General features: G+C 35.1%; 2 protein-coding genes and 1 long non-coding RNA gene across 3 annotated transcripts; all 3 read left to right on the forward strand.

The window, feature by feature from the left end:
• Nucleotides 1-19,064: 19,064 nt before the first annotated feature.
• LOC131649839 (uncharacterized) lies at nt 19,065-20,610 on the forward strand. Its single transcript, XM_058919592.1, has 3 exons — nt 19,065-19,633; nt 19,685-19,723; nt 20,187-20,610. The coding sequence occupies exons 1-3, from the start codon at nt 19,065-19,067 to the stop codon at nt 20,608-20,610; spliced, it is 1,032 nt and encodes a 343-aa protein (XP_058775575.1).
• A 19,459-nt stretch (nt 20,611-40,069) lies between these two features.
• LOC131646651 (uncharacterized) lies at nt 40,070-41,999 on the forward strand. Its single transcript, XR_009297552.1, has 2 exons — nt 40,070-41,022; nt 41,675-41,999. It is a non-coding gene; the product is annotated as an uncharacterized LOC131646651 (long non-coding RNA).
• Nucleotides 42,000-53,209: 11,210 nt separating this feature from the next.
• LOC131651839 (uncharacterized) lies at nt 53,210-56,567 on the forward strand. The gene is made up of 3 exons (XM_058921547.1): nt 53,210-53,465; nt 54,325-54,786; nt 55,815-56,567. The coding sequence occupies exons 2-3, from the start codon at nt 54,440-54,442 to the stop codon at nt 56,302-56,304; spliced, it is 837 nt and encodes a 278-aa protein (XP_058777530.1). The 5' UTR covers nt 53,210-53,465; nt 54,325-54,439; the 3' UTR covers nt 56,305-56,567.
• The last annotated feature ends 15,522 nt before the right edge of the window (nt 56,568-72,089 follow it).

Below are 72,089 nucleotides of genomic sequence, written 5' to 3' on the forward strand. Positions count from 1 at the left end.
CTGCAGCCCAAAATTATTGTCTCCAGAAAGCTTCTCATTAAGCCATTTGGAATCTATGATGGTCATTTGTAAACAAAATCCATTTGCTCTATAGTGGAAACCACATGTTGTGAAATTGAAAGGTTTATTCATACCAAGAAATTTAATGTGCGGGGACAAAGAGCAATGACAACCAAAATAAATGGTTTTCAGCAAAAATAACTTTCTATGCAATAATACAATGACTTAACTTGGTAGAAGATGAAAGACAAGAAACACAATAACTTTTTTTTCCAATTTGATCAAACGATCTACTTTAAGGGATAAAGCAATTTTCCGTTTCATTATACTTTCAAGAGTTCTTACAAAAAATTACAAATGAGTTACAAGAAAATAGTCACCCAACTGTTTATATATAAATCACACAAGCCCAAAAGGTGTAAAGAAGTGTTTTCCAATCCCTATTAGATATCTCTAAGGATTTTCCAAATTCTAAGAGCACACTTTTAGAAATTTACCCTTGCCTCTTTCAGATTGCCACTAAGGTTTCCAAACCCATATCTTTGTCTTTAGTTCTAAAATTCTGAAGGTTGTAAAGACAATAATGATGGAGATACATATTTATAATTCCTGAAATCCAATAGATACTTAACACGCCCAAAACACAAATCCTTAATAAATTGAACCACAAATCAAAACAACCAAGCCCGATACACAAAAAACGTATGAACCAGATCTAATACTCAAAGGATCCAAATCACCCGTCGAAAATAACCTGACCACTATCGACCATTATCATCTGTCGATAATTGGCTTCGCTGCATCGACTCTGTCATGGTACCGGTCCTGACGTTGGCCTCTGCCAAGTTCTAGGTTGATTTCTGATATTTGCAATCTCGAAATATTCTTCATTTCTCTTAATCACTTAAGATTTTAAGACATACTTCAACAGTCTCATAAAATTGATTCTACTTGAAGATATAAGGCCGATTTGTTTTAACTTTTAAAAAAATATTTTTTTTTTGTATTTTCAATAATGATGTTTATAAAATGTTTTTTAAAATATTAAAAGTTTTTTAATTTTTTTTATAAATTCAAAGATAATTTTGACATCCTATAACATAAATATACATTATTTAAAATTAATATATAGTCAAAATCACAATTTTTCGAAAATATATATTTCAAAAAAAAATTATGAAAAACTATTTGAAATAAATTTAAATTTAAATCATTTTTTGAAATTTTAATATTCAAATAAAGTTATTAAAAAACTGAAATATTAAAATAACATTTTATAAAATTAATTAAATAAAATATTATTTTTTTTGTAGAAAAAAATATATGTAAAAGTTATAATTTTTTTTTACAAAAAACTGAACAATCAGACTAATAAATTATAACTTTTGTGTAAAGATATTACTTTTTTATTAAAATTTAGGCTAAATTACAGTTTTAGCCCCCCTATTTATCCCAACTCACGGAAATAGTCCCCCAATTTTTTTTAAATAGTTTTGGTCCCCTTTTCCCACTTTTGCTTCAAAAAATGCTGAGTTGTCATCTATTTTAATACGTGGCATTTTATTTGGTGATGTGGCATGAGATATATTTATTTTTTATTCATTAATAAAATTATGACTTTGTTATAGAATATTAAAGTAATATAATGAAATAACAGTAATCAGAAATCCCTAAAACAAATTGACGAACCCAAGAGATATCCCACCTTCAGAAGACGAGATTAACGAACCCAAAAACATGAAACCAACCGCAAATTCCTAAAACGAAGCCCTAATTTCAACATCAGTGGAAGTGAAGCTATTTTTTGCGGTCCAAATCTTTCATCCGTGGAAGCCCGATACGAATCCCTAATTTCTAGAGCAGTGAAATTTCGTTCTCTTGTCCACCCTCGTCTTGGACTAAGGAGGATCCAAAATTTTGTTCAAGGAATGTTGAATTTTCCCACTCATAACTATGATATTGTTTGATTTTGTCGAAATGAGTATTTTATGATGTTGAAGTAAGAAATTGTTCGAAGTTGAAGAATACTGAGTATTTTATGATTCTGACCTGAGTATGTATTTTCCTTTGGGTGTTGTGTAGGCCAGCTAAGACAAATTCTGTTAAAATTAGAATTAATCATGGAGGGAATTTGATTCACTATCCTTGCAAGCTATATGTAGATGGAAAGGTTGATGAAATTAATTGTAAATGGGATGTCAATTTTATGTAATATATGGAGATTCTCAAAGTTATCAAGTTGTTGGGTTAAGTAAGAATCAAATGTACGTGGTACCACAATCCAAAGTTTTCTCTTAAGTGTGGGCTTAGACCTTTTAACAATGATACATACATTTTGAAATTTGGGGAAGACGTTGTTAGAACAAGATTTGTTCTGATCAATATTCTTAGTTTTGATGATAAAAAGGATATGAATTTTGTGTGAGATAATGTGGTACTCTAATACATTGCAATTTCCATTTCAGGAAATATATAAAGAGTATGCACAAATTAGCACTCAGAAGCTTTGTCTCAGAAGGTTCAGCATGCAACATCAGAACATGGTCTGGCAAGACATCAGAAGATGGTCAAGGCAGAATCAGAACATGGGTCTATGGAAGCATCAGAAGAACTTGAGATCAGAAGAAGAAGCACTGAAGTTCTGATGGTATCACGCTCAGAAGCACTTCAAGGTCAGAAGAAAAGAAGATGCTATGCACCAAGCTGTTTGACTCTGATGATATTCAAATATTTTATTCACAAACATCAGATCAGAAGAAAGTACAAGTGGCAGGCTACGCTGACTGACAAAAGGAATGTTGGAAGCTATTAAAGGCAACGTCAGTAGACACAGCGTGAACAAGGCTCGAGGTAGTTGACAAAAGCGTGAAACATTAAATGCAATGCTGTACGGAATACGCAACGCATTAAATGCACCCAACGGTCATCTTCTCAGACGCCTATAAATATGAAGTTCTGATGAGAAGCAAGGTTACCAATTCTGAACGAAATTATTCTGAAAGACTTGCTGAAACGCTGTTCAAATTCAAAGCTCAGAAACTTCATCTTCATCAAAGCTCACTACATTGCTGCTGTAATATATTAGTGAGATTAAGCTTAAACTTTAAGAGAAATATCACTGTTGTGATTATAGCTTTTCAGAAGCATTTGTAATACTCTTATAATTGATTACATTAATTTGTAAGTAACTAGAGTGATCAAGTGTTGATCAGAATACTCTAAGAAAGTCTTAGCTTGTGTCTAAGCATTTGTTCCTGGAGTGATCAGGTTGTGATCAGGATACTCTAGAAGACTTAGTCGCGGACTAAGTGGAAAACCATTGTAATCTGTTGCGATTAGTGGATTAAATCCTCAGGTGAGGTAAATCACTCCGTGGGGGTGGACTGGAGTAGTTTAGTTAACAACGAACCAGGATAAAAATAACTGTGCATATTGTTTTTATCGTTCAAGTTTTTAGACTACACTTATTCAAACCCCCCCCCCCCCCCTTTCCAAGTGTTTTTCTATCCTTCAGACGTGACAGGTTATGAATGTGCTGATATTTATGTTAAGCATACGGTAGATGAACCCACTATTATAACTGAAGATGAAGTGGGGAAGTTTGTTGAAGTTCAACAAGAAACTATAAACATTGACTCAGATGATGAAGTACATGTGAGGATAAGGACGAAGACCTTGGTGGGGATACAGAAGATGTCCAAGTTGAGGATAGGGCAGAAGTTCAAGAAGAAGTCAGCGAGGAAGATGAAGACTTTGTGATGGATGATAATGATGATTTAGATGATAGTGAATTTGAAGGCTTGGACGAAGATGATTAGGATTGGACACACGAAGTACCTAGTCATACATTTATGCAAGAAACCAATGATGCATACAATGAGTCTTCAGGCGTAGAACCGACAACAATAGCTGATTTTGAGGAAGGCCATGATGTTGACTCGGAGGACCTTGATACTCCTCAAGGAAGTGAAGATGAATGTGATGAACATAGGTTTCCCAAATTTAAAATGCCTGATTGTGGTGATAACGTGAGATTTGAGATTCGAATGACATTCGCCACAAAACAGTTTGTTAGAGATGCTGTGAATACATTTGCAATGGAGAGAAAAAAACTTGCACTTCAAGAAAAATGATAGCAAAAGAATAGTTATCAGGTCTGACAAGGATTGTCCATTTCACATGAGATTTAGTAAAAGAGTTGGCAATCAATTCTGGCAGTTAGTAAGCCTGACTAATGATCACACGTGTCGTAGGACTACCAAGAATAGACAAGCTAAAACTGAGTGTCTAGCTAAGAAGTTTATACCAATCCTTAGACATACACCTGTTGAGTGCTAGAAATTCATTATTTTTACTATTGTTTTGTGGCACTTATCGATTCTTTTGTATTATATTCTCTGAACAATTCCCCGCTTTTTGTATAAATATGTATAAATAGGATTTAATTGAGTTTTTATTCATTTATATACCATTTGATAGTTTTCTATTCATTTTGTAGATATTGAGTCGCTTTTGGAGCACGAGCAATAAAGTGCCAAAGACACGGCTTCAAAACGCGCAATTTTGAGCGACGGAACCAACGAATCATCGAATAAATCTCAAAATCAAATAAAAATAAATCATTAATTTAGTTTATATTCATTCATTATTGAATAGAGCATGGAATAAGCTTTCCAACGCTTCGAACCGGGCAGAAATCGGAGTTACGGTTCTCGAGTTATGGCCGAAACAGTGCAGAATTTTTCTGCTACTGGTGTCACTCGCCGGGCGAAGAATTAGGCTCGCTGGGCGAGCCCGACTGGCCCAAAAATGTGATTTGCTACTGCCTGGAGTCGCCGGGCGAACCATTTTAGTCGCCGGGCGAATCAGTGTCGGCAGAAAACGCAATAAAGTTGTTAGAAATCATTTTTTCAAGGATGGTTGGATATTTTAGAGCTCCAATCCATCCAATAGCATTTTTTGAGTGGAATGATGCTAGAAAACACATTGGAGCTGTCAAATGGATGATCCGGGGTTGAATCCTTCATCAATCGGAGCCGACAAACCAGGAGATTTTTGGGTCTTTCTCCATTTCATCTCTTTGTAGTTTCTTTTGTGAGTTTTGTTATGTATATACTTTGATCTCATGTATATTTGTTGACTATTATGTTATATAAAGCTTGCTTTCATATTTTTATGGATTATTGTCTTAGATTGTTGCTTTATTGCTATGTGTTTGAGTTGCTATAGAGATGTGGGGCTCTAATGCTTATCTAGGATGATTTTCTATTAACTTAATTGCAGAGATGGATTAGGTTGATAATCACTTAGTGTCAGTGCTTAATGCGTCTGAGTGGTCGTGTTTGTCTGAGAGATCGACATTTACGGGAAGCTCGGATTTCTCATGTGTTGTTTAGGTGTCTGAGAGATCGTCACTTAGATAATGTTGTGGGTTGTGTTGTTGACATGTGGTAATATTGATAGGTTACAAGTTGAGTATATTCGGTCAATAAGTTTAAGTTTGTGAAGAGTAGATTATATGCAATACTTGATAGTTTCCTCTCTCTAAAGAATGAATTCTTTTTTTGTTAATATTTACTTTTCCATTTTTTATCTTTAACAAATTCAATCCAAACTCATAACTATGGAAACTGTTGAACGGTGTTAGAACAAGATTTGTTCTGATCAATTATCTTAGTTTTGATGATAACAATAATATGAATTTTGCTTAAGATAATATGGTACTCTAATCCAATGCAATTTCCTTTTCAGGAAATATATAAAGAGTACGCATAATTCAGCGCTCAGAAGCTTTGTCTCAAAGGGTTCAGCATGCAACATCAGAACATGGTCTGGCAAGACATCAGAAGATGGTCGAAGCAGAATCAGAACATGGGTCTATGGAAGCATCAGAAGAACAAGAGAACAGAAGCACTGAAGTTCTGATGGTATCACGCTCAGAAGCACTTCAAGGTCAGAAGATCAGAAGATGCTATGCACCAAGCTGTTTGACTCTGATGATATTCAAACGTTGTATTCACAAACATCAGATCAGAAGGAAGTACAAGTGGCAAGCTACGCTGACTGACAAAAGGAACGTTAAAAGCTATTCTAGGCTACGTCAGTAGACACAGCGTGAACAAGGCTCGAGGTAGTTGACAAAAGCGTATAACATTAAATGCGATGCTGTACGGAACACGCAAAGCATTAAATGCATTCAACGGTCATCTTCTCCAACGCCTATAAATATGAAGTTCTGATGAGAAGCAAGGTTAACGATTCCGCACCAAATACAATTCAAATTAACTTGCTCAAACGCTGTTCAAATCTAAACTCAGAATCTTCATCTTCATCAAAGCTCACTACATTGCTGTTGTAATATATTAGTGAGATTAAGCTTAAACGTTAAGAGAAATATCACAGTTGTGATTATCGCTTTTAAGAAGCATTTGTAAACTCTTAGAATTGATTACATTAAGTTGTAAGGAACTAGATAGATCGTGTGGATCAGAATACTCTAGGAAAGTCTTAGGAGTGAACTAAGCAGATTGTAACTAGAGTGATCGTGTGGATCAGTAGACTCTAGAAAAGTCTTAGAGGGTATCTAAGCAGTGTTCCTGGAGTGATCAGTGTGTGATCAGAAGACTCTGGAAGACTTAGTTGCTGACTAAGTGGAAAACCATTGTAATCCGTGCGATTAGTGGATTAAATCCTCAGTTGAGGTAAATCATCTCTGCGGGGGTGGACTGGAGTAGTTTAGTTAACAACGAACCAGGATAAAAATAACTGTGCAATTTATTTTTATCTGTCAAGTTTTTAAAGCTACACTTATTCAAACCCCCCCCCCCCTTTCTAAGTGTTTTTCTATCCTTCAATTGGCATCAGAGCGCCGGTTCTAAGGTGCAAGCACTTAACCGTGTTTAGAAAAGATTCAGGAAGAGAAAAATGCTTCAGTAAAAGATGGTTGATGAAAGTGAAAAGTCTACACCTACACCTGCATCTACATCTGGCTCTGCTGAGCAATATAACGGTAACAATGGTTATACTAGACCGCCGGTATTTGATGGTGAAAACTTTGAATACTGGAAAGATAAACTGGAAAGTTACTTTCTTGGTCTAGATGGTGATCTATGGGATCTTCTGATGGATGGTTACAAACATCCAGTAAATGCCAGTGGCGTAAAGCTGTCAAGGCAAGAAATGAATGATGATCAGAAGAAGCTTTTCAGGAATCATCATAAATGCAGAACTGTTTTGCTGAATGCTATCTCTCATGCTGAGTATGAGAAGATATCTAACAGGGAAACGGCCTATGACATATATGAGTCCTTGAAAATGACTCATGAAGGAAATGCTCAAGTCAAGGAGACTAAAGCTCTAGCTTTAATCCAGAAGTATGAAGCCTTCAAGATGGAGGATGATGAAGACATTGAAAAGATGTTTTCAAGATTTCAAACTCTTACTGCTGGATTGAGAGTTCTTGACAAGGGATACACCAAGGCTGATCACGTAAAGAAGATCATCAGAAGCTTACCCAGAAGATGGGGTCCTATGGTGACTGCATTCAAGATTGCAAAGAATCTGAATGAAGTTTCTCTGGAAGAGCTTATCAGTGCCTTGAGAAGTCATGAAATAGAGCTGGATGCAAATGAGCCTCAAAAGAAAGGTAAGTCTATTGCATTAAAATCAAATATCAAGAAATGCACTAACGCTTTTCAGGCTAGAGAAGAAGATCCTGAAGAATCAGAATCTGAAGAAGAAGATGAACTGTCTTTGATCTCCAGAAGGCTAAATCAACTCTGGAAGACCAAGCAAAGGAAGTTCAGAGGCTTCAGAAGTTCAAAGAAATTTGAACGTGGAGAATCTTCTGATGACAGAAGATTTGACAAGAAGAAAGTCATGTGCTATGAATGCAATGAGCCTGGACACTACAAGAATGAATGTCCAAATCTTCAGAAGGAAAATCCCAAGAAGAAGTTTCATAAGAAGAAAGGTCTTATGGCAACCTGGGATGAGTCAGAAGATGATTCAGAAGATGAGCAGGCCAACTGTGCGCTGATGGCGACAGAAGATGACGGATCAGAATCTACATCAGAATCAGATTCTGAAGAGGTATTTTCTGAACTTACTAGAGATGAGTTAGTTTCTGGTCTAACTGAACTTCTGGAACTCAAGTCTCAGATTAGTCTCAAATACAAAAAGCTGAAAAAGCTATTTGAATTTGAAACAAAGAAGCTTGAGTTGGAGAATTCTGAATTAAAAGAAAAACTTTTAAAACTATCCAATAATGTTGGATCTCCTTCTGATTCAGAAAAATCCACTCCTAGTCTAAACCATATTCTGAAAGAATATGATTTAAGTTTCAGGAAGTTCTTATCTAGAAGTATTGGCAGAAGTCAGCTAGCTTCTATGATATATGCTGTGTCTGGAAACAAAAGAGTTGGCATTGGTTTTGAGGGTGAAACCCCATACAAACTTGAACCTGTTGATGAAATGAAATTCACATACAAGCCATTGTATGATCAGTTCAAGTATGGCCACTCTCATGATATTAGGCACACTTCACATGCTCAAAGTTTTCACATAACACACACCAAAAAGCATGTGACACAACCTAGGAAATATCATGAAACTCATATTAAAAACTATCATGCTGTTACTCCTTCTGCTTACAATGTTAAACCTAAGTTCAATCAGAACTTAAGGAGAACTAACAAGAAAGGACCCAAGAAAATGTGGGTACCAAAGAAAAAGACTATTTCTTTTGCAGATTCTCTTGGTGACAAAGAAGATAAAAGTCAACATGACATGTCTCCTGGACTCAAGTTGATCTCAACACTTGAAGGGAAGAAAGACTGCCTTCCAAGTTCTGGTACTTAAATCTGTTGAAGAAACTTTGTCTGAAGGAGATCAGAAAAGATAGTTTATCAGTCTTGAAATCATTTGTCTTGTTTATTTCTCAAGCAATGGTGTTTCGTTATTGAGTATTCTAAATGCTCTAAATGCTACAGAATATACAAAATTGAAACATTGATTATGGACGAATCAATAAACATCTGGTTTGATGATAAACTTGTTTCTGATGAAACAAAGAGCTTAAGAATTTCTGCAGATACAGTTTTGTCTTATCAGAAGCTGCAGAACAAAGAAGTAAACCTCCAGAAGCTGTGTATATCAGAAGTAATGGATCAGAAGATCATTCAGATTTATATCAGCACACTTCAGAAGGAGTGTTTCCAGAAGAGAAAGTTGATCAGATCAGAAGCAGTGATCAGAATCTGAAGGCGTAAAGTCTATTCTGAAATTTATAGCTGTCATCTATTATATGATGGTGAACACGTGTCTGTACGGTTTGTACAAAGCGTGCAGTTGAAAAGACGCCGACCTAGGTAACTGTATTAAATCATTTCATTTACAGTGTTCTCTCTCTCCTAATGTCATTTCTCATTAAATGCATAATGATTTCTTTTTAAATCTTTTAAATAACCCGCTTCATCTTCATTTCCTCTTTTTATCTCGTTCTCTCTCTTTTGTGCATTCTCTTCGTTGCATTTCTCTTCAAACCCTAGTTTTCTGATTTGATCTCAAAGCATTATCATCATGAACTCTTCCTCCTGTTCATCTTCCTCAAAAGAAAGACTTACGTCTTCACAAATCCTTCTACGAAATTATGAATATGCTCCTTTGAAAACTTGCTTGATACCCACGAAGGACTTGGAGGTTTTATGTGAAACTGCTGTGGACTTCAACAATCTTAAAGCGAATGGCTTTAAGTGTGATGCAAGAATCCTTGAGCAAGGATGGTCCAAGTATCTCAATAGATTGGTTGGTCCAATTTATCCTGATCTTGTGAAGGATTTCTGGGTACATGCAACGGTTACCCCAACGGCCATCATTTCATTCGTGCTAGGGCATGAAGTGGTTATCTCTGAAAAACTGATCAGGAAGCTATACAATCTGAATGATGAAGAAGGGTGGTCTGGTTTTCGATATACATCTGTTGATTGGTCAATAGTTGAAAAACAAATCTCTAAGTCTTCTGGGATTGACTCTAATAACACAGGCACCTTGAAGCCATTTTATAGAGTATGGGCTGAGATTATTCTGGGTTCTCTTCACCACAGAAAAAGGATGCTCTCCTCCTCTTACATCAGTCCAGATCACAAGCACACTCTTTTCTGCATTGGCAAAAAGACTGAGATCAACATCTCTCACATTCTGTTTGAGAATCTGAAGACTTCAATCCTTGAGTCAAGAGAAGAGGAAAGGGCGAAGTACCCTCATCTTCCAAGAACGACTATTCCGTTTGGAAGAATGATTTCAGACATTCTTATTGAAAGCAAAGTGCTGGACTCCATCAGAAAACTCAATGCATCCCATTTGCTTGGAGTAGTTCAAGGTCCCATTTTTAATGGTGTGGATTTGTTCAGATTAGAACTCATCAAAAATGTACCTTCTGTGTGCCCAAGTTTTCCTGACATTCTCTCAAGAAGAGTCGTTGCTGAAGGTTTTGCCTCCCTGTTTCAAGAAGAACTGCATCAGGTTGTCAAGTCCTACCTGGAAGATTGTGTTAGGAAGCAATCAGATATTGATCCTGCTTGGATCCGTGGCAGATTACTTCCGTCCAAGGCTGATCTTCTGAAGAAGGATCAGAAGGAACTAAAGGCTAGGTTAAAAAGAAAAGCCCAAGAAGATGAGGCTGAGAAAGCCAAGAAGTTGAGGGTCACCTATGATCCTGACAAGGTGGACTCTGAAGAACGAAGAGATAAAAGGATCAGAGATTCCTTTCGCAGAACAAGATCTTCTTCTTCTGTACAAATCTCCAGAAAGGTTTTTACTCCACCTCCTTCTGTCCCTAAACCTTCTCCCAAATCACCTCCTTCTGAACCAAAAGTAAACTTCACCTTACCAAATCCTTCTCCATCATCCATCTCCTCTCCCATTCTAAACCCCACACCTTTAAGTATTCTTCCCCCAACTCCTTCTGATAAATCTTTCTCACCAATTCCCTTTACAAACACTCCATCCTCGTCTCAATCTATCATTTCTGATATTCCATCCTCATCAATCATTCTCTCAGATATCCTTTCTTCCTCATCCACCGTACCTCCACCTTCTATATCCCATCCCTTACCTACCAGAAAATCCAAACCTTACTGTCTTCTCTACCCTGACTACAAATTCACCTTCAATCCGCCTGAACCTGAACCCTATACCTACCTGGAACTTTTCAGACATGAGGTGATTAGCAGTCTAGACCTTCTGAAGGATGCATTCCTAAATGGTCTGGATGATGTTTCTACAAGAAATCTCTGGAGAAGATTTCGCAAGGATTTTCAAGTAGAAGCAATGGGAGTACAGAAAAGACTAGTGGCTGCTGCCCCTGGTTACCCTGGTTACCTTCTGGAGGAAGATAATGGTATATACTACCATCCTCTCAGAAATTGTGTTGCTGCTGAGGAGAAGCCCTTTGTGGATGAATTGGAAGTATTAAGACTGGCTGCTGTAATGGAAGCAAATCCATGCAGGGATATGGTTATCTTTATTCCTGATTATCCTGTTCTGCTAGGAGACTTCAAGACTCTCTTTGACTTTCTGAGGGAAAACCCTTCTAAGAAAGACCCAAGCCTGGTCATTCCAGAAGTTGTTGACCCACCAGAAGTTGAAGGTCCTTCTGCTCCCAGGAATCTAGCTGCCATTCTTCAGGCACTTGAGAATGGAGACTCGGAAATTCCTGCTGCAGAATATGGAGATGCTTCTATGCAAGAAGCAGATGCTGAAGATCATGTTGCTAAAACTGTTCCTGTTGAGGAAATCCCTGCAAATGATCTATCTATGGAAGCTGCAGATCAACATGCTATTCCTGTGGTTGAAAGCGGTGAAGCTTCTTCTGATGAATCTTCTCGTCTTGCAAGGACTCTAGAAGAAATTCAGAAGAGACAGGATGAGCAAAGTTCACTCAATGCTGAGTATAGCGCTTTCATGGTAAGGCAAGAAGGACACAACAATATGGTTCAAGAGATGCTGACCAAGATCTTGTCAAGACTAGGGCCATCTTAGATTGAGTCTGTGTTGTTTCTTTCTTTTCGTTGCATCTGTCTTTGTGCATCTGATCTTTCTTATCTTCATGTACTTCTGTACCTGCTGTTTGGACCTGAATGAAATCAACTTCTTCCTCCGTGTGATTCGTTTTGTTTTTTCTCTGAATCTTTTTTGCTTTTTGATGATATGACAAAAAGGGGGAGAAAGATAAATGATAAATGATTTGATTAATCTATCAGTTGCTGGGTAAAGCTCCCACACATTCACTAACAAGAACTGCAAGTTCTATATGGTTTAAGTGTTTTGCAGGTATAAAGAAGTGAAGAGAATCTTCAAAGCAAACACAAGAAGCAAAACCATGGAAACTGAAGCAAGCTGAGTGCTGTCAAGCTTCAGAAATCAGAAGCAAGAAAGAAGAATGAATCAGAAACACTGATAATAGAATTTGATCCATATTTGTCTATTTGATTTGACAAAATTCTATTTGCTCTGATATATTATTTGCTCTGATACATTATTTTAGCCTATATGGCTCTGATACATATAATGTGTTCAAATATACATTTTATGTTCTAACTCGTTTATGCTGACTTTTGTCGTTTAGTTTTTGTTCTGTAACATTTCAGGATGTAGAGATGCTCTGATGATGCTCTGGTACATTCAACAATGTTCTGATACAAATCTAGCATGAAGTGATGTTGATAGAAATTCAAAGCTCTGAAGCTATCCGAGGGAAGCAGAAATCAGTAGCTGTGAATGTTCTAAAGATCCAGAAAACTCAAGTTCTGAAGCTGTCCTAAATGGAAGCAGAAATCAGAAGCTGTGAATGTTCAGAAGATCAAAGAAATTCAAGTTCTGAAGCTGTCCTAGATGGAAGCAGAAGTCAGAAGCTGTGAATGTTCAGAAGATCAAAGAAATTCAAGTTCTGAAGCTGTCCTAAATGGAAGCAGGAATCAGAAGCTGTGAGTATTCTAGGGATCTAAGGAAATTCTAGTTCTGAAGTTGTCCAATGGAAGCAGAAGTCAGAAGCTATGAATTCTCTGAAGACAAGAAGCTTATATGATCGTCTCTACCGAAATAATCAGGGAATTCTTTTATTAAAGTTCTTCGAGTATTTATTTCAGGGGGAGATTATTTATCTCAGGGGGAGATTGTTAATCTCAGGGGGAGACATATTCATATGCTTATGCTATAGCTGTGTAATTTGTCTTTTGCCGTCTGTTCTTTCTGATCGCAAATTCATATCATTTATATATATGTTTTTGTCATCATCAAAAAGGGGGAGATTGTTAGAACAAGATTTGTTCTGATCAATTATCTTAGTTTTGATGATAACAATAATATGAATTTTGCTTAAGATAATATGGTACTCTAATCCAATGCAATTTCCTTTTCAGGAAATATATAAACAGTACGCATAATTCAGCGCTCAGAAGCTTTGTCTCAAAGGGTTCAGCATGCAACATCAGAACATGGTCTGGCAAGACATCAGAAGATGGTCGAAGCAGAATCAGAACACGGGTCTATGGAAGCATCAGAAGAACAAGAGAACAGAAGCACTGAAGTTCTGATGGTATCACGCTCAGAAGCACTTCAAGGTCAGAAGATCAGAAGATGCTATGCACCAAGCTGTTTGACTCTGATGATATTCAAACGTTGTATTCACAAACATCAGATCAGAAGGAAGTACAAGTGGCAAGCTACGCTGACTGACAAAAGGAACGTTAAAAGCTATTCTAGGCTACGTCAGTAGACACAGCGTGAACAAGGCTCGAGGTAGTTGACAAAAGCGTATAACATTAAATGCGATGCTGTACGGAACACGCAAAGCATTAAATGCATTCAACGGTCATCTTCTCCAACGCCTATAAATATGAAGTTCTGATGAGAAGCAAGGTTAACGATTCCGCACCAAATACAATTCAAATTAACTTGCTCAAACGCTGTTCAAATCTAAACTCAGAATCTTCATCTTCATCAAAGCTCACTACATTGCTGTTGTAATATATTAGTGAGATTAAGCTTAAACGTTAAGAGAAATATCACAGTTGTGATTATCGCTTTTAAGAAGCATTTGTAAACTCTTAGAATTGATTACATTAAGTTGTAAGGAACTAGAGTGATCGTGTGGATCAGAATACTCTAGGAAAGTCTTAGGAGTGAACTAAGCAGATTGTAACTAGAGTGATCGTGTGGATCAGTAGACTCTAGAAAAGTCTTAGAGGGTATCTAAGCAGTGTTCCTGGAGTGATCAGTGTGTGATCAGAAGACTCTGGAAGACTTAGTTGCTGACTAAGTGGAAAACCATTGTAATCCGTGCGATTAGTGGATTAAATCCTCAGTTGAGGTAAATCATCTCTGCGGGGGTGGACTGGAGTAGTTTAGTTAACAACGAACCAGGATAAAAATAACTGTGCAATTTATTTTTATCTGTCAAGTTTTTAAAGCTACACTTATTCAAACCCCCCCTTTCTAAGTGTTTTTCTATCCTTCAAACGGCAGTTCAATGCACTAGTCCCTGTGGAGACGATAATTTCCCGGATAAATACTTCCAAAACTTTTGTTGCTTGCCGCTTTACCGCTTCAACAAAATGGCGCCGTTGCCGGGGATTGGTGTTTGGTTGAACTTGCATCGCAATAGTTTCTTTGGTTTTGAGTTTTGTATATATTGAACATATTGTATATTCTTACTTGTCTATATTTGTGTATATGTTTACTATATTTTCACATGTTTTCTATACTTGTACATTTGTTATATTATTGTTTGTTTTCCTTTCACGTTTGCTTGTGTGTGGTTAGGAATAGCCGGATGGAAGTAACTTGAAGGGACGTTCTTAAATAACAGGCGTCGAGCTTATGACGTAAAACAAGCATGTTTGTTCTTTTTAGTTTTTGTTTAGTTTAGATAGTGCGATGCAATTGTCTAAACAAATTTAGATCGGACCAGTTCTTAAATTTCAAATCTTCACTTTTAAATTTGTTTAGACAATTTCATCTGGTTTTTTAGTTTGTGTATATTAATAGTTGTGTGTTTGTCTTTGAGCTTGTCTTGAGTAGCTTGAGAAATTTAAGGTGATTTCCTGATTTTGATTGTTTCGACTTGCGAGTGTATGGTAATGATTTTGTTAAAGTTTTGTACACATTCAAGGTATGTTTTTATCGCTTTTTAGACTTTAGCATATTCATGTTACTTAGGCTTTTTACAATTTCTATGTCATTCATTCTTTTGTATACTTGTTCATTTGTGAATCACTTTAGTTCCCACCTTTTTGTGAGGTAGCTTTCCATTATTTACATATGCTGGAGACCACATTCTTGTTCTAACTGGATTTTATTATGCTTAATCTTTTGTTTGTGTTGATTATATGAAAGCATGAAAAGGATCAAGGCATTTTTGTTTCATTTTGAGCACAACTACCTTGGCCAAATAGTCAATTCACCTTGTGAGTGTGTGATCATTAGTACCTCCTTCGAGCCTTTTTGTCAATGTCCATGTTGTTTTTGCTAAATACTTGTCTATGAGTGTTTGGTTCTCATTTTTGTATGGATGTTGATTCTTTGTTTTCTTGAACCCTTAACCATGATTTTTGGTTTGAATTTTTACCTTGCCTTAGAAAGTATGGAGTATTTACATTTTGATAATATGGTTGAATTCAAGTTGGGGAGAGAATGATTGTGTACTTATTGGTTGATTGCTATGAGGTTAAAAGAAAAGAAAAAAAAATATGTGAAAAAAAAGTGAAAAGAAAAAGAAAGAAAAAAGAGAAAAGTTTTGAAAAAGAAAAAAAAAAGAGTTTGAATAATTGTGCAAATAAGTATGGTGCTTTGGTGTGAAATGTGGATTGATGAGGAAGTTTGATTGGAATTTTGTGTTTGAACTTTTGTGAGTTGATCACTCCCTTAGGTTTGGGCAAATTTTTGTTTCGATTAGCCTTAGGAATTATCCCTTGTTTGTTAACCAAGCCACATTACAACCTTGAAAAGTCCTTGTGATTCTTGCATTTGTGTTTTCAACATAATTTTTGGATGACTGCATAATTTAGTCTTTTGTTTGCAAGATTGTGGATGAGTGAAATTACCTTATTTTATGTGTTTGTCATCTACCGATGATTTCATTTTTCTAGGTGTGATTCATTTTTGAACTAGTGTTGTTTTAGAATGTTTGGTATATTATTTGTACTTTGCGTTTGTTTCATGTTTATGTTATCGTCGTAGTTTAGTGGTAAGTGTTTACTTTGTGTGTACCATTTTTCATTTGAGCCATACATTTGTTTCCGTTTTTCAAAACTTGTCGATTCGTGATTCTTTGGTTGATCGCTTTCGTTTCTTTGAGTTGTTTGTTTCTTGTTTGAGGACAAACAAGTATAAAGTTGGGGAGTGTTGAGTGCCAGAAATTCATTATTTTTACTATTGTTTTGTGGCACTTATCGATTCTTTTGTATTATATTCTCTGAACAATTCCCCGCTTTTTGTATAAATATGTATAAATAGGATTTAATTGAGTTTTTATTCATTTATATACCATTTGATAGTTTTCTATTCATTTTGTAGATATTGAGTCGCTTTTGGAGCACGAGCAATAAAGTGCCAAAGACACGACTTCAAAACGCGCAATTTTGAGCGACGGAACCAACGAATCATCGAATAAATCTCAAAATCAAATAAAAATAAATCATTAATTTAGTTGATATTCATTCATTATTGAATAGAGCATGGAATAAGCTTTCCAACGCTTCGAACCGGGCAGAAATCGGAGTTACGGTTCTCGAGTTATGGCCGAAACAGTGCAAAATTTTTCTGCTACTGGTGTCACTCGCCGGGCGAAGGATTAGGCTCGCCGGGCGAGCTCAAATGGCCCAAAAATGTGATTTGCTACTGCCTGGAGTCGCCGGGCGAACCATTTTAGTCGTCGGGCGAATCAGTGTCGGCAGAAAACGCAATAAAGCTGTTGGAAATCATTTTTTCAAGGATGGTTGGATATTTTAGAGCTCCAATCCATCCAATAGCATTTTTTGAGTGGAATGATGCTATAAAACACATTGGAGCTGTCAAATGGATGATCCGGAGTTGAATCCTTCATCAATCGGAGCCGACAAACCGGGAGATTTTTGGGTCTTTCTCCATTTCATCTCTTTGTAGTTTCTTTTGTGAGTTTTGTTATGTATATACTTTGATCTCATGTATATTTGTTGACTATTATGTTATATAAAGCTTGCTTTCATATTTTTATGGATTATTGTCTTAGATTGTTGCTTTATTGCTATGTGTTTGAGTTACTATAGAGATGTGAGGCTCTAATGCTTATCTAGGATGATTTTCTATTAATTTAATTGCAGAGATGGATTAGGTTGATAATCACTTAGTGTCAGTGCTTAATGCGTCTGAGTGGTCGTGTTTGTCTGAGAGATCGACATTTACGGGAAGCTCGAATTTCTCATGTGTTGTTTAGGTGTCTGAGAGATCGTCACTTAGATAATGTTGTGGGTTGTGTTGTTGAAATGTGGTAATATTGATAGGTTACAAGTTGAGTATATTCGGTCAATAAGTTTAAGTTTGTGAAGAGTAGATTATATGCAATACTTGATAGTTTCTTCTCTCTAAAGAATGAATTCTTTTTGTGTTAATATTTACTTTTCCATTTTTTATCTTTAACAAATTCAATCCAAACTCATAACTATGGAAACTGTTGAACGGCAGTTCAATGCACTAGTCCCTGTGGAGACGATAATTTCCCGGATAAATACTTCTAAAACTTTTGTTGCTTGCTGCTTTACCTCTTCAACAAAATTGGAGTCGCCGGGCGAACCATTTTAGTCGCCGGGCGAATCAGTGTAGGCAGAAAACGCAATAAAGCTGTTGCAAATCACATTTTTGGGCCAGTCGGGCTCGCCCGGCGAGTGACACCAGTAGCAGAAAATTTCTGCACTGTTTCGGCCATAACTCGAGAACCGTAACTGCGATTTCTGCCCGGTTCGAAGCGTTGGAAAGCTTATTCCATGATCTATTCAATAATAAATGAATATAAACTAAATTAATGATTTATTTTTATTTGATTTTGAGATTTATTCGATGATTCGTTGGTTCCGTCGCTCAAAATTGCGCGTTTTGAAGCCGTGTCTTTGGCACTTTATTGCTCGTGCTCCAAAAGCGACTCAATATCTACAAAATGAATAGAAAACTATCAAATGGTATATAAATGAATAAAAACTCAATTAAATCCTATTTATACATATTTATACAAAAAGCGGGGAATTGTTCAGAGAATATAATACAAAAGAATCGATAAGTGCCACAAAACAATAGTAAAAATAATGAATTTCTGCCACTCAACAACACCTGAGATGAGGCCAAAAGGATTGATTGCAGAGTCATTTGAGAAGTGGGGTGTGAAGCTCTCCTCTGCTCAAGCATATAGGGCCAAAACAAGGGCATTAGAACTAATTCAAGGTGTTGAGACAGAGCAATACTCTAAGTTGAGGAATTATGCTGAGGAACTGAGGAGATATAATCCTAATACTACAGTGATTATTAAGTGTGGTGTTTCTGATAAAGAACCTATTTTCGAGAGAATATATGTGTGTCTTGAGGCGTGCAAAGCTGCATTTGCTTATACATGCAGACCTTTAATTGGTTTGGATGCATGTTTCTTGAAGGGTGAGTTTGGAGGTCAACTAATGATAGCAGTAGGACAAGATGGAAATAATCATATTTACCCGATTGCATATGTTGTGGTTGAAGCGGAGACAAGAGACTCATGGAAATGGTTCTTGGATTTATTACTAGAAGATCTGAATAATTTGTTACAAAGGTCATATGGATTCATTTCAGACCAACATAAGGTATCAAATTTTTGTACATTTTGTGTTTGTTAATTATGTGTATCATATGATAAAAAAAATTGTACATTTTGTGTATGTTATTAACTATTCTATATTCTTGTAGGGGTTGGTACCAGCTATTGCTGACTTGGGACCAAACGCAGAACATAGGCTGTGTGTTAAACATTTGTACGAAAATTGGAAAAGAAGTATCCAGGCGGACACATGATAGAACTACTTTGGCAGGCAGCTAGGGCAACAATTGTACTGGATTGGGAAAGGGCCATGCAAAAGATAAAGGATATAAACGAGGATGCACGGAAAGACATGATGGAAATAAGACCTTCCATGTGTACAAGGTCTGCATACCGCACAGACAGTCATTGTGATTTGCAGGTGAGTAACATGTGTGAGGCGTTCAACATGGCTATATTAGAGTATAGAGACAAGCTGATTATTTCGTTACTTGAAGGTTTGAAGCATTATATCATAGTTAGGATAGTAAAACAAAAGAATCTTATGAGCCGGTTTAGAAACACACTTTGTTCGAGGGTTGAACAGATAATAGAGAGGTTAAAGCGCGCAGCTGGAGGTTGGACACCGACTTGGCATGGAGATGATGCATTCAACCTTTTCATTGTCACAAATGGGGTTGACACTTATGAGGTGAACTTGCAACGATTTTATTGTGCTTGTCGTAAATGGGCGTTGAGTGACATTCCTTGTGTCCATGCCATGGTTTGTATTTTACACAACAAGGTTGAAGTTGAACCGTATGTCTCGAAATATTACAGGTATTATACTGATATGCTTAGACTGGTATTGATTGTGAATTGATATTACAGGTATTATACTGATATGCTTAGACAACAAATATGTGGCATGTATTGTGAACTGATAATATTGCTGGTATTGTTTATACTGATATTGAACTAATATATGGAACTGATATGCTTATACTATATTGAACTAATATATTGTTGGTATTGTTTATACTATATTGCTGCTACTATATTATGCTAATACTATATTGAACTGATATGCTTATATGAAACTATTATGCTTATACTTTACTGAACTAATGATTGAACTGATATGCTTATAGTGAACTAATAATTGAACTGATATGCTTATACTGAACTAATAATTGAATTGATATATTATGGAACTATATTAAACTAATTCGTGGCAAAATACTAATATGTTTTAATAATTGGCAATTGGCTTATGCTATGGACTATATTATGGAACTATTATGCTTATGTTATGGATTGTTATTACTGCTACTATATTATGGAACTATTATGCTTATACTATGGACTGATATTGTTTAATTGATGTGAACAGAAAAACAAGTTTCATGGCAACATATTCTTACATTGTTCTACCATCCAATGATCCAAGACTTTGGCCAACAGCTGAAGGGGAACCAATTAATCCACCGGTCATGAGAAAAGCCCCCGGTAGACCCAAGAAGAAAAGAAACAAAGCTAATGATGAACCCACTTCAAGCAATGTGTTGCCGAGGAATTTGACAACAGTTAAATGTAAAAGTTGTGGGAATTTTGGGCACAATTCAAGAACGTGCAAAGGAAAGACTGCGGCGGATCGACAATTTCCCAAAGGAAGTAACAAGACAATGAAACAAAAGAAAACATTAAACAAAGGAGGAAACAAGACCAAGAAACAAAAGAAAGCATCAACCACCGAAGCACCTACCGTTTTGACGCAAGGATCTCAGGCGCCACAAACACAAGAAACAAGTAGATAGGAATTATTTACTAAGTTGTTCTTTGTGTGTAATCCTTTTAGGCAATGTACTAAGTAGATAGGAATTATGTACTAAGCTTATGTACTTGCAGTGGACCAAAATGTTTTTGGAATTTTTTTGAATATGTACTGGATCCATACATGATATTTAATGTCATTTGGTTAAGCTTTGAAATAATGAATGAATGACCTCATTTGAATGTTCTGTCAATTGCTCATCAAACCACTCAAAATATGCGCAGCCTTTCCTTCCTTGTAACTAGGTAACCCACGAACATTTATCAGTGATTGAGAAGATGAGAAGAGTGAAACTAACATTAAAACATTAGGGATTTTGCAATACCTTGTATAACCCACAACCATAGAACCTTCGACCCGGATTCTGTGATGTCCAAGCAGTGACAAGTGGTGAGTCCAACCCACAATAACATTGCATCTTCTTCCTCCTAGAATGAGAGAGATTGCTTGAGATGCTAAATGATTCGGATGCCATTAAATGAGTTATGAAGCAAGATGGTGCAGTGGAACGTTAATGAATATGGGGAATTTTTTACGTGAGAAGTTGCAGTGGAACCCTAGAAACCAATTTCACGATGAGGGAGATGTTTCTCCTTTAAATAAACTAAAATCTCATGAAATAAAAATTATTTAATGTTAATTATAATATGATATGGACACACAAAAACAAAAATAAAATGCCACGTATTAAAATAGATGACAACTCAGCGTTTTTTGGAGCAAAAGTGGGAAAGGGGGGACCAAAATTGTTTAAAAAAAATAGGGGGACTATTTTCGTGAGTTGAGACAAATAGGGGGACCAAAACTGTAATTTAGCCTAAAATTTATTACTTAACTTACTTTTACATAAATATATTCAAATATAAACTATTTTTTATTCAATTCACTTTAAATTATAATTAATTTTACATTATGAATATATTCATATTCAACTTTCACAATCATGAAAAAAAAAATTCAAATAACCAGTTTTTTTTTTTTATAAAAATTTCAAAACAAAACCATATTTTCAACAAAATTATCTAGGTAACTAGGTTTCGGGGTGCCCTACACATAGGCGCCACCCCCATGGTGCCAAAGAGGAAAAGAATACATATATGCGCCACCCTAAGTGGCGCCTTAGTTGAATGGAAACTAGGGTTTGTTGCAAAGTGGCGCATATGTACATATTTTGTACATCGGAGCCATATGGGGTGGCTCCTACTACAAAAAAAAAAAGGTCATATGCCACGGCCAGAAAACCGCAGCAATATGCAAAATAACCGTGGTTTTACCCTTTGGCCACGGAAACCTGATTGTGGGATATGCGGGCGTGGCCTAAAGTATAAGCCACAGTTTTCTTGTTTGGGCCATGTTTTATATACATCCGTAGCTTGTATAGGCCACGGTTTAAGTATCTATGTTAAGGTCGCGATTTATCTTGCGCCTCGGTTATTAACAGTGGCCAAATCGTAAAACCATGGTTCTTATTTAATGTATAGCATACAGTTTAGTTGCCTAGGTCTTGCCACAATTTGTTTATGGCCACTAATTAAAACCGCGACTATATGTAGGCCATTATTTGTTTATGGCTATATAAGAACCATTCCATGTGTCAAAATTATATTAAATCATCAAATTAACATGCTTTGCAATATTCTTTCATAAATTTCTACGAAAAAGTAAATTTATTCAGCATATGATAAAAGGACCATTTTGGCTAATGCATATAAATTTAAAAGGCATGTGTTAATATTGTGTAGTCTGAGAAACTACACATTATCTTTAAAGACATGAATGAAAAAATATACATCAAACTGAAATTTTTAAACATAATTTCTAGAAGATTAAACATTTAATATCTTCTTGAAACCATGTTGAATCCACTTTCCATCCAATATTCTATATCTTCTTGAAACCATGGACGCAAAAACAAAGTAGACACTGAAGTATGAGGCACTAAATGGGCATGAATAATCATAGTAACATATAGCAACTGAGTGGCTTCTTGAAAATAGAAAAAAGATGGAGTTTAGAAAAAAATAGCTACACTCTGCTCTATTTTATATATCTCATTAGATAACTTGCCTGGATGATAGTTAAGTAGTTATATGCAGGCACTCTAGGCAAATGGTCCATTAATTTTCCAACCAAGGGACCGCCAACCATTATAACCACTCTGGTGAAGAAACCCATCACAGAAACTAGCAAGAGGCTTGAATGAATTAAGGCAATGGCAGAAGGCCATGCAAAAGTCCAAAGCTGCCCCCACAAAATTTGCATCAATGCAACTAGAATAGAAAGTTAAAAACATATAACCTTCAAGTTTAGAGATTCAATTTCAACCAATCATCAATTAATGTACAAGGCACAACACTTGCCTTGTAATGCCTCAGAGTTATCGTCTGATGACGATAGTAACATATTACAAAAATTGTGAAAATTAATGCCAATCATATTACAAAAAAATGTTTTTCATTATGTGGCATTCAACTATATTTTGGCTTCAACTAAGGAAGATAGACTACTCGACAATATCTATAGAACAAGTTAAACTTTAAAGTCATCATAAACACAAATTAGTTGGTTTTCCAATTATACAAGTTTAATAGTATAGACAAGGCCCATGGGTACCAACCTGATTGTTGTATATCTTCCTAAGGTTCTGTTTTGGTTAAAGGTTTATACTAACCTTTATATATGAATATCTTTCATGATAAAAAATGAAAAGATCACTTAATTTCAAACTCAATTATAAACCAATTTACCAAATCAGTTCATAGATATTTTAATCAAAAGCTAACCCAAAACACACACAACAAACTAAGCTAGAATTAGCAAATTTAGATTCAGCCGATTAAAGTTACTTACCTATATAGAATAACCGATTAAAGTTTGACGAGCTAGTTGGAAATTCAAAGATCGTAGCAATGTACCTACAAATTCAGATAGCGATTTGTCAAAGGAATGAAGGAGAATATGAAAACAAAGAATAAGATAAAGAGAGTTTAAGTTAGAATGTGAGGTTATTGCCGCGGAGCTACGATCTCGGGACATGGATTTGAAGCTAAGACTTCTAATTGGAAAAGTTGTGCTATCATGTGATGTTAGAGTATGAAAACATTATACATAAAGAACGTACATGAGAAAACCTTCACATCGTTGAAGAGATGAAGTATTAAATTCCAACCTATCCAAAAAATTGCATCAAACAATTGAAATTAAATTTACAAGATAAATGAGCCACTTGTGGTATTAGCATGTTCATAAAGGTAGATTGTGGAAAGATGGACGAACCATCCAAAGTAATAATAATATTTGGTTTTAGAAGCTTAAAAGAAAACACTCATTTTGTTATATATGACTTGGTTGCAAGTTAATTACAAGCATACCTCATTTTCATACGACACACAAAACTAGAAAATCTTGATATATTTTTCTTAACCTCGACTGCTTGTGAATTACACAACAAAACATTAGTCAAATAGAAGCACAATAAAATTGTTTGACCTGTTGATTTCATTATCCCAGGTAAGTGTAACTTTTCAACTGTCTAAGAATAAACTCTACTATATCATAACTATATATGGTAACAGAAAGCACAAACACATCAGCCTGAAAACACAAACACATCAAACAAAGCTAACAAATATGACTTAGATTGTAATGCAGTATAATTTATAAAAGTGAGAAAAGTTGACAGCACCTTGTGTTTATAACCAGATTTATGTTGCTTTCTAACAGATGGCTGCAACATTACCTAAAGTTAGCAACATTTGCATCGTTCGTTGTGGCTTACAATGGAAATTATAGTGAGTGAAACTCTCATTTATCAGAAAATAACTTACAGAATCGCGAGTCCAATAGGTATCGCAGTAGTCACAGTAGTACCTGCAAGGGAAATTGAACAAAAATGAATGAAATGATGTGAATTGGATGAAAAGTGAAATATGAAGGTTTGATATTTTTGTTTGAGGGAGTAAGTTGCAGTAGCGAGGCATTGGTGTTTCAGTGTTTTGTCGGTGAACTGAGTGGTGGCGCCGCCTTGGAGGAAAAGAACGAAATACATCAAGGAGATATCCAAAAGGGTACGCAGATATGACTATGCTTTTTGAATAATGGAAAGAAATTCTTGGCTTATGAGGACATTGGAGGATTTTACATTTCCGTGTGTGAATTTTGGACTGCCAACTGAATGTAAATGCACAATTCCCCAAGCAAATCCGAGAGTGATTTTTACTCGCATGTTCCAATCTAGGCTAGCTCGTCCGCCTGTCTAATCTAGGCTACCTTGCAATGGTGATGAGTAGAACTTCATGGAATGTTTTCTTATAGTAAGGTATAAGATATTGACAATTGAATTCAATGTAACCGCTGCCACCGTTCATGTTTTCCTGCTTTAGAATCATAAACACAAATCAATGTGAGGATTCAGTATCACGAATAAGTGAACACAATCACAAAGTTATAATATGGAAATTACATTAACAACATTTAAGAAGATATTTAGAATAATTTCAGTAAATTTAAAGGAGCATCCATATAAGCCAACAGACAAGTAGGCATCTATAACAAACATGTTTGTGATGAACAATTTAGTTAAGTGCTTGTAGCATAAGTGCTTATCATTTAAGTGCTTATGTATAGTCTATTTATTCAACAAAAGATAAATTGAAGTCAAATTATAAAATATATGTTGTTTTCATAAGTTATCCTAAAGAGCTTATGAAAATAAGCTGAAATAATTTATGAACATATCATGAATAATCTTCATATGCTCTCCAAAATAGTCCTATAGGTGTGTGTTTATATGACAACAGATAAGCTCAAATAAGCTGTAAATACCGGATAAACTTATGTAAAACACAAAATATGTATAAGCCTATAAATTAATGAAGCTTTTCTACAAGCGGCAAAAAGTATTCCAAGATCTTGGCTAAGTAGGAAAGGAAAATAACCAAAAGATGATTTCAATGCAAAATTAAGTCATATGATTATGCAATTTTAGCATGTTTATAGGTTCAATGCAAGCTTTTAGCTTTCACAGTAACCCTTCATTAAAGGCAAAAGAGGAATTACTACAATTTCAACATCAAAAATAAAATGATTGAACTAACCCTAATTTTTTTTTTCAAACAAACACCACAATTAATAGACTAAGTATACTTATAAATACTAATAACAATTGAAGTAATTGAACAATTAATTTTTTGTCAAAAATAACAACTAAAAGCAAACCAAAAATTCTCCACACCCCTGGATTCTTAAAAAAAAAAAACAGAACCCGAATGTTAAAAACTTACTAACACCAAACCATAAAACCTTGAATCACAACTATGAAAAATTGAAAATCAAACACACAATGTAGGACCCTTAATACAGTTAGAAACCCAGATTTCATCATTCATGAAAATCGCTGTAAAAAAACAGCTAGATCTGCACAAGCTTAATAGAGTAATCATCTGATAGGAAGCAAAATTGAAGCAGAAGGGTTCATAAGAGGAGATCCACGCTAGTTGTACAACTCCGATTGGGCCTTACGGAGGACGTTTTCAGGGAGGGTGGCGGGTCTGGCAACGAAGTTGAAGATGCGATCTGAGGATTGACGTTGGGTTTGGGTTTGTGGCTGGGTGATCCGATGTCGCGCGCGGATCAAAAACAAGTTATTTTGAAAAGATCGTAGATAGCGACAAGTGACTCGAGTATCGTATCACAAGGATTCTTGTGTTATATTAACTGAACAAAATCAATTTAGGGGGGTTGGTTGGTTTAGAATCGATTTGACAAAAGTCGAAATAAGTGATTATTGAAATAAGTGATTTTAACAGGTTAATCTACCGGTTCTACTTCCAACTTATCATCGGTTATTACAATTTCAATTCCCCTAAGCGGTACCAATTTCTATTCGGTTGAAATATTGATGAAACAAGCGTCGACAATACTACACGAGTTATGATCCTAATCACCGAATTAAGCAAACGGTTCACCGAATTAAGCAAACGGTTATCGATAGCGCGAATTAACGAAGAAGCTAAGTTTAAGCGCGATTAAAGTAAGGAACACGCATCAATCGAATTAAATCCAATACATTCTATAAGAACGAATTAAGCAAACGAAATTATAGAACAAATTGGAAAGGAACTAAATTAAATTGAAAGTAATAATAACCTCAAAGTTTTGTGGAATTCGAATTTGGTAGATTGCCCCTTTGGATTAGTTCTCCATTGCAAAAATCGTAAAAGCAAAAGTTTTTCTTCGTGAATCTTGTCTAACATGAACAGTACCACGGCTGCTAGGTAATAGAGAGAACAACCCAAATGGTTTATGACCCAACTGGGTCAAATTACAAACCCAGGCCCACTACTTAACGACCCAAAAATTGAAAATAAAATAGTGCTGCAGCTTCAAACGCAAATCTAGGAATTATAGGCTCCGAATCTGACTTCAAATCCAACATGAAAGTCGTAGCTCTCTCTCTTAGCTTTCCGGCGATTATTAGAATGCCTCAATCGGATTCCTAGAACTCCAGTTATGATCGTTTCTATGAAAGCTGCCAAAGCTGAAAAATAAAGTGCGAAAATTAAATAAAGCTGAAAATAAAATAAAATATAAAAACACATTAAAACATAAAAATAATTAAAACAAACCAAGGAAACGCTTGAGTACAATCATGAAAGGACGTGCATAAAAATGCGCTGATCAAATTCCCCCACACTTGAACTTTTGCACTCCGAGCAAAATGAACAGCAAAACAAAGAAAGCACAAATACATCATTAGTTACTCATCCTAGGCTACAACTCATCTTCGGTTAAGTTTGCATCGATAGGTACTAATATTGCACACTAAGGATTTCGTAAGAACACTAACCACAGATATGCAGACATAAGCCTCCTAAATACACAAACCAATTCAAATCATATTATCATACCATAGCCTAACTTACTCATCCTTTTTGCTCTTTTTCATTCAGGCGCAATCACATTAAGCCCGTTATCTCCACACACTTATAGCAAGACGACCAGTTAGTGACTCTGATCCTTTTTTGCATGGGATTCCAGTACTTATGTGGCATAACCCTTTGCTTACTCAGATATATAGTTGCGGTGGACCGGACCGTAATCCGCCCTACCAAATTCAGCACCAGAAACCGCTGAACCAACTAACAAATAGTCTTATTTTCAAATTTTTCTTTTGAAGGTTCCACAACCGTTGGGTTAAGTGACCGGGTGAGAGTCACCAAACTTAGAAGGTGCATTCCCTTTTTCTTTTTTTTCCGGAACACTCACTTATATTCATCGGCTTCCCTGCGTAAAGTGTGTGAGAGATGGTGCCGACTGCTAAATTAACTACTCAAGAGCTGTCAGAGAATGAGAATTTAAGGATAAAGCATAATAAGAATTCAAATCAATTTCCATATGCAGGAGACTTACGGTGTTAAAACGATACCGAGCTTGCGAATTTTTTTCAAGTCTCCACAACTAACCTCAGATTAATCTATAACCCAAAACTTTCAAAAAGATGCATTTTTTTAAGTACTGAAAACAAAACAAAAACAAAAAAAATTGAAAGAAAACAAAACAAATAAATGATTCTCTCCCCCGCACTTAAGACATACATTGTCCTCAATGAAAGAACATTAATATAAAATAAGAGTGAGAGAAAGGAAAGAACACACCCGAGTAGTCAAGGAGGATATGTGATCACATAAGCGGCCTTTCCCAAAGAGAGATCTTCTACATTCTCTTCTTCCAAAGTGGGGCTCTCATGGAGTAGCTTTAGGTAATGTCCATTTAACTTGAAATCTTTATTAGTGCCTTCACCTTTTATTCCAGGATCAAAGAATGTTCTTTTAAAAGTAAAAGTGTCAAATGGGCATGTGAAGGTGTTCTCATCTTTCACAAAATCAAGGAACCAAAGGTTATGGGGCTGCCTCACTACTTTTGCTACATCTTCAAGTGAGATCCTATGCACACACATTGACGAACTAATATCATAAATGTCATCCAAGGTTCATCCTATTCCTTTCTTATGCTTCTTTAAAACCTGCAAAAACTTACTTTCTTGATCAAAATAAAGTTTAGAAGAAATTATAATCGGAAGTTTTTCATTCATCTCTAAATAAGCATATTTAAGATTTTCAGGAATTGGTTTCAGCTCTCGGAAAGGTGGTTGTTCAATGGAAGGAGTGCTTGGGGCAGCCGGGATGTCAAGAGTATCAGCTGCATGAACAGCTTCATCGATAACAAATTCACCTGTAGTAAATATGTTACCTTTCAAGGCAGCATCAATCTCAGCACATACAACACAAATGTTAGTGTCAGTACAATCAAAACATGAGTAAACATCATCAAAATCAGACAGTGATGGAAAATCAGATGCAAGCAAATCAGTACAAGTATCATCAACAGTTTTAGAAAGAAACTCCATTTGAAAAACAGATTGCTCTTCCAAGGGTTATTGGTTTGATCCTTGAGCTTGCTGCATGGCATTCATCAAAGTGGCAAGCTGTCCAATCTGTGTTTGCAAAGTCTGAAGAGTATAATCTATTTGCTGTTGATACTGAAGATTATTTGCAGCCATTTGTTTGACAATATCCTCTAGTGAAGGTTCGGAAGGTGCAGAGCACACAACATGAAATTCCTTCATATGCTTATGCGGATCCTCGCCTGCAAAACCATTAAACCTAGGCAACAAATGTGTTAAACCATATTCCAATTCAAAAGGTGCATCGGTCGCAGGATAGTCAATACATAAACCATTATAGTTCACATTAGGGAAAGCCAACTGCGTCAAAGTTCTTTGTTCAGCCAGAGTTTCAACAAACACAAAAATACCAATTATGTCCCAAATAGGCAGAAAGAAATAGAAAGAAGGAAAACGATTAAAATAAATTCACAAAAACATAAAAACACGAAATTTAAACTAATTAAGACAAATACGAATTTTGAGAATTTTTTTGGAAATTTTCAAAACTGACAAAAAACAGTAAATAATTAATTAAAAATAGATAAAAGAGGAATTTGGCAATTTTGGGTCGATTTCCGTTACTCTTCTAGAGTAAGGGAGTATTGATCGCACAATTTTTTTGCTCCCAAAAGGCAAAAACGTTTTACAATCGAACACAATTTTTTCAAAAACCGATTTTTTCGACTCTAAACGTGAATTGGCCAAAATCGTGAGGAAACTACGGCCTAAATGCGAGAACACTAAACCTATGACTCTAAAAACGATTAATAATAGAATCCCCGGCAACGGCGCCAATTTGATCCGCTGTCGCGCGCGGATCAAAAACGAGTTATTTTGAAAAGATCGTAGATAGCGACAATTGACTCGAGTATCATATCGCAAGGATTCTTGTGTTATATTAACTGAACAAAATCAATTTAGGGGGTTGGTTGGTTTAGAATCGAATTGACAAAAGTCGAAATAAGTGATTATTAAAATAAGTGATTTTAACACGTTAATCTACCGGTTCTACTTCCAACTTATCATCGGTTATTACAATTTCAATTCCCCTAAGCGGTACCAATTCCTATTCGATTGCAATATTGATGAAACAAACATCGATAATACTACACGAGTTATGATCCTAATCACCGAATTAAGCAAACGGTTCACCGAATTAAGCAAACGGTTATCGATAGCGCGAATTAACGAAGAAGCTAAGTTTAAGCGCGATTAAAGTAAGGAACACGCATCAATCGAATTAAATCCAATACATTCTATAAGAACGAATTAAGCAAACAAAATTATAGAACAAATTGGAAAGGAACTAAATTAAATTGAAAGTAATAATAACCTCAAAGTTTTGTGGAATTCGAATTCGGTAGATTGCCCCTTTGGATTAGTTCTCCATTGCAAAAATCGTAAAAGCAAAAGTTTTTCTTCGTGAATCTTGTCTAACATGAACAATACCATGGCTGCTAGGTAATAGAGAGAACAACCCAAATGGTTTATGATCCAACTGGGTCAAATTACAAAACCCAGGCCCACTACTTAACGACCCAAAAATTGAAAATAAAATAGTGCTGCAGCTTCAAACGCAAATCTGGGAATTATAGGCTCCGAATCTGACTTCAACTCCAACATGAAAGTCGTAGCTCTCTCTCTTAGCTTTCCGGCTATTATTAGAATGCCTCAATTGGATTCCTAGAACTCCGGTTATGATCGTTTCCGTGAAAGCTACCAAAGCTAAAAAATAAAGTGCGAAAATTTAATAAAGCTAAAAATAAAATATAAAAACACATTAAAACATAAAAATAATCAAAATAAACCAAGGAAATGCTTAAGTACAAACATGAAAGGACGTGCATAAAAATGCGCTGATCACTGGGTTTGGGTCGTGGCGACGCATTTGATGGAGATGTGTAATGTGTTTAAAGGTTGGTGTGTTGCGGAGAGAGATTGTTGGGTGAGAGTGGTGATGGGTTTTTTGAGGACAAAATTAGGTTTAGAAGTACTCCATGACACTTGTATTTACATTTTCAATTTTTTTCTTCTTTTTTTAACATAAAAAAAATTAAAAAAGAAAATAATTAACGAGAGGGAATCTAAAAAAAAAGGGAAGTTCTGGCGGGGTATTTTTTTTGGGCTTGGGCCACAGTTTGAAGTGAAAATTATAATGTCGCGGTTTTTATTTGCGGCTTAAAATATCTACAGTTTGTTAACCGTGACAAATGAAGAAAAGGCCACTGTTTCACACTCCGGATTCAATGTTTCAAAACATATGTCTACGATTTGAAAACCCTGGCCAAAGCTTATATGTGGCCACAATTTTTGAGTTGGGGAAAAATTTAGCATGGCCGTAGGCGTGTATGCATTAATGTATCATCCTCCAATGTTTCAATACACTTATCTTAAGTTAAGATTGCTTGCATCTTTACTTTCTGCAACCCAAATTTTTTGTCTCCAGAAAGCTTCTCAATAAGCCATTTGGAATCCATGATGCTCACTTGTAAATAAAATCCATTTGCTCTATAGTGGGAACCACATGTTGTAAAATTGAAAGGTTTATTCATACCAAGAAATATAATGCGCGGGGACAAAAAGCAATGACAACCAAAATAAATGGTTTTCAGCAAAAATAACTTTCTATGCAATAATATAATGACTTAACTTGGTAGAAGATAAAAGACAAGAAACACAATAACTTGTTTTTCCAATTTGATCAAACGATCTACTTTGAGGGAGAGAGCAATTTTCTGTTTCATTATTCTTTCAAGAGTTCTTACAAAAAATTAAAAATGAGTTACAAGAAAATAGTCACCCAACTGTTTATATATAAATCACACAAGCCCAAAAGGTGTAAAGAAGTGTTTTCCAACCCCTCTTAGATATCTCTAAGGATTTTCTAAATTCTAAGAACACACTTTTAGAAATTTACCCTTGCCTCTTTTAGATTGCCACTGAGGTTTCCAAACCCCTACCTTTGTCTTCAACTCTAAAATTCTGAAGGTTGTAAAGACAATAATGATGGAAATACATATTTATAATTCCTGAAATCCAACAGATACTTAACACGCCCAAAACACAAATCATTAACAAATTGAACCACAAATCAAAACAACCAAGCCCGATACACAAAAACCGTATGAACCAGAACTAATACTCAAAGGATCCAAATCACCCGTCGAAAATAACCTGACCACTATCGACCATTATCATCTGTCGATAATTGGCTTCGCTGCATCGGCTCTGTCATGGTACCAGTCCTGACGTTGGCCTCTGCCAACTTCTAGGTTGATTTCTGATATTTGCAATCTCGAAATATTCTCCATTTCTCTTAATCACTTAAGATTTTAAGACATACTTCAAAAGTCTCATAAAATTGATTCTACTTGAAGATATAAGGCCGATTTGTTTTAACTTTTAAAAAAAGTTTTTTTTTTGTATTTTCAATAATTATTTTTATAAAATGTTTTTTAAAATATTAAAAGTTTTTTAATTTTTTTTTTTTTTATAAATCCAAAGATAATTTGACATCCTATAACATAAATATACGTTATTTTAAATTAAAGGCTTAAATAGTTCATTGGTCCCTGTAAGTTAGCGAGTTTTTGAATTTGGTCCCTGTATCTTTTTTTTTTTGGTTTGAGTCCCTGTATCTCACTTTCTTGTTGACTTTGGTCCCTGACGTCAAAGTTCTGTTACAAAAATGCTTATGTGGCAAACGTTGCTGACGTGGCAGCCTATTTTTTTCATTTTCCATTTATTTTAATATCCAGTCATTCCCAGTAATTCCACGTCACCTTATTTTGTTTGATTTTTTTCATTTTGATCCCTGAAATATTAAAATGCAAAGATTTAAAATTTTTGGCTCAATCAAGGTTTAAACCTTGTACCTCCTACTTACCATGATAGAGAAGAGAAATTATTTAGATAAATAATTTAGTTATTTAAATTAGTGTCTAATTTATATTAGTAGTTCTTTTATTTGTATTGTTATGTAATTGGGCTTTTTATAGTGTTTGGGCCTTCTAGTTTAGTATCACTATGAAGACTATATATGTAGTCCTTTGAGACTTTGAAAGATATCAATGAAATCAAAAGTTATTTTATCTTTTAATTTTAAGTTATTTTAGTGTTCTTCCTCTTTTCTAGTAGAAACCCTAGTTTGTAACTTTGGTAGGAATTGCATCCTATCAATTGGTGCTTTCATTCATGTACTCAAATCCTCCAATGGATTATCCTTATCACACACCTTCATTTCCATACTACTCCACCATAGACACCACTCCTACCACACCATCCTTTCCATCTTTTCCATGGGAACTTTTTACACCTTATTACACTCATGTTGGATCATCATCTCCAAGTTTGTATCCAAATCATGGATATTCACCACACCCACCTAATCATAACCCATATTTATCCTATTCATCATCTCATTATCCATACTACTACCATAATCATCATCAACCACTGCAACCAACAAAAACCTATTACACAATTAGAAAGGATTTTGAGAAGTATTTACAAGTGTCTCATCTTAGTTTTAAGAAAAGATCTCAAAAAAAATCTCAAAACCCATTCCAATGCACAATACCTCCGGATCTGAAAAAGTCTCACTGCTCTTTTAGGAAAACAAAACAAAAACAACATAAACTAAAGAAACTCTCACCCCTCAATATCCACTCCAGAGAGCTCGCTTTCAAGTTTTTAACCGGGTTGTCTTCTTTCACCGCGACTTCCTCTATGTTCCGATCTTCATCGTTTGGAGCACCGTCAACGGATTCTTCGCCATTTGGAGCACCAACCTCGGCTTCTTCAACGTTGTTTGAGGCACCGCCGTCGTCCTCGACTTCTTCGACTCCGTTTGGATTTGTGTCTTCCATTATACCATAAGGAGGAACTTCATCTTCAATGATATCAAGTCAGTTTGGTGGAACAACATCTGCGACTGCAACGACAACATCCCTTTTCAACTCATATGAGACCGACGCGAAGGTAATGTTGTTTAATGATGTTTTAGAAAATAATGCATATAAGGTGTTTGACAAAATACCTATATTTGTTTCCAAGCTGAAATCCGTTGGCAGAGATTTTGCTTCAGCAAAACTTGTTACACTCAAAGAGTCACCACGTTTATGTTGTCTTTTTGATGAGCTTGCCGAGAATCTTGTTTGTGCTATTTCAAAAGATACTGGTTCTGTTATTTCTATTGAAGCTGAGAATGACGAGGAACGGATTGTGGATGGACAAGGTCTTCGAATCAGAGTAGATTGTGAGGGATACTCTACTGCTAGTTCAATTGATTCTGATGCCATGTTGCAGTGTTTGCAAGAGAGTTTGGACAATGTGCAATTTGAGAAGGTAAATGTTGCCTTAAATGAATTTGAATATGATGACATGAAAATTGATGGTTTAGATAGGACTGATGAAATTAAGGTTGAGTTTATTGAGACTGATGATGTCATGCAAAGGAAGTTGGAAGCTTTTCCCAGGGCATCAGAGTCTTCCCTGCATCTCTCTCGCTACCATCTGTCTAAATTCTTGTCATCAAATACTGTGTTTGATTTGATTCCCATGTCCGGCAAGGTTGTTGCGTTAGATATGGATTTATCAATTCAGCAAGTTTTCCGTGCTCTTTATGAACAGGAAGTATCTGTGGCTCCTGTGTGGGATTCTAGCAAGCGCACATTTGTTGGAGTGCTTAGTACAATGGATATTATTCAAATACTGAAACAGCTAGGGAGTCATGGATCCACTATGACTGAAGAACAACTTAAGACACATACTATATCAACATGTATAGAGAGAAAATTACAAAAATGTGAAACTGATAGTAGTGGGAGAACACACCCTTGGAGGTTTGTTGATGAGGTGCCCGATGAAAGTCTAAAAGACACTGCCTTAACATTTTTGCAAAACAAGCCTCTCACTATCACAACAATTTCCGCTCAGACTGCTATTGTTCCATTGGGTCAACTCATGGCTGTGAAAATCACAAAATTCATCACCACTCAGGTATTAGGTTTCGGATGGGTTGGTATGCTTAGAAAATATTTGGTGGAGCATGCGGCTATGTGGGGGCCTGCAAATTTAGTTCACGTTTCACTCTTCAGGGCTTTGCATGAGAAAGAGGAAAGAACAAAAATAGGTTTAACAAGATCTCAATTCTTCATCATCGCATTTCTACGCAGCTTCACCTACTACGTTTTCCCTGGCTACTTATTCCGAATGTTAACCTCTTTCTCTTGGGTATGTTGGCTATTTCAACAACACAATGTATTAGCCCAACAGTTCGGCTCGGGCATAAACGGTCTCGGCATCGGTGCAATTGGGCTTGACTGGTATGCCATTTCAACTTACCTTGGAAGCCTACCTGCAAGCCCATGGTTTGCAACTGCCAATGTTGCAGCTGGTTTTGTGTTTGTCATGTACATTCTCACTCCATTGTGCTATTGGTTCAACGTTTATAGTTCCAAAACCGTTCCCATTTTCTCTAATAAACTTTTTACATTAAAAGGCTCTGTTTACAATTTCACAGATATCATAGGCTCTAATTTCCATATGGACCTTGTTGTTTATGAAAAACAAGGAAGACTCCATCTTAGTACTTTCTTTGCTATGACTTATGGTGTTGGCTTTGCTGCACTTACCGCTACCATTGTGCTTGTTGCGCTCTTTCATGGAAGAGAAATATGGGAGCAAAGCAAATCAAGTTTCAATGAAAAGAGCATAGACATTCACACCATGCTTATGAGAAAATATAACCAAGTTCCTAAACCACCTTTCTGTATTGGAGTTTACAATATGTCTCGAAGTGGAGGAATACAGTTTGGTGTCCCACCATGGGGAGATATGCAGGGTGGTATGATAACAAACTTTCCATCACATGCTCCCAGTCAACAAAATACTGATCAAAGAGAGTTTTAAGATGCTCAAGTTGAAATGATTAAATTGTCTCAGTTTAAGAGGTGGGATTCGGGAAGAAAAAAAAATTATGACATTAGTGTTACAACCTTGAGGACAAGGTTGTTTTTGAAGGGGTGAGTAATGATAGAGAAGAGAAATTATTTAGATAAATAATTTAGTTATTTAAATTAGTGTCTAATTTATATTAGTAGTTCTTTTATTTGTATTGTTATGTAATTGAGCTTTTTATAGTGTTTGGGCCTTCTAGTTTAGTATCACTATGAAGACTATATATGTAGTCCTTTGAGACTTTGAAAGATATCAATGAAATCAAAAGTTATTTTATCTTTTAATTTTAAGTTATTTTAGTGTTCTTCCTCTTTTCTAGTAGAAACCCTAGTTTGTAACTTTGGTAGGAATTGCATCCTATCATACCACGACCTTGTATATCCACTAGGCCACTTGTATTTCTTGTTTTATAATTGCAATGCATAAGTATATATTACATACTTGTGTTAATTTTGTTTAAATGAATATTTTTTTAAAATGAAAAGTGTTAAATTTTGCTATTCATATTTTACTGTTAAATGACACTATCACTATTACTGTTGAATAACACTATCACTATCACTGCTAAATAATTAATTATATTTTTTATTGATGTATATTGGAAAACAATTTAATTATTATTGGAAAATATTTAATAATTAATGTTAAATATTTAATAAATTAAAATAATAATTGGTAAATTAAAGATGTAATAATTAACGTTAAAATATTTAATAAATAATAATGAGATACTTTTTTTGAAATAAATTCTGTTTTGTTTTGAATTTTGGTAATAATTACTGTTTTGTTTTGAATTTTAATAAATAATTATTTTAATAATATACAGTAATAAATAATTTTGTTAAATAATTTTTTCCAATAATAATTAAAATATTTTAAGTCGGAAAAAAATGAGTGCGTTTTTTTTTAATATTAATACCTCAGTTATTAATATTTTACATATTTTTTTATTAAATAATTTATTTATTAAATGTTTTAACTATTATATAGATTATTAAATAATTAGTTACCTACAATATGAAACGTAAAGAATTGAAATGTGTAGTAATAATATACACTATTTACATACAGTATTGAAATGTGTAGTAATAATAATTATTATATACATTATTTAACAAGTATTTTAATAATAATTATTTAACATATGCAATATATACAAATGAGTTGTAAATGTATGACAAGAAATAGAATTGGCTTGGTGGCAAGGCATTAGTGTAATATTTCAAATGTCTTGGGTTCAATCCCCCTTGGGACCATTTTGGATAAAAAAAAAAATTACAAAGCTTAGGTGGAATAAATAATTATTAAACATATAGGGACTTGGATCGAAAAAAAAAAGATATAGGGACTAAAACCAAAAACACGCTAACTTACAGGACGAACTAACTATTTAAGCCTAAATTAAAATATAGTCAAAATCACAATTTTTCAAAAAAATATATTTCAAAAATAATTTTTATGAAAAACTATTTGAAATAACTTTAAATTTAAATAATTTTTTGAAATTTTAATATTATTATTAAAAAACTAAAATATTAAAATAACATTTTAAAAAATTAATTAAATAAATTTTATTTTTATTTTTTTAAAAATAAAAATATGTAAAAATCATAATTTTTTTTACAAAAAACTGAACAAACAGACTAATAAATTATAACTTTTGTGTAAAGATATTACTTTTATATTAAAATTTATTATTTAACTTACTTATACATAACTATATTCAAATATAAAGTAATTTTTATTCAATTCACTTTAAATTATAATTAATTTTACAGTATGAATATATTCATATTCAACTTTCACAATCATGAAAACACAAAAAATTCAAATAACCAGTTTTTTTTATAAAAATTTCAAAACAAAATCATATTTTTAACAAAATTACCTGGGTAACTAGGTTTCGGGGGTGCCCTACACATATGCGCCACCCCCATGGTGCCAAAGAGGAAAAGAATACATGCATGTGCCACCCCAAGTGGCGCCTTTGTTAAAGGGAAACTAGGGTTTGTTGCAAAGTGGCGCATATGTACATATTTTGTACATCGGAGCCATATGGGGCGGCTCCTATGTGTTAGGGTTTTTTCTTTAAATATACCCCCACCCCCTTCATTTTCGACACCTTTTCTCCACCGTTTTCTCACATTCTCTCTGATTTTTTGTCATGACCGCCTTGCGATTTTTAAGAGAGATGGTCATGTTTGTTTCTCACCTGTGAAACCTTCGATTAAAATGAAATTTTGGAACATTCATTCCATAGACCATCTGAAGAGGTCGTTGATGCGCTGTTGTCGCACGCTCGCGAAAAGATGATGTGCCGGAATCAACAGTGTCGCCACCGAACTTTATTTATTCCACGAAGGGAAGAGAAAACATCGAGAAAACCCAAAAGAAGGAATGGATAAGGAAAGGTCTTATGACCAAAGATCGGGCAAGAAGTCAGTTACGCAAGGGGAAGGTATTAGCACCCTTCACGTATATGGTACTCCACATGATCCACTTAAGTTTGTTTCTATTCTAAGGGTGTGTTAACTAGTGCTTACTTGCTAAGAGAAAAAATGAAAGGATTATAAACAATACGGGAGGAATAAAGTTTTTTAAATAGTTGTGCTCGCTTAGGTCCCGCAACCTAATGCTTACGTATCCCCTTATGAGGAATCAGAGCGTCGTAGTTCAGCTCACATGTTTTTGTTTGTTTTTGTGTTTTTTAATGAACGAAGTTACATTCGCATTCTAGCATTAGGATAGCAACTCGTTGAGTGAAGTCTTATGTGTTACCTGTCTGCGGTCGAAAGGAAGCAACATGGCTTATTAAGAGAAAGAATGCCCTGAAGGCGAGAGAGAGAGAGAGAGAAAAGAGAATTGGTTTGTATTTTTTGATGTAATTCCATGATGAACAAAAGCCATTACAAGGCTTCGCACCACTTCCTTACTTCGTTTTGAATTTGAACATTTATTAGGTATTTTAGGTTTTTTGGTTAGATGTCTTTTAAGGGGAATTTATTTGTGACTTGAATCATACCAAAAAGTGTTAAAGTATTTAGAGAAATAGACCAGGGTCCACACCCCAATCATTTCTCTAAGTAGCAGTCAAGAAATAAACCAAGGTATACACCTCAATCATTTCTCTCCCACTAATTAGAAAATAAATACACCAGGGTCTACACCCCAATCATTTCTTTCCCACTATAAAAGAAGTAGTAGCATGATCCTCGTCGGTATTTTATTAGGTGTTTTTAAAAGTTGAAAAAGAAAAAAGGAAGAGAATCTAGTCTAATTGAACAAAGGGGAATTTCTAAATCCTAAATTGTTATGTTATGATTCTACCTAAAGATTAGGATTTTTATAAAGGGAAATGAATACTAGCCTAGTGTTATGAAGATTTACATGTCCTAAAATTTAAGGGAACATGCAAATTAGAAGTTACAATTATAAGCAAAAGTCAAGCAATACAATGATACAAAATTGACACAAAAGCATGAAGTAAAACAAATCAAAATATGGTACAAAATTGATTAAAAATACTACTATTATTTATGAGCTTTTTATGGAAGAAAATGAGTTCTAATTCAAGCAAAAAGACCTAAATTGATAAGCCTAAAAATATTATTTTTTATTGGAATCATTCTATGTCCTTATTACCTAAAAATATGGAAAAGAAAATCTAAAATTAATTATCAAAAGAAATAAAAGAAACTAATTCTAGAAAATAAGAAAAAAACATAAGATCAGGGGGTGTATGCTAGAATTAGAGTGGTGAATAGCAAGGACGCAGGGCCCATTGGGAATGGCCCAATATGCTGTTTTTTGTTCTTACTTCTGTTCTAGTGCCAAAAATAGAGTATGCTGGGCCTGTGGGGTATGAACAGAAATTCGTGTGGCCCAATTGATGATCCAGCAGAAAATATTATGTTAATGACCAATTATTCATGCTTAAACATCCTAGTTAGTGTTTAATTAATCTCAATCTGCCTTAATTAATTCTAATTAATATCAATTAAAATTAATGTTAATTCCAAATAAAAGAAAAGGGAAATATGTGACGTTTCAGCTTCCTATACTCTCAAACTCAAACTTCTCTCCCTCTCACTTGCGCAAACGAACAGCGCCGGAGAAATTCTTTCTCCTCCGCCGTGACTCAATTAACCGGACACCACCATCTCATCTCTCGATTCCTCTTGTTCATCCATTACCTCATACATCTGAACCTAATTTTCACGGATTCAATTCTCTTCGCCTCTAATCTAATGTAAAACGAAACCCTAGGTCTAAATAATTCATGGAAATCCAGAGATGATGAAGGTGAATTCGGTGATTGATGATTAGGGAGTACTGATGCGTTGATGAATCGTGATGGTGCAGGTGAAGTTCAACATCGACGATTGTTAAGTGCTTGGAGAAGGAAGATGATGGATGCAGTCCGGTCGCAAAAACATTGATGAGTTCGTTAGCTGAGAATTATGGTGATTCGGTTCTGAATAATGGAGAAGAAGATTGAAGTTTTGTCATGGTGTAGGGATTCTGAGGGTTGAAGAGTTCTTGGTGATTGAAGGAAGGGAGGAGTTTCCTTGAGAGGTTAGTTGTGATTGAATCGAGGGTTGAGGAAGATGAAGATAAGTTATGGTTTGTGGAAAAATGGTGAAGGAGGTGAAGGAGATGGTGGAGATGATGAAAGGTGGAAGGTGAGAAAAATGGTGGAGCTTCTCAAGGATGAAGAGAGGTTCTGAGATTTGGGAGAAGGTTTGGAAGAATGGTGAAGATGAGAGAATTCAGAGAGATTGGAGGGAGATTGAGAGAAGAGAGATGAAGAGAATGGTTGGTGGAAGGGTGAAAATGGTGGAGAGTTAGAGAGTGAGAGTGGAATGAAGGTGGTGGTTCAGTTTATATAGTTGGAGAATTTGCAGAAGTTAGTTACAAGAAAAGGAAATCTGAGCCAATGGATTCAATAGTTGGTTAGAGCTTGAAGGGTGAGATTGAGTCAACTATAAGGTTAGTTATAAGTTATAACTGTTTTTTTGTTACAAGATGGTTTTCAATTTCTGTTTCAGTTAGTTAGGTTCTGTTATGTGAGCTGGAAGTTAGTTACAGTTAGAAAAAGTTAGCTAGCAGAAAATTAGATTTAAATTGAATAGGCTGCAATGGTATTTAACTGTCTTGGTATATACTGGTTTTGAATTTATGTATGGTAGTGTACGGATTGAATGGGGTAACCGATGAATGTAAATATATACGTATTCGAATGGGGCAGCAACACTGGTTTTGGCTTTGTATGCGGGGTCTTTATCTTGGTCTGCCTATATGAAACAGCTTGTGTATAAATATGTTTAACCCTATATATGTATGTGTGTATGTATGAATGTGAATATATGTGTTTGAAATTATGTGAGTGGCAGCAGGATGTTTGAATAGTCAAGTTATATGTGTGAATCTATTAACAGCAACCATTTTTTTGTGTAGAGTCTTGTTCCATGAGCTTTACCCTTTGTAAGTTTGTGACTGTTTTGTGAAGAGCTGATTCTGAATCATGACTAAACTGCATGAGCTTGCATTGAATGACTGTTGGATTATGCGCGTGACTCGATTCTGAGTCAACATCTAATTGTGCGTAAATGATATGGACCCTTCTTTTATTTTTTTGCAGGTTGTAATGTGGGTCTTCTATGCTCATGTCAAAATGCCAAGATGACTTAGGACATATCATAGTCAAATTATGGTGGGTAATAATGAATGGAATATGAAGGCACGGTGAGGAAAGCTTGAAGCATAGGTTACTATAATCCTTGATTGTTCGCAATGAAGCAGAGACGAATCTTGAAGATTAGTGACCATAGGTTCAAACAGTGACGTAACCTTTATTTCTTTTGTAATATAAGATAGTGTATCTTGAATGTGAAACGAATCTTAACTTTGAATATTTTTGCAACTTGTTCTCCAAATAATGAAAGATATCTCATACTTTCCTTTCATTCTTGCATTGAGTTTCCAATCTTTTCTTGAATAGATGGCATAAGATAAGTCCAAAGAACAAACAAGCATGACTTTGGTCAAAACTTAATTTTTCTTGTAGCCTTCTCGATGATGCATTTGAATTTGGATTATGTAATGGGAATTGGACTTTTCTCTTCACATTCTCAAATGAAATTTGAATAACCTCTTTTCCAAGCCATGGCCCAAGATAAATCGTTCTTTAAGCAATCACCATAAGAATCTCAATCTCAAAAGGTTTGTCATAGATTAGCATCTTTATCCAAATGGATTCACTCAATATTGCACCATAACTTATAACAAGCAGTGTACCAAATGATTGCATCAAAACTTCATAAGAAAGATCATGAATAGGAAAATGAACCCTAATCCATTTGATCCCTTCAATCCATCAGCACTGATTTAATGAACCAAGATTATTCTTAATGAATGAATGCATGACGCATTAGATGACCTAATGGAGGTATGCATATGGGTGTGAAGCTTAAGCCGGTTAGAAGTAGAATTAGGAGGGAAAATTTTGGGGTACAACAGCTGATTAGACGGGGAGTACGAAGCTGGTGAAAGCATCAGATGAATTCAGAGGCAGAGAATGAGGACGTCAATTATCACGGGAAAAACCGAACGTTGGTGGGATGAAGTCAAGAACGATACTGATGTCATGGTCATGATGCATGACACAGATAACATTGTTTTGATGGTTGTGATGTCGTGAAAATGTAGTTGTATTAATGTAGTTAAGTTATGTCTATGTTTGTTGTTAAGCGTTGTTTCTGTTGTTGTTGTTTAAGCATTGTTTGTGTTGTTGTTGTTTAAGCATTATTTGTGTTTGTTTAGTTGTAATACCAATATGTTTCATAAATAAATAAAGTCTAGTTGATTTCACAAAAGATAGTACAAATACATGACATACAATTATTAGTTGGTGGGGGTTGCTCCACGTGTTAGACAATTATTTCTATTGTGTCTAACTTGACGACATATGCTACACTTTCTTCCATTTTTTCATGATCATCCATATCGGTTCTGATACGCATACTATTGTGTCGACCCTTTTTCTTTCTTCGCATCATGTCATTATGCCAAACTACTTCCCCCTCATACGCAGGCCAGTCATCCTCCTTTGCCATCACTGGGAATGCATTGTTGTATACTGTAACATCCCGGATTTTTATCCAAGATATTATTGAAAATTTCATATTAAAAATGCAACTATATTTTTTTTGTAAAATGGAAAAATATAACAGTAATGAAAAATATAATTTTAGAGAAACATAGATTAAATGAAACTGAGTAATAGTTTGAAAATTCCTAGCAGAAGAAAATTCATATTTGCACTTCTAAACGAATTCTGATGCTAAAATAAATAAATAAAAAGAATGTACCGCAACCGTTTATTTATTACATAAATTACTACTTTTGCAAAAGACTTTGTTTATCCCGTACGCGACACATTCAATCATGCTTTTCTACTTGAGTACCTAAAATGTTAATTGTACGGGTCAAATTTCATATCCACATTGAATCATACTCACCATAAAAAAATATCATAAAACAATAGCAAAGACTTCGCCAATTAAAATATAATTAATATTTTATATACATAATTACTTATATTATATGAGATGCAATGTGACTGACACTACCATATGAGACAAATTATTATCCGGACAAATGAACTCATTCCAATAGGAAACCGCCACAAAGACTCCTACCACAAAGGCCCGAAAAGCGTCAAACTCAACAAAGGCCCTAAAAGCATCAAACTTGCCACAAAGACTCCTGCCACAAAGGCCCGAAAGCGCCATATTTGTCACAACGACATAACACATCGACTCATCTATACACATCCTATATGATGCATGTCTCAACAATTTAAGAAGGTCACTAACAATAATACCCACCAGAAAGTGGTCTCATATACATTTCTTTATATATATATATATATATATATATATATATATATATATATATATATATATATATATATATATATATATATATATATATATATATATATATATATATATATATATATATATATATATAGACACACACACACACACAGTGAGCAAGGTGTTGGTTTTGTAAATGGGAGATAAGAGTGCTAAGACATCTCGGGAGCATATGAACATGTTGTTATGACATGGGAGCAAGGCATGCGAAAGACTTGAAAATTTATGCAGTCGCACCACCCTTCTTCTAGTAGAACCCTGTATTTTTGTCTCGGGAGGCCCTCATTGTGGTCAACTGTTTCTTTGACACGGAAGGTGCAGTTGAATCGGTCGAAATATGTAACATTGTGGCTGTTGGCTTTGGCAGATTGTTCTTTTATAAATTTCATGCAACTTTCGCTAAACAGTTGTCCCGATTCTGAAACTACACTCCACTGCTCACCTCTTCTTGCAAAAAGGGAAGCCATCCTAAAGTAGGTTGATCTCACCAAGGCAATAATCGGAAGGTGTCTGATGCCCTTAAAAACACCGTTCATCGACTCCACAAGATTTGTAGTCATGTGCCCCCATCGTTGCCTATTGTCGTAAGCCCTAGTCCATTTCTCTCTGGCTAGATTATCAATCCATCTACCTGCATCCGAATTTGACAATACGATTTCACGGTGATAATGTTGGAACGTTGGTTGAGTTAATGCATATCCAGCATTGATAAGAGTCTTCAGAAGAACCTTATCATTGATCTCCCATATGAAATTTTGCACAATATGTCGAATATAGTAGACATGCATTAAGGGTGGGTCCTGCCAACCGTTTGATGGATTATTGTAGGAACTCTCGACGGAAGCATGCCTATCTGATATCAAACAAAGCCCAAATTAGGGAGCAACGTATGTTTGGAGATTCATGAGAAAGAAACTCCAAACCCCAACAGTTTCACCTTCCACAAGAGCGAATGCAACTGGAAAAATATTATTGTTTCCATCATGAGCAACAACCATCAATAAGGTTCCCTTGTATTTACTGTACAACCAAGTGCCATTTATTTGAAGAACTAATTTGCGATATGCAAATCCTACAATGCAAGGATCGGAAAGCCCATAATAGTCGATGGAATATCTCATTTCCTTGAACACACGTTCCACCGGGAGAATGCGCCGGAAGTGTTTCTAAAATAGAAACGGTTTCAAAAACATAAGTCTGAAGCGCAGCATGGAAGTTGTTTGTATCAGTCCTCCCAGTTTCCATACACAATTTCAATTGCTTTGGTTTTTGCTAACCAAGTCTTTCTATAAGATGAAGTATAGTTGTATATTGTAACGATATGAGAGATTATCGTTTTCACCTTTAATGACGGATCGTTGCTCACAAGAGGTGAGATTTCTTGACATGTAATATCATAACTTAGCTTTCGATGATATTGGGATAGATTTGTGTTAACGCACGTGTGATCTTGGGAAATAGATCTTATCACCCAGGAATCACCTCTCTTCCTGTATGATGCAGTCAACCTGAATCCACAATCAGGGTTTCTACACAGAATTTTGTACCTTTCCGCGTTGGTGCGATCCACTTTAAAATCAACATTTTGTGCCATGTGACATTTTTATGGCTCGCACACAGTCCTCCTTTGAACGAAATTTGTGTCCAACTTTTAACAACTCATCTGATTGTGTGTATGGATCGAAGAAAATATCATACGAGGGTTCATCCCCATCCAAGTCCAAGTTACTCATGTGTGTAGAAGGCGTGTACACTTGAGCTGGTGGCACAACAACGTCTTGTTCGTCTTCAGATTCCTCATTGACCATGTGATCAACTTCTAACTTTGGTGCTTCTTCTTCTTCTTCTTCTTCTTCGTTTACAACGTCGACCTCTGCTTACTTATCGACTAGTGGATCAATGACTTGGGACTCCACCAACTGTGATAGTTGCATTTCTTGTAGGGTAACATACAATTCTATGGACTCGTAACTAGAATGCTCATGATTAGCAAACATATTATGCAAGTCTTCATCATCCTGGACCTTAACTGGGAAAAACTTGACTCGGCTGTTATCACGAAAAAATGGATAATGGTAGAAAATTTGAATTACAGCACCCCGTGCAAGCTTCGTCTCTAATCTCTTTTTGAAATAACAAAAATTTGCTTTTCTGTAAAAATAAAATCGTGTAATCTCAGTGTTTCTAAATAGAAAACCAACATCTTCACAAATATATGTCTCACCATTTACATGTGCGTTGATAATGTATTGTGGTGAAGAGGCCATTGTTGATTGTGTAATGAGATGTTTGATTTTTTTACAAAAGTTATTTACTCTAAGTAGAAGAAGAAAGTTGGAACTGTATCGCAAAAGTATTTGAAATATGCATATTGTACACTCACATGCGTATACAGTTGATAGGATGCATGCATGTAGCGTCACATGCATTTACAGTTGATGGGATACATGCATGTAGTGCCACAGGCGTTTACAATCGATGTGACTAGACACAACCATGCTGAGTTGCATACACCAGACATGCATAGTCGGTTTAGTTCAATCAGACAGACGTGTACGCGTGAACTAAAAATGAAACACAAAAAATCCTATCTACAGGAAGGTGCCACATGAGGGTGGCGCATATGTGCAAAAAACACATGTATCCGCCACATGAGGTAGCACTTATGTGTTAATGTATTGGTACCCGCATGCAGTCTATTTTGCATCCTATCGCATATCTATCATGCATGTGATGCTAGACCTGCATCCTACAACCTATATGGCATGCATGTGACTTTATACTACAACCTACATCTATGTCTGCATGCATGCATGCCTATTCTGCAGTCTACAGCTATGTCTGCAGGCATGCACGCCTATACTGCAGCCTATACCTATGTTTGCATGCATGCACGTCTATACTGTAGCTTTCACCTATGTCTACATGCATGTACGCCACTCGGTACTCATGCAAAAGACATCACCATCCACCACTCCTTCTATAAATACCCCCCTTTAATAAACTCATTTTCCCATCAAATACTTCATCTCTCTTCTTCACAAACACTTAAACTTTTCAACTTCCAAGCAAATTTCGGAGTTCTAAAAGATGTCTCAACTTCTAACCATGGGTGAAAGTCACAAAGGAACTAAGGTGAACCTTCAAACATTTGTAAGTTCATACATCTATTCTTCTCAACATCTATACTTATATGATGTCCATATTAATTTATTTATATGTGTTTTTCTAGGATGTTTCGCGATTCCGTTGTCGTTCTCACAGTTATGTCCCTCCTGACTTGATGATAGTTCCATATCTGGAAGCATGTGGCTTCGGACATGTGATCAATTTTTCGAACAAACCATTGATAGAAAATTCATACTTTCATTATTAAAGCGATGGAGACCTGAAACCCATAAGTTTCATCTTCCAACAGGTGAGTGTACAATCACTATGGAGGACATCCACATGTTGCTTGGTCTCCTGATTGATGAGAAAGAGGTTAATGGGAGTGTTCAACATGCAAATAAACTATGTGAGAAGGTTTTAGACAAGGATATGATTGTGGGAGACCGAAATTCGAGGGGCCAAAGGTATCGATCTTAAGACCCTTAAAGAGTATTATGAGTCTCTTAAGTTGGACGAGAACCTAATTGAGGACCAAATTTTCCTTAAAACTAAGTGTTACCTTATGATACTGTTTGGTAACCTCTTATTTTCAGAGTCGACGGGTAACACTGTCAATTTTTTATTTAAGTGTGTTTGACAACATAAATAAAATTAAAAAGTATATCCGGGGGTCCGCCGTTTTGGCCATGTTATATCAATCTCTTTGTAAGAATGTAAAAAATGATAGTTGCACATTCTATGGCACATTGTTGCTCCAAGTATAGGGTTTGTGGAGAATGCCCACACTAGCCCCTGCAAACGACGACCATTACATGTTCTCTTATGCAACAAAGTAAGTTTATAACTCTATTTCAAATTTCTCACTCTCTTCTAGAAAAAAATTGGACATAACATGTTCCCTCTTTTTTTGTTTAAGGTTTTGTGGTACAAGGTTGGATTACAGCAAGAACCCGAGGAGGAATATCTTGTTGTATCGACAACTTTTGGATAACCTACGACCTTAGGATGTAATACCACTAAAATTTCTATGAATCATATTTGTATTATCAACTATCTTCCAAATAATATATTGTATTCTTTTTTCTATGCAATTTTATTGGAGACCATATCTGAGTCTCCAACATGAGTCGGACCTTCAGGATGAAGTCGTTTGGACTGCGACAACGGCTATCATAAGGTTCAACATTATGGAGATGCATCAGAGTGATTGGGTGAAACTCCATTTTGACATGCGTCAAGATATCCTAGCTCCCCCAACGTCTTTGGGCGAATGGCATACCAAAAGAGTAAATCACCAATGAGATGTCCAAGATTGGAAACAATTCGCACCTGAATGTTGTCAGATGTCGAAGGATAGGCGTCAATTTGTTCTCTGGTTCCCCGTCGCCCCATTTCCAATGCAACCAACTGAAGAGTACATGAGTTGGTATAGATTGGTTATAACCCCTGAACCATATGTTTCCGACCCGTACTACTTGCACGACCCCCACTAACAAATATACAACCAACCACCACCCCAACAACACCAACAAAGCGAACAACGCCAACACCAAACTCAGTACCAACACCATCAGCCATCCTAATACCAATACCAACACCCTTACCAAGCGGATTATCAAACTCCGTACTGAAGGTGGAGAAAAACACAAGAAAATGGGGGTTTGAATTGTGTTCTTTCATAATTTTAAATTTCCCTTTCTATACTTTTCTTCTTCTTTCTTTATAATATCTCATTCCTTTGGATATGCTTAGATCATTGTTGCGGAAGCATGTTCTAGATAACACAACATAACCAATGATATATATGTTCAAATTAACTTCTTAACTCCATCAGAACTTCTGACTTTACTCAGTACAGTTCTGAAGATATTATGTGTGAATGTTCTAAGTTAAATGAATGATACAGAAGATAAAAGACTCATTCATTTTTATCTTGGTTCACCTTCTCAGTAAGGCTACCTCCAGTCCACCCTCCACAAGGTGATTTTGCCTCTCTCAATCGAGGACTTAATCCACTATAACCAAACTTGATTACAACTGCACGATCAATCGTTGTGACTAATAACCTGCACAGCCAACTGCTGTGACTAACCCTGCACAAGCTACTCGCGAGTGACTAACCCCTAGATGACTGAACCGTTCAATGATCCCATCAAGATATAACGTTCATCAATCTAGTAACCCTGCACAAGCCAACTGCTCGTGACTAACTGCAATGGACTGTTCAGTGATCTAATCCATAAATATAACATCCATTGACTCCTGCACAACCCACTGCTGTGGCTAACCCTGCACAACCAAATTGTTGTGACTGACCCTGCACAAGCCAATTGCTTGTGACTTACCATAGATGATGAACCGTTCAGTGATCCTATCAGGATATAACATTCATCAATCTTCTGGAGATTACAAGTGTGCTTCTTAGTCAAGCAGATTTTCTCCTATTCCAAGTACATATGTTTACGACACACTGACTGGAAGTCACTTCTGGTGCCTAAACAAACTATCAGAAGTTTCCTAAGATATAACACAATCCGAACAACAACTCTTGTGTTTTACATATAATTACAAGAATTAAAATATCTTGTATTCTTCTTGGATTTGTCTTCTGGATGAGATCTTTGCATCTTTGTTAGTAAGCAGAGTAAGAGTATTAACTCCCAGTGTTGAGTGCTTTTTGGTATTGATCTTCATCTTCATTTCATCTTTAAGCAGATTTAGAGCAACAACTCTGTTTTGAGTTGCTTCTTCAAATGATCTTCTTCTTCTTCTTCTTCTTTTTCTTCTTCTTCTTCTTCTTCAAGCAGATTAAGAGCAGCAGCTCTTGTATGAATTTGCTTCTTGTTCGTTGATCTTCATCTTCTTATTGTTCAATACTGATCATGAAGCTTGTTACAGTTGATGACACATTGATGAACACAAGTAAACATGAAACACTATAGAGCAACAACTCAGTGTATTCAGTTTCTTTGTCATACAAAATGAGACGTGTTTGGTTCGATCAAGTATTTGTGGATTTCTTATAACTCCATTGGAGCATACTGCAAAACATGCAGGATTATCTTTTTCCTCTCCCTTTTTGATTCTTTTCATAGACTTATGTATTTCAACATAATTGTTTCATCACACACTGTGTGTGTTGCCTTTGTTGGAGCAGCTTAATTAATCTTATGCTTGTTGCTTGCTCATGCTGTCTCACTCTCTTATTTTTCTCTCTTAAGATTTTCTTCTCAAAGGCTAATTTTGTATATTTCAACATTCTTGTTTTCTCATCATACACTTCGTCTATGTTGTCTCTTCTTGGTGCAGCAGATTTTTCTTATGTTGTTTGTGCTTGCACACCTGCTCTCATACACTCTTGCACCATATCATCTTTTCATTCAACGGTTTTGTTCTTTATATAGAGTTCTGGTATATTACCGTTGGAAACCTAGCCATTTGATTCATGTTTGGACATGCAGTTAATGCTTGGTATAGACTAGATTAGGAAAATAACAATTACCGAGGCAAATCTTATCTTTGGCGTTGGTAGCGCGTCCTCTTCAACTTGCTTCTTCCAAGATGGTTGCTTATTGGTGGAGTATCTTCTTTTACCAAAATGTAGACCAAAATAGATGTCATAATTTTGTCTTTACATTGAGTAACGTGCTTTCTTGCATGTGTTTTAATTGAAGCAACATATCCTGTTCTTCGAATCTTCTGAACACAGATTTAAAAACTTATGTTGTTGTGAATGCTGATGTAGCTTATGCTTCTGAGGAAGTTTAATATTCTTTGTATTTTCAAGCCTTTGTTTCTACACTGATTTATGATCTTCTGTTACTGATTGTTGAATTCTTTGTACAGAACTTCTGATCATTTACTCATGTGGTCTTCTTGTTGTAATGAGTTCTTCATGTATCTGAATGTTTCTGTTTAATTCCTTGAAGCTTGTCTTGTTGAATTCTTCCTCTTTGTACATAACTTCAGATGTTGTCGTATAAGGCTTTATAGCATAGTATCTGCACACTCAATAAAATCATTAGTAATAAAATTGTTACTCACAAAATATATGATTGTTATCATCAAAACTAGATTCTGAACATAGATTCTCAATCTTGTTCTAACACGTACCAACAACAACCATATGACTACACCCAACAACAACAAAGTCAATACTCCCAACACCACGAGGCGGGCCCCTCCACATCCACATCTCATCCTTGCCCCGACTTGGGCCTAGATGAGGAATTTGACTCAAGCGACCCAATAATCACTTTACCGTAGCACCCAACGACAACCATATGGCTACACCACACCCCAAGCAACAATGTCTTCTTACCAAGGAAATTCAAGTGTGGGGTGCTACCAACCATATATGGCTACCCCACCACCCATATCATAACGACAAAACTTTGATGGAATGGAGAACCGACTCTTTGATAGTACGATTGACTAGTACATGGACAACGACCGCATGGAGGGGCTAATACAAGGCCCACCTACCCAAACACAACAAGAACCTCAAAGAGGTAGAGGTTGATAACGTGTTCGAGTAGCGCCTATGTGCAGAACTGACGGCCGTTACGGTGACGATATGCCTTAGAATATTTATAATTTTTTTATAAAAAAATTTTGTAATGCATGTTTTATCATTAATATATATTTTTCGTATTTTTTAATTAATAAATATTTAATTATATATAAAAAAACACATAGGCGCCACCCCACATGGCAGTCCTAAATGAGCTTGCATGTTGGCGCCATGAGGAAAGACGCATACTCACAAACAAATACACATTGACGCTATGTTGGTGATTTTAGTATCATCAATGTATTTTGGTAGTAATGTGATTTACTATAGGCCAATGCAATTATGCGTTAAGTTTGAAACGAGTTAGGGTAGTGCACGCTCGTCGAGCCAAACTTGTAATTGAATACGAATAATAGAAACGGGGTTCTAAGGGGCGTAGCCCCTGGCGGGGTGCGGGGCAGCGCCCCGTCGGGGTCCAAGGGGCAGAGCCCCTGGCGGGGTGCGGGGCAGCGCCCTGCTGGGGTCCCGCTGCGGGCGGGGTGCGGGGCAGCGCCCCGTTCGAAAAATTCGTTTGAATAGTTGTACCCTTTCCCAACAGACATGACCTTTTTTTCCGAAAAGGTGTGTCTGTTTGTTTTCTGTTATTGGTCTCCTATATAAGGAGTCATTTGACCTCGATTTTGGCAGACGAAATCATACTTCATCTCTACATTCTGATCTGTTCTCTATTGTCAGAAAACAAATTGCTTTTCGAGAATTATCCCCGCAAAGATTTCGTGAACCCAGACAAGAATAGGGTCGAAATACTTTATTCGGAAAGTGAACGAACACGATTCTTCGAAGATACCCAGGATTATCATACCGAATTTCTAACACGCCATAGGGGTGACTCCTATGTTTGAGTACCCCAAACCTGATTATTCAGATAATTTTTTTTAAAAAAACTTTTTTTTAATATTTTTTTAAAAAACATAGTTATTTATATTTTTTCGAAAACACACTAAAAGATGAAATCCTCATTCTTGTTAGAGAACAAAAGAATAAAGCTTTAATTCGGATATGATCCTGACCAAATCGTACGCCCCTGGCTTACTTGCCCATTTTCATGACCGCTCATAAACCATGACCGCTCACCACTGTTGACTGTTAAGCATCTAGCATGACACATGTGAAAGCTGAAAAACCAGAAACTTACATATTCTTCAACACACAAACAAAACAACGTGGCACTTCAAATAAGCCAATACAAAAAAGTCCAAATTGGCTTACCTTAATTTGATTTCCTCATCCACTTTTTACTTATTTTTTTCCCTTCCTATTATTATAATACGAGAAAAAGGATATACACTAATTTAATCAATCACAATTATATATTTAATTAAAATATAATTTTAATTTTTTATATTTTAATTTTAAAAAATTAAAAAATTAATATGACATAACAAAGGTAAAACTATCTTTAAACTCTTATAATAAAATATTTGATCTTTATTTATTTTTCTCAACACATTTCTTTCCTATGGCTCATCACAAAACCAAATCATCCGTTATAATATTTGATGTTTTTCAATATCTATCAATTGAGCTGATTTAACGCGATAATCAACTTAGCTAATTTAAATTATCCTAATATTATCAAATATATTGAGATTGGTACGTAACCAATATGCAAAAATAAAATTGTGGATCCAGAAAGATACCCTATTTCTCACTCCAATTACTTGTATTCATTTGAATTTAATAACAGACTTTCGGATTTCAGATCCCACGAAATTTCCACCTTCACTCCCCCCACAGCTTCATCAAATCCATTCACGAACCTTTTCCAATAGCCAGAGACTCACCTTTTTGTTGCTTCCACTACTCTCGTAAGTAAATACCATCCTCTTTTTCATTTTCATCATCATTTTCTATCTCACTTTTTCATTATTCTCTTGTAAAGTTGTTAATTATATAAAAATCTTTACTTTTTTCTCAAACACACAATCTTTCTATTAAAAAAACGTGCTTTATCATTTACTCATGAGTGTTTCATGGATTGGACTTGTTGGGTTGGTGTGATACTTTGAAATTTTTTCACACTCCTTATTCGATCGATTTTCTTTTCCCTCAAGTTTTGACTTTTTTTTTTTTTTGTTTTGGACTTTTTTTTGATGGGGTTATGTCACTGAGATGAATTTTTCATCATTGTCTAGAATTACAGATTGGAGTTTTCTTTATAGTTAATTTGCAGGTGAAGAGAAATTTGAGGGTTTTAGGCTTTTTTTCTGGTCTTGTTTGGAAAATGAAAAATTGGTGTTGACTCAGTGAAGCTGTGTTTTTCAATTGATTAATTAGTCATAAGTCATAAGTCATAATAGCTGGATTATAATTTCTTGATGGTAACTTTTAGTTTTGTTTGTTTCTTGAAAAAATTCAACTATTCGAGAACTGTGATTGGTTCTAGTTGTATCGAGAATTAGTAAAGAATTGAAATTTTCTCATATACTAGATAGATCTGACTCAGAAAACCATACTTTTGTTGTTTGAGCTTTCAAGTTTCTGATTTATATACTCAATAGCATCGACACATATGAAAAAAGGTGTGTCTGTGTCTATGTTCATGTCAGTGTTTGAAACCGACATCGACACTTGTGATTATGTTTAATTTATTCAATTTTTTAAATTATTATCGGTGTCTGGTGTCCATGTTTCATAGATGTTTGTAAATTAATTTGTATTTTGTAGGTATTTAGAGAGGATATGTTTTGAAGATTTTTGCATCTGCTTTGTATAGCTGAGAAATCGTTCTGGGACGAAGTTGATTAAGCACTAGAGAGAGTGGTGAAAATTGTTCGTAACTATGGGATCTTTCAAGGGTCATGCTTTGCCGGGGACATTGTTTTTTTTAGTTGGGGTATGGCATATATGGGCTACTATAGTGAGATATGTAGGTAATCCTAAGAGGTTTCAAGTTCGGGCGTGGAATCCTGTACCGGGTTTTGATGGGAGGGTGAAGCACTTGGAGCTCTATGTTATTGCAATTGGTTCTCTTATTGATTTGTGCATTGAGTTTTTGTATTCAACTCACCTCAAGATATTTGTTGGGGGTGTCCTTAACCCTTCTCATATGAATGATTTTGAGCACTCAGGGATGCTTCTTATGTTCTTTATATATGGTGTTGTTGCCTTACTTCGCGAAAACACCAGGTTAGTTCTTTCCTCTCTCACTCTCTTGTATTTAACCTGTTTTTGTTGTTAACAACCATACACCAATTTCCGCTACCTATTTACATACAATAAGTTATGCGGATATAGTTTAAATGTTCTTCGTCAATTAAGACCGTCTATGTAATAATTAATCATAGATAGGTGCTCTGATGCTGAAATAAAACGTGTTCTACATAGGATTTTGGTGTGCAGTTCGCTCCTATTTTCATTTGCTCGCGGAATTGGTCCCTATATGTTTAAATTGTGCGCAGTTGGCTCCTCACTCATATTTTTGGACCCAACAGTGTTGATGTGACTACTTTTTTACGGGCATGTCGTGAAACCTGCTTATATGGAACCATCCCGAAGGTTTAGGTTTCATGCCTTGTCAATTAAAACCATGCCACACGACTATTTTTTTATCCAAAATTCTAAGTGACGGACCCAAAAACTCGATTTTAAAATTGGGGGACCACTTCCATGAACAAGTTAAAACTTGATCTGTCATGCTTTTGATAACAGTAGAAACCCACAAATAATGTAGCAAAACTTCGTGAGGCCTTTGTGGTTATTCCCGCGATTATTTTAATTTTAAAGTGGTTATTAAAGTTGTTGTTCTCAGTATTTGATCGCGTTTCCTTCTGCGCGTCTTCTAGATATGTTAGTCTGTGAGCAGCCTAGTATCCTCTATGGTATTACAAGTATTATGACATAAGAGTTTCATTTTGTGTGTAACTGTAGCTGTGAATGGCACATTCTTTGCTCCTTCTAGCTCAATGCACTTCACCTACATTCTTCAAACACTCCATAATCCAGTTCTAAAATGTTTTGTTAAGCTCATTTTGTTCAACATCTTCAAATCTGTATTCAGATCTATGCATTCTAAATCTGTTTTGCATTTGCACAGTCCTTCATCTTTAACTTTCAACCAGTGCTCGAACATGTATTTTACTTTTACGAAACATAATTTGAATTTCTTAATCTCTATCTCGCTGACCATATTTCCCTCTGATTTTTTTCTTGCATAGGTTTCTTACATTGCCCGAAGGTATTCTATGTTTGATAGCATCCATGGCGTTTTCCGCCGAGTATCTTCTATTCTACTTTCATTCAACATCACACAAAGGCCTCGAGGGCTATTACCACACCCTCCTAGTCTTCCAAGTAGGACTATGTGTTTTATCTTCAATCGCCGGCGCAATTATGCCAAACAACTTTCCAGTCGATTTATGCAACGGAATCGCCATAGCCCTACAAGGCATATGGTTCTATCAAACCGCATTTGTTCTCTATGGTCCCATGCTGCCAGATGGTTGTAAGATTAAGGAAAGCCATATCACATGTAACTCAGTTGACAGCGAGGTTCGCGGCGAATTGCTTGCTAACTTTCAGTTTTTTGCTGCCATACTCGCGGTTCTTGTTGCAACGGTAGCGGCGTACGGATATGCTGCTTCAAGATATGGAAATTCTGAAGTTAATAATTTGCATACTGTTCAGAATGAATTAGATCAAAACTGAAATAGGGTATGCTATTTTTGCTTTTCTCTTTCTTTAGTAACGGTTGAGAATGTTGTTGGAACTTAGTTTCTTATAGAACATGTCTGTATATTGGAGTGAAAAGGTGGGGAAGAAAACATTATACATTTTTGTTGTGCAATGAGGTTTAGAAAATGGTGTAGAAGGAATAGGAAATTTATTCTTTAATGTGGCATATATTTTGATTACATAATGAGTATGAACAAAAAAAAGTAATTTAAAGAATCTAAAGTTTCATTTTGCAACTTTTTTTATCCTTGTGAAACATTGTCATGCTTGCCATTCTTTGGAGACCTTTTCTATTGATGTTGAATGTAACAAATATTCTTGGAATAATATAAATTTTAATTTCCAAACACCCTCCAATTACACCAAATCACTTCGGACGAGAGCCACTCCATTTTGCTACAAAATAATACAAAAAATATTCTCCGTATCGATGGAATGTTAAGTCTGTAAGTTAAGTTTCAGACTAATCTCTAAACACATTTAAAATTCACGATTGTGTGTTTATTTTACAATTCAATAGATAATATAGAAGCTAAGTTCCAAAGTTATCAATTGTTACAATGAGATGTGAAAGGAGTGATAACATATCTAAGCAGTGGCATATGTTTTAATGCATTTTAATTTTTATTTAACAATATATTTATGCGGTGACTCATTTTTTTAAGATAATATTGGATTGTTATGGTCAACGATGTAATTTAGATATATTTTATTGTATATTATATAAATATTGGTTATAAAATTTTCTATGTTAATGAAAAAAAATTGTTTGTCACTAAAATATTATGTTAAAGCAGTTTCTGCAAAACAACTACTAATAGAGTTTAATCCGTGATTTATATTTTGGAAAAATTACTTTTCTTGTGTTTTTCTAAACGTAAATGGGTTATTCGGGAATTTAAGTGTCAAAATATCCTCTTCAATGTGATTGTGTTTTTAAGGTCCATATTAATCTAAAACTTGTATAAATATAGGTGATCCTCATGTGTTAACAAAATCACCATATAATGTTTCAATATTCATATCTCACATTTGTCTACTTCAACGACGAGAGACCCTTCTTGAATTTAGGTTTACATAGATCACATGTCTTATCGATCTGAAATCTACACTAGAGAATCTATTGCGATATCCAAACAATCGAAAGTTATAAAGCTCTAATATCATTCACCCTCCACTGACAACGAAGGGAAGATATAATTCAGCAAGTTTGAGCTGAAGATTGATGAAAATTTAATTGTTTTATGGAGTTGTTAGTCTATGATTTTTGACTTAGGTTGTTCGACAAGTAACATATATATATATATATATATATATATATATATATATATATATATATATATATATATATATATATATATATATATATATATAGCTAAGTTATGTCTTTCTACACCAAACCACAAGATTCAATAGAAGAATTCTTCGACATAGGTAGTTAGAGAACTTGAAGACAATTTTGTGTCTGATAGCAGTTTAAGGCAATTCAAGAACCGAAGGCATGTGGAAATACATCAGAAAATAGAATCCCTTGTAACAAGATACACGTCAAATCCTAGAGAAGTGATTGTTTTCGACAATTATTGATGTACATAGTATATTAGTAGATTTTGTCTCTGGGAAAATGGTTCACATTTTCATTCTATTTTCCTTAGAATTCATATATCCAAGTCACATAGATCAAAAATTTGTGAGAAATGTATGTGAAATTATGTTCAGGCAGGGCACAAATGTTAGACCAGATGCCTCGGATAACGTGTACAACTGATTTAAGACAGATGACATATTTTGAGAATAAATATCAGACACGAAGTTTGGGACATTGTATACCAAAAAAACCAGTTTGCAAACACGGTGATAAATGCTTAAAGAAAATAACAAAAGAAAATTGGTAACCCAGTTCGGTGAAACAACACCTACGTGTGGAGGGCACTCTACCCAAAAAAGAAACTCATAATTTTGAATTATTACAATTAGTGTTATAGGAACAACAACCTCATGTTGTTCAATGCCTCTTCCTAATCCTAGTGACTTTCTATTTAGGACTCCCAATAGAACTATATCACTTCAGCTTACTATGTACTCTCCCAGTTCAATGTCAATTTCCTAATACTACATATGAGGCTTCGTTATACACCCCCCTTAAATATGAGAACCCTCTCACTTTCACTCAAACACTCTCCCAGATGTTTAGACAATGATATGATTGAAAAGATAAAACAACTATAACACATAACTAGTTTGTTCTCAAGCTTATATAATTAGTATATAGGAACACAATATTACAACTCAACTAACAAACTGTTAGGTTTTGGTTTGTTGGCTGCATTTTGGTAAAATAATATGTTCAGCAAGATGCTGGACAAGATGTCGTAACACGTTTCTACGGTATTGCAGCATGTGTTAATTCTATTCCTGGAAGATCTGTTTCTATTATTCCAAAAGATTTGTTTGATCATATGTGGATCAAGTAGCGTATTGAAGATTGTATTCTCTGAAGATTTGTTTCAAAGCTGAAGAGATAACATAATATTTGATTTGCTTGATTGGATGTCAAAACCTTTTGCCTTGTGTTTGAAGATTTGATTAGATTTAATTTGATCTGATTTTATTTGTAGAAGGTTATAGCCAAATTTAATATCCAAGCCCAAGGGCTGCACTGACTTATAAAAAAAGGAGTATAAACCTAAGAAGATAAAGAAGCCGCACATAAGGATTAGTATATCTTAGGGTTTTGTTTTTTCTTTTGTGTATGTCACTCATCTATCATGTTGATACATGAAGTTTGACTGATTGTTCATTGTTCCTTGTGATTCACTCATGGGCTTTTAAGCAAGACTGTAATATGTGTAATTGGAAGTGTATTCTTCTATTTATGTCAATTGTTATTATCATTGAGGTGATTAGGAAGTGAGAGAGGGTTCTCATATCTAGGAGTGTCCTAGGTAGAAGTTGGATAAGATAATGGTTAAGTGATAAGTTGTAAACTAGGGTTGTTTAAGCTTTAAACTAATGCTATCACAGTGGATTTCCTTCCTGGATTGGATGCCCCCAAAGTAGATGACGTTGTGTAACACCTCATTTCTACCCGGCAATTATTCAAGAATCAGAGTTTCAAAATTTATCGACAAACAAATGAGGCGTCACATATTCCTTTCACAATAAATCACTTCATCGCATTTAGCAGATACATAGCACTTTCTTTAAACAATCAAACAAATACTCAGCATATAATACTTTTCAAAACAGAATAATTTCTTTCATTAAAACATGGCGGAATCATAGTTCTCAATCTTTGAGTCAATAACATCTTATTTAGTTAAGATAAAACAATAAACAACAACATAATAAGCATCATAAATCATTCCCCCGAGTGCTACGTATCAGAGCGACAACTGACTCGATAAACAACAACTAAATCTTCATACTCGAACACCTGCACGTTACCAATATAAAGACAACGACGAACAAGAGAAAAGGGGTGAGATATCAAATCATATAAGTGAACGCATGATAAATTGTATATTAGGAATCAAATATATATAGTTATCACATCACAAGTATTAACATCTCCATACACTTCATACTTCCACTAACTCACAAATCTCACATACTTTTCATCGCACCACAAGTCACAATACTTCATATTCACATCAATTTTATATATATATATATATATATATATATATATATATATATATATATATATATATATATATATAGACACACACACACACACACACACACACACACACACACACACACACACACACACTTCATTTAATTTGCAAGCCAAGTCAAGATACATCACAATTATAAATCACAACATATAAGTCATACATCTAGTCACAAAACATCACATATAAGTCACACATCTAATCACAAAACATAGCATATAAGTCACACCAGACATATTCAGTTAATCGCATTCACAAGTATTGATATCATCATACTATTCATAAAATCGTCAATTCACATCTTCACATACTTCCGTCATTTAACAAGTCACGAAATACAATCACGATATAGTCACAAAATGTCACAACTATGAATCACATAAAACACATGGGACATGACTCATGTATATGCATGTGGTACCAATCAGAGCTTCAGCCCCCGTCACCAATTGCCCAGTTCAGAAGAACAGGGTGCCTGCTCTGATGCCAATTGAAATTATTGCACTTTACAATAGATGTCAAGAGTCCGAACACCAAAGCACAATGTCAAGACATCATCTGCTGATAGAAAACTTTTACAAAACCAATAAGTTATGCAATATTATGAAGCAGAAGGTAAAAGACACAATCAATTGTTAATCCAATTCGGTGCAACGTGTAACGCCCCGATTATTTAATTATTTATTTAATTAAATATTATTATTTTATTTTTCGAAAATTATCGGTTGAGAAGTATATTTTGGTGAATAAGTGGCTATGTCGGCAAATGGATTATCGACGAAATATTATTAAAAGTGAGGTATTGGTTATTTTGGGTTATTTATTTTATTTGGCCTAACTTGATTTGTGAAGAATTGTTAACTAAGCCCAATTGGAATGATAAATTAGGGTTTTAGAGATATGAAGAGGAGTGTTGTCATTTGGGAGAAAACAAGTTGTGAAGAGAAGGAGACAAGTCTTTGAGAAGATGAACAAAGCTTAGAGATTTCCATCCATGGTGCCAAATCGGAAGTGTGAATCGGAGACCCATCAAGTTGCTTCAAATTAAATAAGGTAAGAGTGGGATTCTCTTCCTATAATGGTGCTTATGAACAATTGTATGTAGGGAATTGGGTGTGTAGATTTATTGCATTATCTTGCGTTGATTATTGTTGTTCATAAAAAAATTGAAATTGGGAAATAATGTTGTTGCTGCTGTGCATTAGAAATAGAAATTGAATTTGGAAAGAAATTAATTAAGATTCTGTGCGTTCTGGAAATGAATAAAAAACGAGAGAAATGGCACCAGGCCACGACCGCTAGCACCCCTTTGACGGACGACATCCATAACAGTTAAGGCCCATTGACGGGCGACATGATGCCTAGCCTTTGACGGCCGACAGTGTGGTTTAAATTGGTTATTTATATTTAAATCTTTTGTATTTTTTTGGGTGCCAATATATGCATGACTTGATTATTGGGTATATGTATTGAAAGGAAGAGTGTTTGCTATCTGTATGAAGGTTGTAATTGTAATACAAACATATCTTTATATATTGATTGAGTCCACACTTTTAAACGTGGTAACTCATTGAATTTTTGTTTGAAAGTCTCACTTTAGAAAGCGTCACCGCATTGGATGGCTGGCAGTATGGTTTGTGTGTTTCGTTCCTCTTGTTTTTCTTGCTGCGGGTGTTGTTCTCTTTTCATGTGCCATGTTCATACTATTAAATAAGGTAATATATAATGGAAAATAATTAGAAATAGTAGGATAGGAAGTGTATGACAGTAGTAGATATAGAACTAATAAAATGTAAAACAGTCCCGTTTGATCGAAATAGCTGAATTAAGTGGTATAATTAGTTGTCCGGAATTTGATGAAAATTTACTCGGTGGCTAAGTTAATTAGTACATTAACGTGGTGGTGTTATTTTATCGAAATTGTGATATTAATCGGTCGATTAAATTAATGGTTGAATTAATTTTCAATAAGCCTATTTAATTGGAATAAACTTGGACTTAGATAAATTATTCGGTTTGTCGGTGAATAACGGTATCTTGAGAATTTAACCGAATAAATCGAATAACCGGTAAATAATAGAATTATATCTGAATTAACCGGTTGAGCTGTGTTTTTAGTGACTGGGAAGTATAACCCGAAAACTCATAAGGTCGTGAATATTAAGAATATGACCGAAAATTAGATAACCGATAGTGACACAGGATATATCTGATTAATTAGAGAATATTAGGTGAATAATTTTGGTAAGTTAATAGTGGATTAGTGAGTTAAATAAACGACTAATTTATAGAGAGTTATGAGACTAATGTGAATTGACTTAATGTGTTGATTTGTTGTGATATACCAAAACATGATGATGTTGTGATGATTTTGTTAATATGTGAAGTTATATGTTTATCGTGATATATCAAAGCATGACGATGTCGTGACGATTTTGTTTCTATGTGAAGATGAAAGATTATTTGCGACGTTGAATTACCTCTAGTAATTGGTAATTAACAGTGATATAGGTGTATGCCTCGTGACGATGTGTGATTGTGATGAGTATGTTGTGTATGCCTTGATTGTCGAGTTTGGCTGAGCTCCAGGGAAGATACTTTCTGGTACCATGGACAAAGAAGGAAGATTCAACAATAGACCACCACTCTTAGATGACAACAATTATGACTATTGGAAGACACATATGATAACATTCCTAAAATCTATGGATAACAAAACTTGGAAAACTGTCTTAAAAGGTTGGAACCATCCTGTTACGAATGACAAAGTGAGGAATGAAAATTTGAAACCAGAAGAGGATTGGTCTAAAGAAGAAGAATAAATTTCTCTTGGAAACTCTAAAGCTTTGAATGCCTTATTCAATGGTGTTGACAAAAATATGTTCAGGTTGATAAATAACTGTATTGTGGCAAAAGATGCATGGGAAACTCTCAAAACCACTCATGAAGGAACTTCAAAAGTTAAAATGTTAAGCCTTTAGCTTCTCACTACTTGATTTGAGAATCTCAGCATGAAGGATGATAAATCCATTCATGACTTCCACATGAGCATTCTTAATATTGCCAACTCTACTTGTGCCTTGGGTGAGAAAATTTCAAAAGAAAAGTTGGTAAGAAAAATTCTCATGTCTCTACCTAAGAGATTTGACATGAAGGTGACAACCATAGAGGAAGCCCAAGCATTAGTAACATGAGAGTAAATGAACTTGTTGGGTCTCTTTAAACATTTGAATTAGCTATTAGTCACAAATCTGAAAAGAAAAGCAAGAGCATAACTTTTGTCTCCAACACTGAAGATGAAAAGGGTCAATGTGATCTTGATACTGAGGAAGATATGTCAAATGCCATTGTGTCACTCAGGAGATAATTTAATAAGGTGTTGAAGAGAATAAACAGAAGGACAAGACCTGATGTCAAGAACATCTCACCTGACATCAACAAGTACTATGATTTTCAAGAAAGAAACAAAACTGAAGAGAAGTCATATCAAGATAAAGGTATTCAGTGTTTTGAATGCGAAGGCTTTGATTACATTAAGTTTGAATGTCCCACCTTCCTCAAGAAACAAAATAAAGGTTTTTATGTGTCTTGGTCATGGGGATGAATCAGAAAATGAAACAAAGGGTGAGACTGCTAAACATGTGATTGCTCTCAGTGGCAGATGGGATTCTAATAAAGACTTCAATGTTGAAGAAATGTCTTATAATGAATTGAATACTGCTTACAAAAAATTATGCATTAAAAGTGAAGAATTATGTCAACTAAAATAAAAATAGCAAGAGATCATAACCCAACTGCAAGGTGAAAAAGAGGACTGTCTAGCTAATTTTTATGATCTTCATGATGAAGTGACTTTGCTATCATCAAAACTTGAGAATATGACCAAGTCCATAAGAATATTGAACAATGGATCCGATGTGTTGGATGAAATACTTCAAGATGTGGAAGGAGGTAGAAGATCTACTGTTATAGGGTTTAATTATCAAACCTTGAAGATTAAAAAGAACTTTGTGATGAAATTTGTTTCTGCTGAAGTAAAAGATAAGAGTAAAATGTCTGACCAAATGTTACAACATCCTACTAAGTGTCAGGAAACTCAGATCATAACCAAGCATGAGTCTTGGAAATGTCATCATTGTAGGAAATATGGTAATATAAAGCCATTATGTTATGAATTGTATGGCTATCTAAAACATTCACCTCAACCTAAGGTTAATCATGTAAGGATTAAAACTAGAAAGGAATGGAGAGCGAAGAATATTGTCACTAGTATCATATCTCATACCTCTCTTAGGATATTATCTAAAGAAGATATGTATTTTGACAGTGGTTACTCCAGGCATATGACAGGAGTGAAGAACTTCTTGGTGGAATTAAACAGTCACACCACATGTTATGTCACTTTTGGAGATGGTGCAAAAGGAGAAATCAAAATAGTTGGAATACTTTCTTGTGAGGGATCTTCTAAGCTTGATAATGTTCTTTTTGTGAAGGGGCTTACCTCTGATAAGTATCATTCATCTATGTGATCAAGGTTTTAAAGTTAATTTCACTAAGTTTGAATGTGCGGTGACTAATGAGAAGAATGAACTTTTGATGAGATGAGGGAGATTTAAAGATAGTTTCTACCAATGGACACCTCATTAATTATCTTCTCCTCCAAATGTATGATGTCCAAGGAAGATGAAGTCAAGCTGTGGCACCAAAAACTTGCTCACTTACACTTGAAAGGTATGAAGAAAATTATGTTTAGAGAAGCAATCAGAGGTATTCCTAAGCTCAAAATTGAAGAAGTAAGAATTTGTGGCGAGTGTAAAATTGGAAAGTAAACCAAGATGTCACACTAGAAGATTCAACATCTGACCACCTCAAAAGTTCTTGAACTATTTCACATGGACTTAATGGGGCCTATGCAAGTTGAAAGTCTTGGTGGAAAAAGGTGTGCTTATATTGTTGTTGATGATTTTATAAGATTCACTTGGGTTAGTTTTATCATATAAAAGTCAGATATTTTTGAAGTCTTCAAAGGGTTATGTCAAAAACTTCAAAGAGAGAATGATAGTGTTATTGTAAGGATTAGAAGTGGTCATGGTAAGGAATTTGAAAACATCAAATTTGCTGAATTATTCTCCTCTAAAGGTATTAGCCATGAATTCTCTTCTCCCTTTACCCCTCAGCAAAATGGAGTTGTTGAACGTAAGAATAGGACTGTACAAGAATCAGCTAGAGTCATGCTTCATGCTTCATGCTAAGCATTTGCCATACCATTTTTGGGCTGAAGCTATAAATATTGTATGTTATATTCATAATAGAGTCACCTTAAGGAATGATACTTCAGCTAAACTCTATGAGTTATGGAAAGGAAGAAAGCCTATTGTCAAATACTTTCATGTCTTCGGAAGTAAGTGTTACATCTTAGCTTATCTTAAGCAAAGAAGACAAATGGATCCCAAGAGTGATGAAGGGATATTTCTGGGTTACTATACAAACAACAGAGCTTATAGAGTTTTTAGTTCAGGAGACAAAGTCATGAGAGAATCTATAAATGTTGTGGTTGAAGACTAAATCATAGAGAGTGGACATGATGTCGGTGCAGATATTGGAACATCATTCTAGATGGATGATGAGCCAGAAAATGTGGTGAATAATGATACTGATGCTGACACTGCAGATGTTGAGCCTAATGAAAATGAAGTCAACAAAGGTCCCTTAATCAGAATTCAGAAATATCATCCTAAAGAACTTATTATAGGATACACTCAAATTGAAGGAGTATATTTTGATGAGACTTTTGCACTAGTTTCTAGAATTGAATCCATTAGACTACTATTAGGTGTAGCATGCCTACTAAAGTTCAAGTTATTTCAGATGGATGGGAAAAGTGCCTTTTTAAATGGGTACTTACATGAAGAAGTGTGTGTTGAAAAACCAAAAGGGTTTATGGATCCCACTTTTCTAGATCTTGTATTCAAACTGAAGAAGGCTCTTTGTGGACTAAAGCAAGCCCCTAGGGCTTGGTATAAAAGGCTGACAGAATTTCTTGTCGACAATAGGTTCAGAAAAGGAGGAATAAACAAGACCTTGTTTATTAAAGAGAAGGATGGAAAACTCAAGATTTCTCATATATATGTGGATGACATCGTGTTTGGAGGGATGTCAGAGCAGATGGTTCAACATTTTGTCAAGCAGATGCAATCTAAATTTGAGATGAGTCTTGTTGGTGGATTAACATACTTTCTGGGACTTCAAGTAAAATAGATGGATGATTCTATCTTAATCTATCAAAGCAAGTATGCCAAGAACATTGTGAAAAAGTTGGTATGGAAAATGCAAGTCACACAAGGACACTTGCACCTACTCATTTGAAATTATATAAAGATGAAAAAGGTGTTAATATGGATCAAAGTCTGTATAGAAGCATGTGAAGAGGATTCTGAAGTTACGGCTAGCAGACCTGACATCACATTTGATGTGGGTGTTTGTGCAAGATATCAAACTGAGCCAAAGACAAGTTACATCAATCAAGTGAAGAGGATTCTGAAGTACATCAATGGATACTAATGACTATGGAATGTTATACTCTCATGGTTCAAATTCCATGATGGTGGGGTATTGTGATACAAATTGGGCAGGTAGTGTTAATGACAGAAAAAGCACCTCTGGTGGATGTTTCTTCTTAGGAAACCATATGATCTCTTGGTTTAGTAAGAAATAGAATTATGTTTCCTTATCCAATATTGAAGTTGAGTATATTGCATTTGGAAGTAGTTGTTCACAACTGACGTGGATGAAACAAATGTTGAAGGAATATAATATCAAGCAGGATGTCATGACATTATACATGGACAATCTGAATGCTATCAACATTTCAAAGAATCCTATTCAACATAGCAGGACCAGGCACATTGACAATCATCATCATTTTATCAGAGATCTTGTTGAAGACAAGGTGATTACTCTGGAGCATGTAGCCACTGAGAAACAACTAGCTGATATTTGCACCAAAGCTTTTGATGTAAATCATTTTGAAAAGCTTAGGGGTGAACTGGGCATCTTCCTTTTTGAGGAACCATAAGTTTCATATGCTTGTGTGTTTACACAAATGTGCTTGTGCTTCCAACTTTATTTGTATATTTACTCTATTTTTGTCAATTTTTTGGCTAAAAAGAGGGAGTAAAGTGTTTGTCTTTTAGGAGTAAAGAGTGTTGTCATGTCAAATGTCTTGACATCTTGATAGACATTGTGATAAGACTGTACTACTGCTTAGGAAGAGTAGTCTTTTCTTATTGTCTTTATAGGGGGAACATGATTGTCTATCATACTTGATCTGAACTTCTTCTGCTGCCTTGGACAATTCATGATTATTTTGATGTTTCCTTGAGGGGGAATTTTGGTTGCATGAGACAGAGGGAGTTTTGTGACAGGGGAGCATAGTACTTCTTTGTGTGATGCTGGTTATGTGATGTTAGACAGAATGTCATGACATCTGGTCTTTGGGAATTTCTAGAGTTTGAAGGAGTTGTAATCCCCGGTGATATGTGTGTGAGGTTGAATATCTATGTAAGGGTTGCTGCATATAACTTTGATTGTTGCGTATAACTCTAGTTTTTTTCATTATTATAAATATTATTATGAAGATGAGTATTTGAAATAATGTTGATTGTATATCTCTCCTAGTTTTTCTTTTTGGATGTTTTGTGCAAAGATTGTTTTAGCCATAATATTGCCTAAGGGGGAGATTGTTAGATTTTGGATTGTTGGCTGCATTTTGGTAAAATAATATGTTTACCATGATGTTGGACAAGATGTAGTAACATGTTGCTACGACATTGCAGCCTGTCTTATTTCTATTTTTGGAATATTTGTTACTATTATCCCTGAAGATTTATTTTACATTATGTGGATCAAGCAGCGCATTGAAGATTAGATTCTCATAAGATTTGTTTCAAAGCTGAAGAGATAATAGAATATTTGATTTGCTTGATTGGATGTCAAAACCTTTTACCTTGCGCTTGAAGATTTGATTTGATTTGTAGAAGGTTATAACTAGATTTAATATCCAAGCCCAAAGGTTGCATTGGCTTATAAAAGGAGGAGTCTAAACCTAAGAAGATTACGAATTTGAGCATAAGGATTAATATATCTTAGGGTTTTGTCTATTCTTTTGTTTATGTTACTCATGTATCATGTTGATGCATAGAGTTTGATTGATTATTCAATGTTCATTGTGATTCACTCATGAGCTTTTAAGCAAGAGTGTAATCTATGTAATTGGAAGTGTATTCTTCTGTTTTGGTCAATTTTTATTATCACTGAGGTGATTAGGAGGCGAGAGAGGGTTCTAATATCTAGGTGTTTCCTAGGTAGAAGTTGCATTAGATAGTGATTAGGTGATAAGTTATAAACTAGGGTTGTTTAAGCTTTTAACTAATACTATCACGGTAGATTTCCTTCCTAGCTTGGATTCCTCCACAGTAGGTGATGTTGCACCAAATCGGGTTAATAATTGATTGTGTCTTTTACCTTCTGCTTCATTCTACTACATAATTTAATGGTTTGGTAAAAGTTTCTGTCAACAGATGATGTCTTGACATTGTGCTTTGGTGTTGGGGCATCAGTCTTGACATCTATTGTAAAGTTCCAAATTTTCACAAACCAAACTCTATGCCTTTAGATATGAATGGATGCCTTAGAGTGGTACAGAATAATAACTTAAACAAAAGACTCAAATAAAAACTCTAACATAAAAAGTCTTCAATACATGCACACCTCAAACGCGAGGTTTGAGTCTCCTTTTATGGCAATGCTAACTCTGGGCTTTTTTTCTTGAATAAGATCACGTTTAGAAATATAGAGGATTTGGTTTTATTTTGTTTTCCACAAAAACCTCCAAAAAGATATGATTTGATTTAATTCAAACTCAAATTTAAATCACCATTTAAATTCAATTGATCTCAGTCAACTTTTAACAAACAAATTAAATAAATTATTGCTAAAAGATAGCAACCAATCACATTGCAAAATCTCCAAAATTTAAGCTCAAAACAACAAAAATCATAACATGCTGTCAAAAACCAGATGTTGCACACATGCTGGAACATTTGGTTCGACATTTGTTCTTTTGACAAAATTCCGAATCTTTGAACAAATTAAATATCATCTTTACTTGATATAACTCATACTTTCAACTTCTCAAGTAAAGGATTCAGAATACATCTCTTGCTAGAATTGAACCACACTTCATAATCTTGGATAAAACTTAACCAAATCTATCTTCAAAGCATATCCAATTAAATCTTTTCTTAAATGAAAATCCAAGCACATATTCCAATTCCAAATCTTTGTAATTAATCCATTCTAAATTAAATCTTCTTCAAACTTATGGATTAATAAAATATTTTTATCAAATCTTATTGAATAATATTTGATAAAGGATACCATAACAAATATTCTTGGAATCAAACACCAATGTGCACAAATTCACTCATAAGTTTTGATATACAAAATAAGGCCAGATGTTGGAACACATGTTGGAATATCTTATTTCACATGTTGCCTCTGCACATAATACATCTTGAACATATGTTGTTTTACATAATAATTTCAATAAAAAAGAACAATAGTATGAACATGTGTCCCAGTTTCTATAAATTCAAAGATAAAACCTCTTAATAAGGACACATTTTCTCAAACATCTCACACAAAACAGGAGTAGATTTCACTGTTACAAAACAAAAAAGGTCTAATCGTGAAGGACACAACGGTTGCAAGATTGACCAAAGATATTTTGAAGATGTTAAAACGTCCTCTACCATCTGTTGATTATGCAATGTAATGCTAAACTTACGGTAACTAAAATACATGTAATGTTACATATTTTATGTATGTTATAACAAAGATTTGTGTTAATTCATGTTGTTCTTCTCATTTATGCAATTTCTTTTGGTGTGGGATAACATGAATGATTCCAAAAGTTAACTTCCATAAAAAAATACAGAGCTTAACCTCCAGACTGTTTAAGCTCTTTTCCTGGGCCTAGGTTGGAGACTTGACACTGGTTGCATTTTGGTGTATCTGAAATTTAAGTTCCAAATTTTAAGGGCGTTAATGGGTTTTCACCAGGGTGGGTGAGCACCACTAAGGATGTGAAAAACATTACCCTAAAAAAAGAAAAGAAGAGGAAAAAGCAACATAAGATCATATGGCCCAATTAATACACACCACATCTTAACTTAATTTAAAACTCAAAAGCTAAACCAAGGAAAGAAAAAAACTCATGGCAACCAACACAGTGAAAAGGTCCACCTCTCTGCACTCCTAGCCATAAAGAAAACCAAGAGAACGACTAGACAAGCAAGCTGAAGGAAGTCGAAGGAGGACAAACTTTGTGCAAGGATCAACCAAACAACCCATTACACCCAACCATTAATTTATCATGTAAAGTATGTAATCATCCTCACGTACCCATTGAGAATAAGAATTACTCTCCAAGTTTCATTCAATTGACTTCCACGATGATGGTTTACTAATGATTGCAACTTGCTCAACAATTGACAATATTAAAAAAAAAACATCATTTTCAACTTTTTGAATATACCAAGCCATCAAATTTCATATCCAAGTCAAACTAAGCTTACATGAAGTGAACAAATGATCAACATATACTACTTGACTACCACGTTGAACATAAGAGATAACATTCATATTTGTCGTGATTCTCCACCTAAACATGTTGAAACTAATAGGAACCTTATATTAAAAAATATGCTAGGAGAACACACTAACTTTGGAGGGAGTATAACTCTTCTAACCATTGGCTTATGCCCCCCCCATCCGACTAGGCCTATAATCCTAATCAAGAGCAATACCGGCCAAAATAGAGTAAGCTCACTTGACAAAGAAAACACCTATCAAACCATGCTCTCAAAATCAAGAATCCTCCTGAAGAGGTATAACCTTCCATGAGACTACCTGGATCAAGGCCTGTAAGAGGCATTTTTTTCCAATTAAACAGTCTACACATGTTGTAGTGCAATTAGCAAGTGTAGTTTTATCGTCTCCATGGGGAGTGGTTGTGTTTCAAAAATCGTTCAATAGTTTCTATAAGTTTAAAAATGGTTTATCAATTGTTTGATTTGTTTGTGAATACGAAAGTAAAACAACAAAATGTAAAATGAACTTTGGTATCCAACAACTGAGGAAATTTGTTGGTGTTAGATTTCATAAACATATTCTCATTTGACATCCTTGATCAATAATATGCAATTCTAATCAGCTACTAATATTACCTCCCATACTTCTCATCGCAACTAATGTTTGATTCGATGACGCGAGATCAATTGTATTACCTAATAGACGATCTCCCAACCTATTAACCAACACGACAATATTAAGCTTCAATAGTTCATATAGATACTGGACCTAAATCTTTATCTAGACTTTAGCATATCAGATAGATGAAAAACTTAGATTTAGCAATGACTAATACCTTTTGCATATCATGACATACCATGAAAATATTTTTTAGGTAGCTAATATAAAACAAGCATTAAGGGAAAAAATAGCAATCAATTGCATTAAGGGAAAAAATATTTTCGTGCAATCGATTGCATGAAGAGAGCAATTGATTGCACTATGTAATTTTTTTGAAAAAAATAGCAATCAAAGGGAAAAAACTTGTTTAAACATAAAACCAAACACCTTGTGATCTTGGATCAACTTATGCTCAAAAATACCATCAAAATATCATTAAATAGCATCAATATAGCACCAAAGGTGCATCACACATAAACAACAATGGATCACATCTTGGAATATGGAATGGATCTAGAGATTTACCCATTCTTTCACAAACTTTGAATCTTCTTTGAGAACACAACACCAAAGCTTGAATCTACTCACAATTGATGAATAAATAGTGTTTGGATGAAGGTTTAGCTTAAAGTTAGTGAGGTTCAATATGGAGCTCACTAACTTTTTATGGAATAATAAAGCTTTGTGTGATTTGAGGAGAGATGGGGAGAGAAAATGCAAGAGTTTCTTTGGCTTTTCAAGCTTGTGAAATGAAGAGGTGAAGGCCTC

The sequence above is a fragment of the Vicia villosa genome, linkage group LG2, assembly GCF_029867415.1.
Source record: "Vicia villosa cultivar HV-30 ecotype Madison, WI linkage group LG2, Vvil1.0, whole genome shotgun sequence".
Taxonomy (NCBI): Eukaryota; Viridiplantae; Streptophyta; class Magnoliopsida; order Fabales; family Fabaceae; genus Vicia; species Vicia villosa.

Excerpts from the sequence above, each read along its gene's own strand:
- LOC131651839 (XM_058921547.1), top strand. The coding sequence starts at position 54,440 with ATGGGATCTTTCAAGGGTCATGCTTTGCCGGGGACATTGTTTTTTTTA. Across the intron at positions 54,787-55,814 it reads TTACTTCGCGAAAACACCAG|GTTTCTTACATTGCCCGAAG; the intron begins GTTAGTTCTTTC and ends TTTCTTGCATAG.
- LOC131649839 (XM_058919592.1), top strand. The coding sequence starts at position 19,065 with ATGATAGAACTACTTTGGCAGGCAGCTAGGGCAACAATTGTACTGGAT. Across the intron at positions 19,634-19,684 it reads TATGTCTCGAAATATTACAG|GTATTATACTGATATGCTTA; the intron begins GTATTATACTGA and ends TTGATATTACAG. Across the intron at positions 19,724-20,186 it reads AGACAACAAATATGTGGCAT|AAAAACAAGTTTCATGGCAA; the intron begins GTATTGTGAACT and ends TGATGTGAACAG.